This window comes from Leptodactylus fuscus, chromosome 4, assembly GCF_031893055.1.
Source record: "Leptodactylus fuscus isolate aLepFus1 chromosome 4, aLepFus1.hap2, whole genome shotgun sequence".
Lineage (NCBI taxonomy): Eukaryota > Metazoa > Chordata > Amphibia > Anura > Leptodactylidae > Leptodactylus > Leptodactylus fuscus.
In genome coordinates, this window is record NC_134268.1 from 121903075 (window position 1) to 121975163 (window position 72089).

At 42.8% G+C, this 72089-nt stretch overlaps 1 protein-coding gene across 1 annotated transcript; it reads left to right on the top strand.

Annotated features, from left to right (window-relative positions):
- Positions 1-2307: 2307 nt before the first annotated feature.
- On the top strand, positions 2308-30910 carry SLC39A6 (solute carrier family 39 member 6). Its single transcript, XM_075271012.1, has 9 exons — positions 2308-2884; positions 4759-4936; positions 6747-6916; positions 8413-8598; positions 14616-14715; positions 17891-18271; positions 22120-22200; positions 27739-27929; positions 29984-30910. Exons 1-9 carry the CDS (start codon positions 2348-2350, stop codon positions 30134-30136), a joined length of 1977 nt encoding a protein of 658 aa, XP_075127113.1. The 5' UTR covers positions 2308-2347; the 3' UTR covers positions 30137-30910.
- Positions 30911-72089: the final 41179 nt, after the last annotated feature.

Sequence of the window (72089 nt, forward strand, 5' to 3'; positions counted from 1 at the left end):
GATTGCTCCCAGCTTGGAGCACTGTATCAGGCAGCCAAGCCACTCAAGGGGGCGGCGCCTATTGATGAAATTGAAACTATGCTAGAGGGCTGCACCACTGCAAATTTAGCTCCACCCACCATTTTGACTCCACTCATTCCCAATCATCTTTCTGTGTGCCCCCACAAAGTATAATCCTCCTACAGTCACCCGTACATTATATGCCCCAACATTATAATGTTCCCTTCCGACTGCCCCACAGTATTAACTCCCTCTCCTCGTGCCCCAGTTTAGACTGGTGGAAACTAGAGGGGACATGAAGCTGGGACAGCTGGAGGGGGATATTAAACAGTGGGGGTAGTTGGAGGGCGGCAATAAATTGACAGCTGGAGCGGGACATGAAACTGGGGGCAACTAGAGGGGGACATTAAAATCGGGAAGCTGGAAATGCAGACATTAAACTGTAGGGGTAGCTGGAGGGTGACATTAAACTGGGGGCAACTAGAGGCAGACAGGTCCCCCTCCAGCTTCCTCCACGGTTTAATGCCCCCTCCAGTTGTTCCCAGTTTAAAGTCCCCCCAGTTTAAGTACCCTCTTCATCTACCCCCAGTTTCATGTCCCCCCTTCATTTCTCCCTCAGTTTCATATCCCCCTTTATTTGCCCCATTTCATGTCCCCCCTTCATTTCTCCCTCAGTTTCATATCCCCCTTTATTTGCCCCATTTCATGTCCCCCCTCCATCTCTCCCCCAGTTTCATGTCCCCCCCTCCATCTGCCATCTCTGCCCCGGTATAACATTCTCCTTCCATCTCTGCCCCTAGGTTACTGAGACACACACACAGACAGACACATACAGCCAGCCAGACACACACAGACACATATAGACACACACATACAGACAGACACAGACAGATAGACACACACACACACAGACACATATAGACAGACACACATACAGAAAGACATATATAGACACACACATACAGAGAGACACATATAGACACACACACATACAGACAGACAAACAGACACATATAGACACAGACAGACAGACTCTCCACCCTGCATCTCACCTTACATCTCTCACATGTCTCCATCTTCTTGAACTGTCCTGCCGGCACTAAAACACGCCCCCTAGTCAAGCTGTGCGGGCCAGACTGAATCAGTCAGAGGGCCGGATATGGCCCGGGGGCCGGGCTTTGCCCAGGTCTGCCCTAAAGTATCAATACAATGGAAACCCCTCAAAAGTGACCTGATTTTAAAAACTACACCCATCAAGGAATGTATCAAGGGGTATTATCATTTTGAGCCTAAAAATGCTTCCCAAAAATTAATGTACAAAATGAAAATTGAAATTTTTAAAGAAATATGCCATTTTGGTGCCCAATACGTTCCCACCCACTTTGTGTTATCAGAGACCTACACTCCTAAAACGATTAAGTGGGCCATCCCTAGGGCCAAAAAATTATATATGAAGAAACTGCTGTTTGGGCACACAGCAGGGCTCAGAAGGAAAGGAGCACTATGCGTTTTAGCTTTTGGGGTACAGATTTTGAGGGACTTTCTGGGCACCATGTTCTTTTTGCAGGGCCCTGGAAGTGACAGTAAACTGGAATTCCCCAAGAAGTGACCTCATTTTGTAGGGGAAATTTTAGAACGGCAACTCTTTTTTTTTTTCGGTCCATTCACTTTCCGGGAGGGGAAAACCGCTCCAAAAAACATCTCGAGGTCCAAAAAACACTTCCTAATTAGGAAGCGTTTTTTTTTTTCCCGTACCAAATTACGCCACACGTAATTCACGTGTGAACTTAGCCTTATTTTTTGGGAAGGACCAGCAGGGACCTCAAAAGCATTGCAACAGGATCATGAGCATAGTTATAATGGGCGCAGTGACAGAAATCACCTCCAGGCCCCAGAATACTTCACTGCCACATAAACCACTGCTATGCTAGATGGTGCACTGCTGCTCAGGATCATCATGTTACACCTATGACTAGGACTGACATACGAATGATGAGGTAAGTGCTATTTCTGTTTTTAACCCATTCCCACTTATAAAAAGTTTTTACCTGCTGGTTAAAGTATATGTGTATAACTGTACATGCCTCAGGAGACAGAAAAATAGGTTAAAAAGAAACTTAGCGTTCAGGCCACTTAGAACAGGCAGTACAAGACACCTCAGGAGCCCGCCACACTCCCCTCATCGGCTGCGCCTCAAGCATTAGGAATTGTTCTGCAGTGAAGGCTGACATATGGGCCGCAGGGAGAGGAGGAGAGCACGCCTCTATCCGGTGACGAGCCATGATATGTGGGCGTGGCTCGGGCGTCCTGTCTAGTGCGGCGGAGAAGGAGCTGCACGAGGGAGAACATGGGACTGCTGTACGTGTTACTTGTGTCCGCCATTCTCTACACACCGAGCACCGGGAGCGAGGCCGCCGTCACCGTCACACTCCCGCCACAGACAAGCGAGCAGCTAAGCTCTAGCAGCGCAGCCTCCAGCGCGGTCCCTTCCGGGGTAGACCCGCTGCTCGCTGAACGAGCTCAGCGCCACAACTTGCTTCTCCTATTCCAGCGCTATGGAGAGAATAACCAAAGCCTGACCGTGGAGGGATTCAAGAAGCTGTTCCTCAGCCTCCGTGAGGAGAGACTGAAAAGTATCGCTGCTGAGCACCCGTCATCAGAGCACCACGACCACCACCAGCATCATCATCCTCATAATCATCATCATCACCACCACCACCATCATCCTCACCATCCGCATCACCAGCACACGTCTGTGTCCGCCCCTCCTGAGCCTGGCCGCACTATCTGTGAGGAGACCAGGAAGAGGCGACATGTCAGGTCTCTGGAGAAATCTGCGAGCGTCACTGGCATCACGGACATGTCAGCCGGGGCACAAGCGGAGGTGAGGAGGGTGACATTACTAGTACAGTTCCACTGACTACTCACGTGTACACACAGGTGCCACCACCATACTGCTCTGAAAGGGAATGGCTCTCAGCATGTCTGCTGGTGTATTGTCTTCTATCAGGGGGCTTCTCAGTCAGGGTCTACTCCAGCTTTGTGTGGGACCTTGGGAAATGGAGCCTTAGTGAGCCCCATTGTGAAACACCTGGCACTGAGAGATTACTGTTGCACATCTGCTGGCCTTGTGTGTAGTGCTGGAGTTATAATGGGGATGATGGCAGGCAGTTTTCTGCTGCCTAAGTTGTAAGGAGCTAACCTACTGCAACTCCTGTCAGTATTTGGGAACTAATGTTGTAAGCCTTTAGTTTCATCTGTTCCGGTGTGGTGTGTGCCCATACAGTTTGGGCTGGATCTTATACATTGTGCAATGCAAATAAATCTAAAATACTGACAGCAGAAAGCTACGGTAGCACTAATGTTCCAGCCTTGCACAGTATAATGCCTACCTCAGTGCCCCTTTGTTTCCTCTCCCACACACAAAAGATAATGTTGGTGGGGCCCTGGCCAGTAAGCAGCGAGTATGGATTTAATCATTGCCTACTGCTCTTAGATCCCTGTCTGCTGCAAGTTCCAGCAAACATAACCCTGTAGGTGCCAGAACATGCAAAGGGTGGGTGATTTGAAGAGCTCAGACTAGTGAGTAATGAATGGCTTGCTCCTTGATGGAAGCACTTATTAGGGGCATTTATTGGACTCTAATGCTTGTCTGGAGTCTCCTGATGCTCGCCCTGACTTTATGCAGATTAGAGCTGAAAAGGGGTTTTGGGGAATTTTTGCTGCTGGTTTTCACTCTGCTGTACATAACCTCCTCTAAATACCACCAGGCTCTGCCCCCCCCCCCCATTGCTTGAGTGAAATCTGCCACTTTGTCACACTTTGCAGTTAAAAGAGAGATTATTTAGATCGAAGCCCTGGCAGGAGAAAAAAAAAAAAAACTCTCCTAAAGCCCTTTTAAGCTAATTTGCATAAGAATAAAATTCTGATTTTCATGAAAATGGACATACAGTGCAGAATAAGAAAGACATCTTAGGAACGTGTAGAAGCAGCCCCACAGGGTACAGTCATTAGTTTGATACAAATGTTATTGCAGAAAGGCTCCCTCTTAATACAAGTACGGACATCTTAATTTCTATAGGCCTAGACGCTCAGCTGACTTTTTTTCTTTTTTTTTTTTTTTTTTTTTTTTTTGCTGCAATGTATCCATGCCAATATAGAAGGAACACAAATAATGAAGCACATCCTGTTTTTGGCTGCATTTGTGGCACAGACAAATTTAGGGGATCATACAAGTTTTTTGCGGATCTGTAATTGCAGATGACTTTTTGTTTTGTGGATCAGTATTTGCAGGCAGTAAAACTCATTAGTCATGTGAAGGAGGCCTTAGGACTATGACTTTTTACCCCTGTTACAGTCCATAAGGGATAGACAGTGAAGCCTTTTCATTTGCTGTTTGAGATTTTCTGTTCAGGTGTCTAGGAAAGAATCAATATCTGCTATTCTGGATGTCTTCTAGCTTGCCAAAAAAATGGTGAGCTAATGGGAGCCCATCTAGTCGTCTCCCAGGCCAATAATTGAATGTGTTATACAGGGGCAGATAAAGCTTGCCAGTGTATGGCAGACCCTCAAGAGCACCATTTATTGTGTTGCCTTCCCTGCTGCTGCTTCAGGGCCTCCCTCCATAGATATAACTTTTTAGGGGTGATGATTCTTATTTGGGGTAAGACTAAGGAGTATGATAAACCACTTACTAAAAGAGGACAACAGACTAATGCTTATCTAATATCTCCTGTCTAATTTCTCCTCCGATTCCAGTGTTTAAATGCCTCCAGACTGCTGACAGTGCACGGTATGGACATGCACATGCTACTTGGAGTAAATGAGTTTGGCTTCATATGCCCAGCAATTATCAATCTGATTGACAGGAAGTCCTGCCCAATTATTGACAATGAAAATATGATGGCAGAAAGTAGCCAATATTCCAAGCAAGTAGGTAAGAATACTGTTTTCAAACCTTTTCAGACTTATGGCACCCCTAGAAAAAATTTTTTCCTTGAGGTACTCCTACTAAATAATTTCACGTCTGAAAAAAAGTGTTATCCATTCATTAGATGTAGATTTGTGGCTCATCGGTGGTGGTGGGGGATAAATAAATCATCGTACACTCCAGTCCCAGGTGCTCTGATGCGTTCCGGTCTTGCCAGTCTGTTTATGTCTTCCGGCAGAAGTTCCCACTGCGACTGCTGAGGCCAGCCAGCGGCTTCAGTGAAGGATATGGGAAGTCGCAGCTGGCGAGGAATTCCACTGCAAGAAGACAGCCAAGCAGGACTGGACCGCTCTGGAGGGACACCAGGGACTTGTGTGTTTGTATGTTCTGGTAGCCTTGACAGGTCTCCATTTTATGTTCCTTGTTTAGCATAAGGTTACAGTTTAATACTACTTTTCTTTTTTTTGTATACACATACCATATATACTTGAGTATAAGTCGATCCGAATATAAGCTGACCCCTCCTCCCCCCTAATTTTACCACAAAAAACGGGGAAAACTTATCGACTCGAGTATAAGCCGAGGGGGGAAAATGCATGACATTCTGTTTGTGCTCATGTTAATCCTAGCCGGCTTCAGGCCTATATGGTAATATCCCACATGTCACGTGGTCTGGGATATTACCATATAGGCCCAAAGCCTGTGGTAGTAGTAATAGCCTACTGCTACCATAACGCTTTGGGCCTGTATGATAATAAATTCCAAAATAAAGTCTGACGTAAATAGCGCACCCTTTCTCCTGTGATCAAGGTGCACGATCCGTTGCCTTTGGGACTCCTAAGGCCAAAGTAATCGAAATTTCCACAAAAAAGATGAGAATGGATCCGCAACTCTTAGCGGTCATGCGGCACTGACAGCGGTTTTTATACGTTGTCTTTTCTTATGTGTATGTTTTTTCGAACTTTTTTCTATGGATTGTGTATTTTTGTTGTTTTAATGGATACGATTATAATGAAGTTTTAAATACTGGACAAGAGTTGCGGATCCATTCTCATCTTTTCTGTATGATAATGCCCCAGACGTCTGAAAAGACCTCCCGAGTATAATAATAGCGGCAGTGGGATCGCGGCTGGGGCTTGGGCCTACTCACTGGCGGCCTATAGTATAAGGTCACGCAGGGGACGGCAGTGAGCAGGCCCGGGGACAAACAAACATTAAGTTCTCATGCTTACCGACCTTGCGCTGCTGCTCCCGCTGCCGCCACTGCTCATCTTCTCCCGCGGCTGCTCCTGCGTCTCAGCGTAGGGGGCGTGATGACGCCGCCTGTGCTGAGAAGCAGTAAGACGTCATCGACATACGCCGGGTGTGGGCCTGAGCTAACTTGGCCATGTCACCTGGCGTGTGTTGTAGCCGGGGGAGGGGGCCGGGACTGGAGCGGAGGCCCGCTGCAGCGAGTCAATACGGTCGAGTCAATTACCGTATTGACTCGAGTGGTAATTTCACTGGTCTGCAGTAAAAGACATCCGTGGGAGGCCGTTGGAACAGCGCTGCCTCACCACTCACCTATTGCTGCTCCAGCAGCCTCCCACAGATGTCTTTCACTGTGGACCAGTCATGTGACATTTTCAATTACTGTATTGACGCGAGTTTAAGCCGAGGCGCACTTTTTCAGCACAAAAACTGTGCTGAAAAACTCTGCTTATACTCGAGTATATACGGTAAGTATTTTCCACATACAGATGCTTCATAAATCTGCTTTAAGTTCTTAAATTTCTACAGTAATGTTAAGTCAATAACACTTTTTATTTATGTACAGCATGGATTGGTGGCTTTATAGCGATCACTATTATTAGTGTACTGTCCTTACTGGGAATAATCTTGGTTCCTCTTATGAACAAAGTCTTCTTCAAGTTTCTAATAAGTTTTCTGGTGGCGCTGGCTGTTGGTACTTTAAGCGGAGATGCATTTTTACACCTTCTTCCACATGTAAGTGATTCTTTAGTTGATATTTATAAAGTCTTGTATAAAATTGACAAAGTGCTTTTGAAGAGAACTTTTCATGTCCTCTTCAATGTGTGGCACGTATAGCTAGAAAGCTGACAGTGCACTGAATTCAGCACACTGTCTGCTTTGCTGTTATGTGCCCTGGTGCTGGAGAAATTTGTGCCATAAATTTCGGCACCGGTGTCTCCCCACTGTCAGAAAGGCAGGCCTTACAGTTTTTTTTAATGATGAGATTCTCATCTTAAATTGAATTTTAAAGCATCAAGAGTATGTTCAGGCAGTCCAGAGATATCGGCATTAGTAGTAGACGTATTGGCTATGTCCTCCACTACAGAAGTGCCACCCTGGAAGGACGTAGAGCTGACGTACTCGGCAGGGAAAGGGTTAAGCTGTATGTATACCTACACAATAGTTAGTTAGCACTTAGCTAACTATACTCTGCTCACATCCAACACCAACCCACAGACAAAGTTGTGGGCAGATGCTAGTTGGGGAAAAAAGGTGTTAAATTTTTATGTCCTAATGCTAATAAAATCTGTTAAACGACTGTGGGGGACAAAATGCTCACTATACCACTTGATAAACTCCTTGAGGGATGTAGATTTCAAATAGTTTCATTGTATTAGTATTCTAGAGGCTTTGCAACTGAGACATGACATCTGAAAAGCAGGTTTTGCTAGAATGTTTTTTTTTTAGGTGATAGATATATAAATAATTTTTTTATGTTATTTTAAAAGATGATGCCAATACAAAGCAGAGATATGGTAGTGAATATTTATTAATGTATTTGGATGGTATGACTGTCTGAGAAGCAGAGCATTTCACACTGACTTTTTTTTTTCAAAATTTCCTATTTTCATTTATAAAGAAGTACAAAATATTGATCAGTGTTTACCACTAACATGAAGTACAATTAAATTACTTTTTAAGGGGGAACTGTCACCAAATGAAAGGGTGAATCGCCACAGTACCTTTTTAGTTCTCTATTCTACCTCTGTAGACAATGTCATTGCGGTTTTATGCAAGTGATGCATTGGTATGCTAGTATTAAATACTCTGACAACTGGGAGGGTGTAGTTCTTAATTGTCGCATAAAGCTGGCCTCCTACAAACCACTATTATACGCCACACAATAAAACTTCCTCCTCATACAATTTCTGGGCTTTTCTGACTTGTAATAGGCTGGATTTACATGTCACAAACTTGTGGGATCTGTACCTAAGTTCCATAATCTGCAGCAATTTTTGCAGCAAAATGCGCCAAGTGTGGATTCTGTATAGGTTTTAGGAGTGGATTCAGTCTGTAATTTTTACTGTGTGGTTGCACTTGGTCTTAGATCAAGTTTTGGCTGCAATTTAAGTATTATCACTGAGTGTAAACACGAGAGTGCACGAAAAAGAAACTTCTGACATAGCAACTTTTATGTTTTGATATTTTGATATTTTTTTTTAATTTTTTTTTTTTGTTCTTCCCTCCAGTCTCACTCAAAACATTACCATAGCCATGGTGGCGCTGTCAATAAAACTCATGAGGATCAGAATGATGAAAGTACTCACTTGGATGCAACAATGAAGGGTCTGACAGCCCTGGGAGGTCTCTATTTTATGTTCCTTGTGGAGCATTTGATCACATTGATAAAGCAGTATAAAGACAAAAAACAGAAGGTACAAATATAAATTTTAGAAGTTTACTGCATGTTACCGTAATTAAAAAATTAAGCATTTTGTAGGTAAACTCTCACATCAGATTTGTTATATGGCAGTGCAGAAACTTCTACAACTGAATAGATCTTGCAGTTATTTTGCATCTTGTTCAAACTAAACCTTTCACATGTATGGAAATTGTCTTTCCATTATAGAAACTTGCAGGAAAGCTGCTGTGACTATGGCTGTCTTTATTTGTAAAATGTATTCTTCTAGCCTTCAATATTTATTACAATTTAGATAAGGAAGTGTTTGTTCTCCTACCGTGTTAGCCAGTGGGTAGGAAATTAAAAAAAAAAAAAAAAAACAAAAACTTGATAGTCTTTAGTAGTTGATACCTTTTTAATGGCTAACTAATAATGATGACAGATTACAACATTTCGGAACGTCTAGGTTCCTTTCTCAAGTAAATTTAAAGGAGCAGATTTATATACAAAAAACGATAGAATTCCAGGAGGAAGGGGGGTTGAGGGTTGTTAGTAATTGGTAGAAGCAATGTAAACACTTACAGGTCCTTATCAGTTCACAGGTTTCTGTAAAGTGACATAAAACCATGTGACAAATTTAACCCCCTCTCCAGTGTTTGAAGCAGGGACATAAATTTACACTCATAAATGCGTCGTTCTCTCTTTGATTTGAAATTCCCTCCCGAAACTACAGCTACAGACAGCCACCAAACCTCAGGAATATGGTTGTCAGCAGCTCACTGTCACCTCCAACTAACACAGGAACATTTCCATGCGGACAAAAAAGGTGTAAAACCTGCCCTCACATACTGACGACTAACAGGATAGAGATACCAAACTCTAACAGGGAATACAAAATCCCAGGTATGTTCACCTGCAGCACACCCAATGTAGTGTATTTGATAATGTGCACCAAATGTTCCACTGAAAATCTGTATGTTGGAGAGACCGGACAGCAACTTAGAATGCGTATGAATTCACATCGCCATACAATTAGAGAACGAAGACTTGACCTTCCTGTATCAAAACATTTCTGCAATGAGGATCATAATATGACCGATCACATGAATGACACATTTATGAGTGTAAATTTATGACCCTGCTTCAAACACTGGAGAGGGGGTTAAATTTGTCACATGGGTTTGTCACTTTACAGAAACCTGTGAACTGATAAGGACTTGTAAGTGTTTATATTGCTTCTACCAATTACTAACAACCCTCAACCCCCCCTTCCTCCTGGAATTCTATCCTTTTTTTTGTATATAAATCTGCTCCTTCAGAAATGGCTTTAAATTTACTTGAGAAAGGAACCTAGACGTTCCGAAATGTTGTAATCTGTCATCATTATTAGTTAGCCATTAAAAAGGTATCAACTACTGAAGACTATCAAGTTTTTTTTGTTTTTTTTTATATTACAATTTGGAGTAATGTGTTCCATCCTGTCTCCTTGAGTTTAGTGTGTTTGAGGAAAGTGACCAGTTTGATTGAAAGCCTCTTTAGGCCTGGGTATTAAAGGGGTATTCCCACCTCACATACTCAGCAGTCTTCACTCTTGTAAAATCTTTTCTTCCTGGTTTCTTGCATCATTTGGTGGGCGGGGTTTCACAGGCAACCTGCCGTTTAGCTCCGCCCCCAAATTTGCGTGTAGCTCCACCCACCCACATTGGACTATGAAGTACAGGCAGCAGCAACTCCATTCTGTGTTACATACAGAGACTGCCTGTCTCTTCCATAATGAACACAATTGAATTAGCTAGCCTGATAACTGGGAGAACAGAAGAAATGAAAGCAGCTCCTCTATCTGAGAGCAGGAAGCTAGGTCACGTGGTGCAGACACAGGAATAGCTAGAAACACAGGCTGGCTCCCTGCACTTAGCCCCTCCTCCCTCCCCCCTGAGAGCAGCAGACACATCATTTGACTCAGGAGCAGCTAGGTCAGGGCTGTGGCCACAAAGAATTGAATAAAGTAAGATAGTGGACAAACAAAGCAGTTTTGCTGAAGTAGTGTATTTAGGAAAAGTCTTACATCCACATTTACAAGCAGTATAGATAGGATCCTTGTGATGGGACAACCCCTTTAATCATAATTCTTATTACAGCGGAGAGTATAGAGCAGTCTTTCTCAAAGTGGGCGATAACGCCCCCTTGTGGGTGCTGGAGGCCTATAGGGGGCAGTAAAGGGCACAGAGAAGATTGAGGGGCGTTGAAGCGGTTTAGGGGGGCGATGGCTAATTTAAAGGGGTAGTATCATAACAATGATTCTATCTATATTGCTTGTTAATGTGGGTTTAAGACTTTTCCTAAATACACTGCTTCAGCAAAACTACTTTGTTTGTCCACTATCTTACTTTATTCACTTCACTAGCTTTTACCCGCGACTTCGTCTGCGGTGATTTGAGAATTGGGCGGACACAGACGTGTGAAACTGTAAAAGTGCTTTAAAAAGTTTGGTGGGCTAGCACATGTGATGTGTTATATTGTGTATGTAGTGATACAGACAATGTGATGTGTTGTATTGTGTATGTAGTGATGTGTTGTATTGTGTATGTAGTGATACAGACCATGTGATGTGTTGTATTGTGTATGTAGTGATACAGACAATGTGATGTGTTGTATTGTGTATGTAGTGATGTGTTGTATTGTGTATGTAGTGATACAGACCATGTGATGTGTTGTATTGTGTATGTAGTGATACAGACAATGTGATGTGTTGTATTGTGTATGTAGTGATACAGACAATGTGATGTGTTGTATTGTGTATGTAGTGATACAGACAATGTGATGTGTTATATAGTGGAAAGCTATATGTAAATGTGGGTGGAGTGAGTGCTACTCCTGAGGTGACAGCAAGGAGTGTGCAGGCAGGTTGAGGCAGGAAATGCCAGGCAGTGTGTGTGACTCTATAGCTGGGGCTAGGAGTCCTGCTTTTGTGAGTCTCCTGCTAGGAAGCCATGTTGTTTAGTGGCACCAAAAGTAGCCTGTGACTCAATCCTAAGGGAAAACTGTTTGTGGAAAATTGCACGCAAATCCGTCCAGGCATTTTAGCGTGATTGAGGAACAAACATCCAAACTCACAAACACACAAACTTTCACACTTATAATATTAGTAGGATTATGGACATTAGCACCTGGCCCCCTGCTCATTGCTGAGGGAGCCACATGACGTAGCTCCCTGCTGTGTGGGGGGAGAGAGGGGGGGGGGCTGAGTGTACAGAGCCAGCCTGTGTCTGCACCACACATACACATCATATAAACATCACCTAGCTCCCTGCTGTGAGATAGAGGGGGGGGGGGGGGTGTGGTGTGGAATAAGTGCTGCTTTCTTATATAAAGCAGTCTAAATCCTACTGGGCTAAAGGACCTGGTCTCTCTGTTCACTAGGATAAAGCTTTATTATATAGAGCAGGCTGCTAGTGGGCAGAGGAGCCAGGTCCTTTAGGAAACTCCGTACAAGGTAAATCTAAGTCTACAGGACCTTTTGATGACATCACAGGCCCTTCAGTCATCCCATAGGATCATGCTATGTGGTGGGCGGAGCTACACACTAATTTGGGGGCGGGGCTAATGGACGCGAGCAAACTGGAAGAAAGAAGATTTTTAGGCAGCTTAGAAGGCAGATCAAGCTTCATGAGGCTACCCCTTTAAAATAGTTTTTTTGCTTTTAACACAAACTTTACCGCTACTTTACGCTTAACGCGCGTTTCCTAGGGGACTAGACAGTAACTATTTCCTGTCCAAAAGTTGTCAAACTGTACCATAGATGGCGGTAAGCTCCAATGCGAAGCGAGAAGTTTAGTCCATTCTCGAAAGTACTAGGCCCGCCCGCTGCCTCATATAAAAGCGCATGTGCCATCATGTCACAGCCAGTCATGTCATTCGACGATATTACGAAAACAAGTGAATTTAACGACTAGGTAAAGTGCTGTACGTGCGGTGGTATCGAGAAATCGGTTGCAGATTACCGAACGCGGTGACTTACGGCTGTTTTTGAGTAAATTCGAGCCTGATATTAACAAACTTGTTAAAAATCATCAAATTCATCCTTCACATTAGATTAGTTTTAAAATTAAAATTGAAATGTTTGTTTTAATAACATTAAATAAGTTTTCCTAGTATTACAAAATGGTGTTTTACATTACCCTCATCAGAAAGTCTTATTTTCACATGACACACATAATTTAATTATTAACATAATGACTGCGATTGTGATTCTTAAGATGTAGTAAAGTAAAAAAATTTGGGGGGCGCTAGAAAATAATTCTCGAAGTGGGCAGTAGACAAAATAAGTTTGAGAACCTCTGGTATAGAGTGTCTACATTTTAGAGGGATAATGTTTAGTTTAGTTTTTTGTGGTGGGCTGCCAGTAGAGGGAATAATTGCAGGGTGATATGAAGACTTGGAGGAGAGTTAAAGGATGAATTGTTCAAATGTAAAATCTAGAGCCAGGCCACAATGATTTTCAACATTTTTAGTAGTATCATGAAAAAAAGATATTTGTGTTAAAGACAGAGAGGGAGAGTCAATGTTTATCTTCAATAAGCAAGACGAGTAGCAGCAAGGACACATATTGAACTTGGCTGATGGTTGTGACGGATGTTTTCCTATATATGGAATAAGAAATCAATAGTTAAGATCACTAAAGGTGGTCACTAAAAATTAGTTTAGAAGGGGGATTAACAGAAAGTATGAGTGTGGGAGACAATGTCAAAAAGTAATGGATCTGTCCCTGATATATCCATTGCAGTCTCAGGCCTTACTATAACTCCTAGGCAGCAGGCCTGCTGCCTCGGGGTCATGTTTGATGCAGACCTTTCCTTCACCCCTCATATTGAATCACTCGCACGTTCATGTCACCTCCACCTCAAAAACATCTCCAGGATATGCCCTTTCCTTACCAGAGATACACTAAAGACACTTATTGTCTCTGATTCATTCTCGCCTTGACTACTGTAACTCCTTACTAATCGGTCTTCCCCTCACTAAACTCTCCCCTCTACAATCTATTCTGAATGCAGCGGCCAGGCTCATCTATCAGTCTAGACGCTACAGCGATGCCTCTGGTCTGTGCCAGTCACTACATTGGCTGCCTATTCATTATAGAATAAAATATAAAGTTATCACACTCATCCACAAAGCTCTCCATAATGCCGCACCTCCATACATTTCCTCCCTCATCTCTGTCTGCCAACCAACCCGTGCTCTCCGCTCACTCAATGACCTAACACTTACATCCTCTATTATCAGAACCTCCCACGCTCGTATACAAGACTTCTCCCGAGCTGCACCACTTCTCTGGAATGCTCTACCCCGGACAATCAGATTAACTCCCAATTTCTACAGTTTCAAACGCAAACTAAAGACACATCTTTTCAGACAGGCCTATCACAATGTCTAACGTAAACCCTTAACCCTCCTCTGTCTCCGCTCCCACACTTCCCCACATGATATGATGTCATCTAAGGATAACTTTATCTGTCCAAGCTCCATCCACATGTTACAGGACACGACTGTCGACTGATCATAAAGTTTTATGTTTGTGTAATGACAGTAACCTCTATTACAAAAGTGTCTGACCTCTGCATAAGCAATGCCGGCCCTGCTACCTCTTGTGTCACCCCCTCTACCTTATAGATTGTAAGCTCTTGCGAGCAGGGCCCTCAGTCCCATTGTGTGAAATGATTTTCTTTGTAATGTATCTTTCTGTCTGGATTTCAACCCTACAAATTGTACAGCGCTGTGGAATATGTTGGCGCTATATAAATAAAATTTATTATTATTATTATTATTATTATTATTATTATTATTATTGGGAATTTCAAGAGAGTTGGACCTTGGACAACTAATGACAGAAGGTTTCCAAGAAATTTACAGATAGTTACAACCAGGGCCTTGTTTTCATTTTGATTACACTTCCTCGGTATGAATCAATCTGTGTGTTGTCTTTGAATAGAACACTGAGAAATTTAACTCATGGAATACCTTTTTACCTCCCCCCCCCCCCCATTCTTGAAGATTCAGAAAAAGCTTGATACTGAAGAGGAATTAGAAATTAAGAAACAATTGTCGAACCATTCGCACATCGAGGAAAAAGAGGCTTCTGAAACTGGTTCCCGTAAGTGTCACGACATTATTTTTTATATGTTGGTAACACAGTAACTGCAGTTACAATTGAATTTTCACACGATGTGTAATAACTTGCTATATAAAGCTGTAGAAAATGAGTATTCTGGTTAGGTGGGACTGTACAAGACACATTGAACTTTAAGGGATTCTACCATTAAACTACCTTTTTTTTTTTTTCTAATGAACACGTCAGAATAGCCTTAAGAAAGGCTAGTCGTCTCCTACCTTTAGACGTGGTCTCCGCCGCGCCGTTCCGTAGAAATACCGGTTTTAACCGTTATGCAAATGAGTTCGCAGCAATGAGGGCGGGTCCCAGTGATGAGCGCATCCCCATTGCTGCCCGAGAGCTCTTTCCTGCGCCGCCTCCTTCTGCAGCAACTCCGCCTCTTCTGGCTTCTCTTGCTCTTGTAGTTCTATACAGGAGCATAGAAAGGCCACCCCAAAATGGCCGCCGGCCAAAAAATGCCTGGGAAAACCCCCTAAGGGCTTGTGCACACTGAGTTAACGCGAGCGTATTTTAGCATAATACACGTGTATAGAATACACGTGTAAAAATAACACTCCCATTGACTTCAGTGAAATCTTTTACACGTGTGTTAAAAAAAAAAAAAAAAAATTTTTTTTTTTTTTTTTGCTTCAGTTTCTTTGAGCCTAAGCCAGGAGTGGATTGAGCGAAAGGTAGAAATATAAAAGCTTCCTATAGATTTTGTAGCCATTCCTGGCTTTTGGCTCAAAAAATGGCTGCAAAATCTGCATCAAAAAAAGCTTCCTTATCCCTCTTTTTTCAACTCACTCTGCACTTTTTTTTTTTTTTTTTTTTTTTTTTTGGTGGAGGAGTCTTCCCTCTCTTTGCAGTTTGTGAGGTTTCCCTTGTATAATATGGGCACCTTCAGTTCCAGAAGTACTGGGGCCTTGCTCTCCATGGTCCCCAAATATCAGTCTTGATAAATGCCTCCTGAAATTGAAGGAATGTTCCTATCCTGCCTGCACATTGTGATGGCATGTAAGTGTTATATACTGCCATCTGTATGATGTGCACGGTCAGCTTTTTGTACTATACTCTTGGTTTTTCTCATGGCACTACACAGCTTCAGGATGTGGTTAGATAGCTCATCACCTCCCATGTACTTATTTTCCAGGATGCAGACTGAATTGGGGGTAGTGGTACGGGTATATAATGCTGCGATTACAATGAATTGTGGTCAGTACTTGACCAACAGCATGTTCTCATTGCAGATTACATTACACTCTTCCCCTTCTGAGACTGTGCACAGTCTGTGCCCTCCTTGATTTTTGCGCACTGTCCCAGAAGCTGCATTTCCTCTGGAACTTGGGGACCTAAAGAGTGGGTGGCTGGTGTAGAAGTTAGCCATGTAACGATGATAACCCCGAACCAGAAGGATCATTTCAAAACATGTCCAGCTCATGGCCATTTTATAGTTTTGAGTATTATACAGGACGTCTGTACTCCAATGCTACCAAATTATTTTTTTTTCTTTGTTTCTTAGCTATGCCCATATGCAGAACAGGATCCCAGAATATTTTCATCTCTATAGTATTTACTGTGGTCCACCACTGGGGCCTAGCATATGAAGAGGTGGCATATTGTTCTATAAATTGTTGGGCATCCAAATTTGTTTGGACCACTGTAAAATCTATTCACTCATCAGAGAGGAAAACTTTGACATTCAATTTCTCTGTAGCTTTAAGTCACCATTTTCTGAATTTACCACAAAATCAGGAAGCTGATGCTCATAAATTTCAGGGGGTTGGGTCCACATTGGTTCAGCAATTGTTCTAGGGTGCGATAGAAGGGGGAGGAGCAAAAATAGATGAATGAGGAATTTTCCTCCTCTTCCTCACTGGTTGTACCTGTTTGAGTCCAGTAGGTCAAACTCCTCTTTTGCGGAATACCACCTTTTAGGATGATTGGTGCTTTGGGACATTTTGTATTTGTTTTGTTTTTACACGTATATAAACTTTACTGAATCTTGAAAGTGTGGGGTGTGTGCTTGTGCTTCCACACATGTGTATTTGTAAAGTGTCAAAGGAAAAAGGACCTAAAATTTATCTATACATATAGATGGGCTAGCAACTAATTCTAACTATTAGATGGAAAGGAAAAAAAATATACCTGCACCAAAAAAATGATCACTATGTGATCACTAACGTATATGTCACCGACCAACACACAGTGGAGGCCACAGGCAGGCACAAATCACACCGGTAACACACTATACGTTGCACGGTGACTTCTCTGCTCACAATCCTAGTGGCAGACCCCGTACAGAGGAATTTTCTCGTCCTCTGGGCACATGCGGTGCAATACACCGCTAGAAAGCCAACAGTGCGCTGAATTCAGCTGACGCTAGGTTCACACTAGCGTTCAGGTCTCCGTTCTCAGCTTTCCGTCTTCTGCATGCACCGGGTCCAGCGGTGAGCGGTTTATGTTTTTAAAACCGGACACAGAGTACTGCATGTCCGACTCTGTGTCCGATTTTAAAAATCCGGTTTCGCGGCGGAGAGCATAAAGCGCTCACTGCCGCTCAAATGAATGGGTATGAAAGAGTCCTGCAGGTTTCCGTCTCCTGCCTCTGTTTTGTGCAGGAAACGGAAACCTGCAGAACGGAGACCGGGCGCAGATGTGAACGAGCCCTGAATCGGCTTTCCCATTCTGTGCCCCAGCTGAAGAGATATCAGTGCCAGTACTGTAGCTCTTCAGTGTCAGAAGAGAGTTTCTGATAGTCTCAGAAACACCCCTCCTCACAGTAGTGTCTATTGCACTGTAATGTGAAAGGGGGCGTTCCTTACTGCCCAGCTATGATGCTGAGCAGTGAGGAACCCCCCCACCCCTAATAGCAACCACAGATGTACTGGACGAGCATTAAGGGGCTAATATCTTGGAAAATGTAAATCATCATAAAGGAGGGGAACCGTCTTGTTTTTCACATTGTGCCCCCCATAAGGTCATAATAGACCTTGTGGGGAGGGAATTATTTGAACTTTTATTTTTGATTTCTCCTGTAACTGGGACTGATACATACAGCACTAGTTACAGTAGGAATACAGCCTCCTCACAGAGCTTAATGTCTTTAAAGGTGGACTGCCCGGACATATATTAATTAATTTTATTTTTTTTTTGTTTATCCATGAATCTACGGTAGATCATGAAAGCTTTGCAGAGGGTGAAGCACAAGATGGCAATCACTTTCAGCCTGAACAACCTGATGCACCGGAAGAGGAAGAAGAAGTAATGATTGCTCATTCTCATGATGAAGCAAGTTACCAGGAATATGTGCCTAGAGGATGTGAAAACAAATGTCATTCCCATTTTCATGACACTCTAGGCCAGTCTGATGACCTGATTCATCACCACCATGACTACCATCACATCCTACATCACCACCATCACCAAAATCATCATCCACACAGCCATTCACAACGGTATTCTCGGGAAGAGCTAAAAGATGCTGGGATTGCTACTTTGGCTTGGATGGTAATCATGGGTGATGGATTACACAACTTCAGTGATGGCTTGGCAATTGGTGAGTTAATTCTAAAAACTTGGTACACAGTTTTATTAAAAATGCCTTTAAAAACTTCAATTCCATTTTAAAAGCAACTGAGCACCTACCAAAAGATGTTGATCATGCATTTACTGCCTAAGGGGCCCCCAGGCTTTTTGTTTTTTTGGTGTGTGTGTCTGTGTATGTGTGTGGGAGGGGGGAGGGTTGTGTGTGTTTATTTATTTATTTTTTTTTTTGGGGTCTGTCCATAAGCCACCCCAAACAATCCTCCCCCATCCCTCCTGGTAGGTCACCATGGCTCCCATTAACTTTCAAAGTGTTGGTTCAGATGCCAAGGTCTTTGGTTACATCATCTATGTTACATCGTCTATGGTCTTGGAAGATGTGATTTTACCATTAATGCTGCAGTGTTTTGCAGAAACAGGAATAGACATGGATGACTGCATACTGCACATATTTTTAATATACTGCGATGACTATATAATTTTTTTTTTTATACGTCAGTGTACGGTGATGCATAGGGCGTCATATCATTTTGGGGAATTGCTTTTGCTTTAATCACTTTTTATTCAAATTTTTTTATCAGAGGCAACATAGTGAAAAAAACACAATTTGCCACTTTTGACGTTTTTTCCCCGCTATGTCGTTTACCATACAGGAAAAATATTTTTATAAGTTTGTAGAGCGGGCGCTTTCGGACACAGGGATACCTAACATCTATGTGTTTCACAATATTTAAGTACTTTTATATGTGTTTTAGGGAAAGGGGCTTGATTTTAATTTTAATTTGGCTGTTGACTGTCATGCCAACGTGACATTGACCCTGGAGCTTGCTCCAGGTGCTCGCGATCACCAGCAAAATGTCACTAGGTGAGTTTTGACCGAGGCACCAGAAGGGTTAATGCCCCCGATCGGTGCGGGCACTGACCGTGGGCATAAGCGCTGGTTGTCTACTGTGTAAAACAGACACCCGGTGGCTATGACGGCCAGGCGGCCACCATAGCTAAACACCCGACGTCTGCTGTACTAGTACGGCGGATGTCAGGAAGGGGTTAAAGACTGGGTTTTGTACCCTGGACCAGGAAATTTTACAGAAATTTGACGAAAAGATGGCACCTGACACACAAACAGAGCTGAAAGAATTTTTAAATGTGTTTTTAATGTTTTTTTCCAACATGTGGTCACCTACAAAACTGCGAGGCAGTAAAAAAGGCAAAGCAGTAAGAATAATAAGGATTTGTCTCAATAACTCCAATTTTCATCAGAGGTGAATTGGAAGAAATTGGTCAGGCAATGTTTTCTGCTTGACAGTACGTGCCATTAGAAGATGAGGGTGGAGGGGGCATGCTGCTACCATAAATGATACTGTGGTGTCTGGCTGTTCTGGTAATTTGTGGGGGCCTCTTGTGCTGTACTGTGGTATTTAGTTGACACTGGTTGAAGGTATTGTGTGTTCAGCACAGTAGCATTTCTTTCGCACCCTGTGGTAATATGCTGGTCCAGGCAGTTGGTGTCAGTCTTGTTGGGGTATTTTTCTATTTTATGGATCACCTTAGTTTATAGGACTTGAACATTTGTCTCTATCAAACCTTCTCATGCTATCCTTAATGTCTGTTGCATTCTTCCATCATAAAAGATGGCTTCATGTTATTTACATTAAAGGGGTATTCCCATCTACATAATTATTTTTAAATTTGTAGATAATTAAAAGTTAAACATTTTTGCAAATATAAATAATTAAAAAATCTGCAGAGTTTTAAAGATTTTCTCTAACTTAGTGGTGACAGTCTGTTATCTTGATCAGTTGCCATGGATACGACCACTAATGCAGAAATTTTCTAAGGTCAGAAAATCAGCCATGATTTCTTTATTGTGGCCGGGATATCTTCTCATACATGTAGTGTCCCTGCCTGATAACTCAGCTACAATAAGAAAATCATAGCTGGGTTCCTGACAAGTCCCAGACCATAGAAAGTTTCTGCGTTAGTGGTTGTATCCATGGCAAGCAATCAAGATAACAGACTGTCACCACTAAGAAAGTTAGAGAAAATCTTTAAAACTTTGCGGAATTATTAATTACCGTATTTTTCGGACTATAAGACGCACTGGACTATAGAGGAGGAAAATAGGGAAAAAAAATTTTGAAGCAAAAAATGGTAAAATATTTCATATATGGGAGTTGTAGTTTTGCAACAGCTGCAAGGCCACATTGACAGGTGACCCTGCAGCTGTACGGGGATGCATAGAGCGTTTTTTTTGCGGGGCCAGCTGTACTTTTTAGTTATTCCATTTTGGGGAATCTATTGCTTAGATCACCTTGTATTGAAAAAAACCCCGGTGGTTAAATATATATATATATATATATATATTTAACCACCGGGGTTTTATATATATTATATATTTTTATATATATATTTTTTTTTTTTTTTTTTTTTTTTTTTTTTTTTTTTTCTAGGGACAGGAGGTGATTTAGAACTTTTATATTTTTAAAGCTTTTTTTTTTTTTACTATTTTATTCCCCCCCCGGGGGCTTGAACCTGCGGTCACTTGATTGCAAGTCCCATAGACGGCAATACAACTGTATTGCCGTCTATGGGACATTCTGTCTATTAGTATTACGGCTGGTCATAGAGACCAGCCGCAATACTAATACAGCAGTGACAGGCCTGGGAGCCTCAATAGGCTCCCGGCTGTCACCCGAACAGGTCGGCTCCTGCGATATCGCCGCGCAGGAGCCGGCCTGCAACTTTACAGGTACGGGGCCGGTGGGGACCGGCCCCGGGGGAGAAGGGGCCACCGATACTGACCCGGCATCCGCTGTACTAGAGAGGCGGATGCCGGGGAGGGATAGACGCTGGCACAGGTGCCGGGCCTGAGACATCGCTGCGCTCCACTGTCCTGCATGAAGCCGCTGGCTTCATGCAGAGCAGAGGAGCGCAGCGATGTCTCAGGCCCCAGCGTCTATCCCTCCCCGGCATCCGCCTCTCTAGTACAGCGGATGCCAGGCGCCACATTCGGACTATAAGACGCACCCTTCTTTTCCCCCCAAATTTGGGGGAAAAAAAGTGCGTCTTATAGTCCGAAAAATACGGTACTTAAATTTGCAAAAATGTTTAACTTTTAATTAACTACAAGTATAGATATGATCATGTACATGGGAATACCCCTTTAATGTCAGTGGGAACACACATTAAAATCAGTCTGTGACCATTCTCTGCAACAGTTTAATGTCCATTGCTGTCGAACAACTGTCAATAAGAGTAGTGTGCACACCCCTTTACTGTTTGTTTGCTAGTAAGGGCCAAGCATCACAACCGGTTGTTAAAGCCAGAGTGCAAAAGTTTATGAAGCCCTGCACATATTTGATATTTGCACATAATTCTGTTTGCTTTCCAGTTCAGTATTTATGGGCATTTACAACTTCCCCAAAGAATATTCAATTTCTACCTCATTACAGATCACTGTATGGTGCCAAATATACCTGTTATAAACTTGAAATCTAGCTTTGTCTTATGTAAATACAGTTGGTGCACTGTGGGAGGATGAATTCTCACTGCACCGAGGAGCAAAGGCAGGAGACGGTTGAGGTCTGAGTGGCAAGCTGCCTTTTTTGCATAATACTTCAAAGATGTTGTTCCCTAAATCTACAATAGTGACCTGTATAATACAGGTATTCTTATAAGTGTAATATGATAGTAACAATTGAATATATTAGAGGGAGGTGGTAGACTCCCTTTTATATTCTCTTCTAGTTAATATGTATATTAACATTTAGCTAAGCCTCACATTTTCTATAAGCATGCAAACAACTGTATTTTTGTACGTGCCTGTACTACATGTTTGTAAACGTTGCCATTAAATCACAGGAGCAGCATTTACTGAAGGGCTTTCCAGCGGCTTAAGCACTTCTGTTGCAGTTTTCTGTCATGAATTACCGCATGAGTTAGGTAAGTTTAAATCATTTTATACAATTTGTATATTTTCCAAACTAATGTAAATTCATACATAGATTGATTCAGGTGACTCTACCCTAACATTTTTTTCCTTGGGACTTGGTGCCTCTGTTGCTGAGAGCACATTTACATAATAAGAGTGGTACAGCTTGGTTCTCTGGAGCAACAAGGTCTTGGCTCCAAAGAGGAAAGTGGCAGTGTGCTTGCTGCTCCAAATTAGCATATTCTTGATGTTGTGATATCTCTGCAATGGAAACACCAATTTACTGGGAAGACCATCATTTTGTCATTGTTTAGAAACCATCTGCAATTTAAACTTAAATTGTACAAACTTGCTTTTAGTGTCTTAAGAGATTCTGCAAATAAATATCTCAATCCTGACTCTTTTCAACCAGTGATCTCTGTAAATAGTTAGTGTAGACCTACATCCAAGATGAGAATCTCCTTTCATATAACACACAAGCAAGTTTCTACAATTTTTAATGCCTGAGAGATATCCATTTGATGTGACCCGCCCCAAACATTTTTTATTCATATAGCCCCCTACTCCATACATAGTGAGAAAATGTGAAGTGATGCACAGCTCTCAAAGAAGCAAAGGAAAGTGTTTAAAAAAAAATGCAGGCTTTCACGCGGACAAAATTAATGTTAATAAAGCATATAATGTATTAATGACATAAGTACTGCTAGAAAATTTGGGAAATACTTTGGTTGCTATGGGGAACTTAATCCGTTTTATTTTAATCTGAGCTGTTTTTCGTTCTGGGCAACTAAGACTAGTGAGTGTGTGTGGCACTCTTACAATCTACAAAATGTGTGATGGTCTACAGACCTTCTTTTCTCATTAATTTTGGCTGCCATAAAGCATACTCTGCTGCACTGTTAAAGGGGTAGTCTAGTTTCAGCAAATAAATGTATGTGTAATGAACAGTTATACAAATTTCCAATATCCTTTCTGTATCAGTTCCTCATACCGCGTTTCTCCGAAAATAAGAGTGTCTTATAGAATATCTTTAGGACCAAAATTTAATGTCTTACTGTTAGGGGATATCTTATTTTATTTTTGTGTGCTGCTGCTACCACTGCGCTACGCTGAGGTGTTCTTGCTGCGCAAAGACTGTATGAAGAAAAACTTTGTAGCCGGCTGAATGCTGTGTGCGGTGCTCCGTGTGCACAGGAAAGCCGGCTGCTGCCGCTGCTGTGATACCGTACCTTTTATCCACTGTTCCTACTGCTGTGGGATGAGCTGGGAGAGTAGAGATCCCGCCGTATATGATGCTTAGTGTATGTACAATGGTCATCTCCCATCTCATCCTACAACAGCAGGAACAGTGGATACAACATATCACAGTGGCGTCAGCAGCCGGCATACCTTTGTACACGGAACATCGCGCACAGTGTTCAACTGGCTGCAGTGTTTTTCTTCATACAATCTTTGCGCAGAAAGATTATTATTATTATTGGGGGATATCTTACTTTTGGGGGTGCCTTCTATTAGGCAATTCAACAAAACCTCTGCTATGTCTTACTTTCGGGGACGACTTATTTTCGGGGAAACAGGGTAGTTTCCAGATCTTTGTTGACTGTTTTCTTTATTTCCAGTGGATGTTAACCCCTTAGTGACCTTTGACGTACTATTACCTCATGGGCGCTAGGTACTTAGCGCACCATGAGGTAATAGTACGTCATGGTAATTCCGCCCGCTCACTAGCTGAATCAGAAGCGGGTGATAGTTGTTAGACAGCTATCACCCTTCTCCTTAACCTCCGATCGATGCTTTTATTGATCGGAGGTTTTAACCCTTTGATTGCGGTGGTCAAATCTATATCTTATTTTTATTTTATTTTTTTTTCCTGCAATGTGTGGATAGGATTAGCTAGAATCCAATCCATTTGGCAGGTACTGTAACACGCAGTGTTATTTGTGTATTTAACGTGGAGCCCAGCCGCAATGGCTTCATAGAGCACACAAGTACTAATGTTAATGTGTTTTTATGCAAAAAGGTTCAGAGCTTGCTAAAACAGACAAAATGAAAGTCACCTACAACAAGCAAGTTGTTTGTAAGATAAAAAGGAGGGGGGGAACACCTCAAACCCACCTCAGAATCTGGTCCAAAAAATGCCTCCCACGGTTAGCCATTACTGTTGCAGCATTCTGCTGTGGATTAAGCCCAAATGAATGGGCCTAGTTGGGAGGGAGTGTCGTGCCGTGGACGACCACGGCTGATTCAGCTGTGGAATCCGTAGAAAAAGGAAGTGAACGGCTCCCATTAAAGTCAATGGGAGGCATTTTTTGGACTGGATTCTGAGGCGGATTCCACGTCAAATCCGGTCCTGAAAACCCCGTGTGAACCAAGCCTTACATGTCACAGTTCCCAAGGAACTTGGAGAATAGAAGATGGACACCAGTCAGCTCAGTTGAATCCACAAGTGTGATCAATCTTATCATAATTCAGTTTTATAATCTTAGGCCTTGCCTCAGGTTTCAGAGATTCACTTCTGGTTCATTGTTCTAATCCTCTGTCTGTCACTGAAAGGTGAATTAATAAGGAGGGAAGTCTCATGAATATTATTTCTGCAGTTTAATTCACACCCCTGTATGAGATGGGGGTTGAAATGTTTTTGTCCATTTACTCAACCTGGGAAAGCCGTGTCAGCCAGACCCAGAGAGAAAATCACACTCCCCTTCCCTTCTTTGTCATGGACAGGTCTGTGTCTATTTGAATTGTATAACCCTCTTTCTTGTCTTTCACAGGGGGTCACAGCAACATTGATATACTGTAGATCACTGATCACTAGAAGACAAACACTAGGGAAAACAAAAGCTGTTGGCTCCGCTTCCAGGCTATACCCTGCCACAGCCACTGTGCATGAATCAGGTTGTGTCCTACAGACACTGGGTTTTAAAACTGACTTGGGTCTTTGTATCGCACATCATTTTTCAGACGTTTTGTTAGTTCTTCCTGAGGGTCCTTGTAAGGGCCTTCTTGCTTTCACCTCCCGATTTGATTTTTGGTCTGCAATTAAGGAGGCCTAAGGGTAGAGATGTTGGAGCTGGAGCTCCCTGGACTGTTTGCATCAGGCATCTGCTTCCCAGGACTGTAAGGCTCACACTTGGGCCTCCACTGGATCCATTATGCAAGCGGATGTGCGCTAAGTGGTTTGCATGGCTGTGTTAATCACACCCTCTTGGACTGCTTTAGGACATCCCTTGGTGCTGTGTTCCCCTGTGAAATAGGTGAGAAAATTGGATTTTTGTACTTGCGTAAAATCCTTTTCTCATTTTATTCACTGGGGGACACAGATCCTACCCTTGTGGGGGTGAGTTTTTTTTTTTTTTTTTTTTTTTTTTTTTTTTTGTTTTGTTTTGTTTTGTTTCTGCCCGAGCTGTGTTAGTTCCTTTTCGAGCTATGGACATGTTGGTGGTGGTTGGTTCAATGTTACTTTTGTTCTTTTGTGTATCTCTCCTACTGCTGCAGTACAAACTGTTTCATGTACAGTGCTGTGGCAGGGTATAGCCTGGAGGCGGAGCCAACAGCTTTTCCTTTCCCTAGTGTCTGTCCTAGTGGCTAGGTTTATACCCATGGTACTGTGTTCCCCATTGAATACAATGAGAAGGATATTCCAGTGAGTACAAAAATCCGGTTTTATTGATGCTGTATGGACTTTCTCTGGGGAAACCTCTTGGTCCTTGAAGGGATAATCTGTTGGTCTAAGCTACCAGAGGATCTTAATATTTTCTTTTAAATAGGTTATTGACACACATACAAACAACAATACATATACAACATATACATTACTTTTATCAAGTGGTAACATTTATGACCCTCATAACCGCTCCTATGTCAAACTAGAGTTATGCCCAATGTAACCCCTTCCCGCCGATGGCATTTTTTGATTTTCGTTTTTGACTCCCCTCCTTCTAAACCCCATAACTTTTTTATTTCTGCGCTCCCAGAGCCATATGAGGTCTTAATTTTTGCGGGACAAATTTTTCTTCATGATGCTACCATTAATTATTCTATATAATGTACTGGGAAGCAGAAAAAAAATTCTGAATGGGGTGGATTTGAAGAAAAAATGCATTTCTGCGACTTTCTGACGGGCTTTGGTTTTACGGCGTTCACTGTGCAGCCAAAATGACATGTTCCCTGTATTCTGTGTTTCGGTACGGTTCCAGGGATACCAAATTTATATGGTTTTATTTACATTTTGACCCCTAAAAAAAATTCCAAAATTGTTAAAAAAAAAAAAAAAATTTTTCTCTAAAAGTCGCCATATTCCGACGGCCATAACTTTTTTTTATACGTGAGTGTACGGGGATGCATAGGGCGTCTTTTTTTGCGGGGCCGGGTGTACTTTTTAGTTCTACCATTTTCGGGAAATGTTATTGCTTTGATCACTTTTTATTAAAATTTTTATCGGAATCAAAACAGTGAAAAAACGGCGGTTTGGCACTTTCGACTATTTTTCCCGCTACGGCGTTTACCGAACAGGAAAAATATTTTTATAGATTTGTAGAGCGGGCGATTTCGGACACGGGGATACCTAACATGTATGTGTTTTGAATTTTTAATACTTTTTATATTTTTTTTATATTTTTTTTTTACATTTATTAGACCCCCTAGGGGTGTTGAACATATACCTAACATGTATATGTTTCACAGTTTTTAACTACTTTTATATGTGTTCTAGGGAAAGGGGGGTGATTTGAACTTTTAATACTTTTTATCTTTTTTTTATATTTTATTTTTTTTTAACTTTTTTTTTTTTTTTGCATTTATTAGACCCCCTAGGGGTGTTGAACCCCAGGGGGTCTGATCACTAATGCAATGCATTACAATGCTAATGCCTGCAAAAGAGAGGATTTGCAGACAAGCCTGGGAGCCTTGTACAGGCTCCCGGCTGTCATGGCAACGGGACGTCGGCCCTGGAGCATACTCCAGGAGCCGGCGATCCCGGGCAAAATGGCGGCGCCCATGCGCCGTCGGGAAAATGGCGCCTCCGGCGCCTTTGACCGCGGCGCCGGAGGGGTTAATGCCTCCGATCAGTCCGGGGACCGATCGGAGGCATTAGAGCCGGTTGTCTACTGCTTAAAGCAGTAGATACCCGGCGGCTATGGCGGCCACCAGGCTCCCAGGCGGTCGCCATAGTTACAGACCCAACGGCGCATGTCGGGAAGGTTATGCCCAATGTAATCATTAAGCAGAGCATTATTTTAGAACTTGGGCATCTCAGAATCTGGATGGGAGCTATAATAAAATTGTGAAATAATGATTAACCTTGAAGAATTAAGGGGAAAAATATATTGTACATACTTTTTTATATTAACTAATGCAAACTTGTCAAATAAGATTCTAGTCCTAGGGGAAACTCTTGTTAACCTCTGTGATGTAATCGTATCTGAACTTCAGTATGTTTGGTGTTGGAAAAAATGTTAGCAGAAGCTTACAAAATTAAATTCCTATGAATTGTAATTTTTTTTTTTTTTAAAGATTTAAATAGTTACTGTTCTCTTTTTCCCCTCTTCTAGGTGATTTTGCAATCCTATTGAAGGCTGGTATGACTGTAAAGCAGGCAGTGTTATATAATGCCCTCTCTGCCATGTTGGCATACCTGGGTATGATCACTGGTATTCTTATAGGCCACTATGCTGAAAACGTTTCAATGTGGATCTTTGCTCTTACAGCCGGTTTATTCATGTATGTTGCTTTTGTTGACATGGTAAGTACCTATGATAATGAGGTTTTTGACAGTTTCTAAAGTGTCTCACGCACTCTTCTGGCCTGGCAGCTGTAGTAATAGTGCCAAGATTACTTCTAGCTGCATTCACAATCCTATTCTGAGGATTTGATTTAAGCCAATATTAATGATATGACTATTTGGTCTATCTTATGCCTGCTAGGTCAAAAGGTCAAATTAAAATCTTCAGAAGCGTTTAACATATAGATTGTTAAATTTCATAGTTGAATAAGTTGGCCATCCAGTTTAGTTTATCTTCTATTTTCACTCGCTGTATAATGAGCTCTTATCATGAGCCAAATAATGCAGATCTCAGCAGAATATGCTGATTTATGTAAGTTGTGCCATTTGGCTACTAGGAGTGATGAAAGAATATGCAGTGCCTTGCAAAAGTATTCATACCCCTTGAACTTTCACATTTTGTCACCTTAAAATACCAATAAAATATATTTACATTTGTGGTTGTAAGTGATAGGCCAACGTAAATTAACAGATAATTGTGGAATGAAAATTATACATTTATCAAAATTTTAATCAAATTAATATCTGAAAAGTGTAACTTGCAAAAGTATTCTGCCCTCTGTACTCTGATGCCCCTAAATAAAATACAGTACAATCAATTACTTTCAGAGGTCACTTAGAGTCCAGCTGTGTCATTTAGTCTCAGTATAAATACACTTGTTCTGTGAAGGCCTCAGGGCTCGCTCACATCTGCGCCCGTTCTCCGTTCTGCAGGTTTCTGTTTCCTGCACAAAACAGAGTCAGGAGACGGAAACCTGCAGGACTTTTTCAAACCCATTCAAATTAATGGGTTTGAAAGATGTCGGGCTGTGAGTGTTTTATGCTCTCCGCCGCGAAACCGTTTTTTTAAAAATTGGACACAGAGTCAGACATACAGTACACTGTGTCCGGTTTTAAAAAACCTGTTTCGCGGCGGAGAGCATAAAACGCTCACGGCCGAACCAGTTATGACAGCTTTCAGTCTTCTACCGGCAGAAGACAGAAAGCTGAGAACGGAGACCCAAAGGCTAGTGTGAACCTAGTGTCAGCGGTTTGTTAGAGAACACCAGTGAACAAACAGCATCATGAAGACCCAGAAACTAACCAGACAAGTCAGAGAGGAGGTTAAGAAGCTTAACCCCTTCCCGCCATGGGCATTTTTTTGTTTTTTGGTTTTTTTTACTCCCTGCCCCTCCTCCCCAAACCCCATAACTTTTTTTTTAATTTCTCTACTCTGAGCCATATGTGGTCTTAATGTTTGCAGAACAAACTTTTCTTCATGATGCTACCATTAATTATTCTACACTACACTTATTTTTCTGTTATTCATGGATAGGATTGGCTACGTGGTGCTCCGGCCTAAAAGTTGGAAAGTATTTGATAAATCTGCTTCTTTTTTGTTTCTGCCTACTTATCCTCAGAGAAGGGCTTAAAGGGGTATTCCCATCTACATAATTATTTTTAAATTTGTAGATAATTAAAAGTTAAACATTTTTGCAAATATAAGTAATTAAAAATTCTGCAGAGTTTTAAAGATTTTCTCTAACTTTCTTAGTGGTGTCAGTCTGTTATCTTGATCGGTTGCCGTGGATACAACCACCAATACAGAAACTTTCTAAGGTCAGAAAATCAGCCATGATGTCTTTATTGTGGTCAGGATATCTTCTGTAGTGTCCCCGCCTGATATCCCAGCTACAATAAGAAAATCATAGCTGGGTTCCTGACAAGTCCCAGACCATAGAAAGTTTCTGCATTAGTGGTCGTAACCATTGGCAACCAATCAAGACACTGTCACCACTAAGAAAGTTAGAGAAAATCTTTAAAACTCTGCAGAATTTTTAATTACTTATATTTGCAAAAATGTTTAACTTTTAATTATCTACAAATATAGATATGATTATGTTCATGGGAATACCTCTAAGTATTTACAGCAGTCAAACAATATATCTTAGTTACAACAACCGAATGACAAGAATATTGAGAGAAGCTATTTTCATTTTTGCTCACAAATTATTTTTTTCCCCCCCCCTTCTTAGGTACCTGAAATGTTGCACAATGATGCAAGTGATCATGGCTGCAGTCGCTGGGGGTACTTTCTGTTACAGAATGCTGGAATTCTTTTGGGTTTTTTCATTATGTTGGCTATTTCTATACTTGAACATAAAATTGCCTTCACGATTAACCTATAATACTAGGTTACTTAGACCTTATTTGTCCTCATACTGTCAACTAACTTATATATTTGTTTTTTGGGTTTTTTTTTAATTTTTATTTTATGCAACCAGCATGTATATATTTTATAACTGCAAAAACAGCACTTCAGTGGTACAGTATAACTGAGAGGAGTTGCTTTGAAGCAAAGGACATGTGTGCCAAACCAAATTGTTTTTTTTGTTTTTGTTTTTTCTATGTTATGTATATAGTGTGCCTTGAATTTTCTTTTTTTAAAACAAGTTTTCATAAATTAATAGTACAAGTGAATGTAAGCAACTGTCTATTGCTTATTGGTGCGTTACCAACATAGAAGTCTATGGAGAGGGGACTTGACTGCTGAAAAAGCATACTGCAACTTCTAAGTGCTGCTTCATTAAGTAACTAAGATACAGTAGCACACTTGAATCAGCTATACCTAGTGAAAAAATGTTCCATCACCGTACAGAGGAGACATTAAATCAAGTTAAGGAAACATTGGGGAAATTAATCATTAACTATTTTTTTTTTTTAGCATAATATAGTTGCAGATTGGTGAATTGTGACTTCACACCATTTGTGACTTAAATAAGTGAAGTGGCGTTTTTGTGTTTAGTAGGTGCATCGCCAGGATCATTTTCATTATCCTTTTGTACCACTAAAGGGGCATAAAAGTCACATCATCCTTTTGGCCTTACACGTAGGTGAAAATCTATGCTAGCTCCTAACACTTTAAAAATTGTAGCCACTATTCTTTTAATAAGATTATAGAGAGGGTACGCTTGCTTAAAGGTTACCAGCAAAGTTTCTTTTATTTAGCTGTACTATTCATTCATTCATTCATTCATTCATTCATTCATTCATTCATTTATGAAAAGTTGTTTTATTGGAGGTATGCATTAATGAGATTTCTTCTCCAGAAAGCCTGTACAAAGTCTCTGGTAGAGATGTATATTTAAAATGTTATTGTTGTGTGTTCCTTTCAAAAGACACATGTTAATGCCAAATCAGCTTAAATGGATAGATGTGAGTGTGGAAAAAAAAATGGCAAAAATATAAACCATGATCAATGAGAAGAAAAATGTACAATTCTGTATGCTGTGTATATTGTCCTGCTTATTTCAATTCCAAAATTAAAGTAGAGATAACCAATGCTACGTGCCCAGTTAATAAACAAAAATTGGAGATAGGTAGGTAACTATCAGGGACGTATTTAGAATTTCACTTTTATTGATATGTATTAAAAGCTATACTTAGTACAAGACAACATAACAAAAATGTGGTATAAAATACCCCAAAATTCACAAAGGTAATGATTATGTGCAACCACCTAGCCTGTGGGGGAGTGGGACACACCGCCCTCCACAATCGTTTATTTACCCCACTAGTGTTACACTTCTTATCTTTGTTGTGGATAATGGGTTAAAGAGCAGGGCTGGAAAAATGTGTGCTATAGCCGCCTTTGTTATCTATAGAGTACTGGCTGGCAAATAACTCCACTGCTATAGATTTTTCCTTCCCATAAGCTGGAGCTACAGTTAATAATTCATTTTGTTAAAACACTGAAGCTCTCTGCTGTGCAATAAAATGCCTACAAAAGAGGACTTGTTAGCAGGCTGGTATACAGAGTAACCGGATAGTAACACCTATCTAAGGCTAAAGTAGTTATCCGGGTAGAGCTGCTCTGCTGCTGATAAATCACATGCAGCTCAGACAGCTCAATTCCCCTTGCCTGCTTTAGGGCTAAAACAATAGCCGAGATTGTCTTAATCTTTGCCTGACGCGGCGTTTCAACATACTAACATACTCTCCCTGTCAGCATGAATCATCAGAGGCTTTTGTTGTGCACAGGAGATTAACTGACCACTATCTAAATCACATTAGCGTCTTATGATATGACTCCCGTTTCCCCCATGGCATTGATGTTTAGCCCTAAAGCAGGCAAGGGGAATTGAGCTGTCTGAGCTGCATGTGATTTATCAGCAGCAGAGCAGCTTTATCAGCAGCAGAGCAGCTCTACCCGGATAACTACTTTAGCCTTAGATAGGTGTTACTATCCAGTTACTCTGTATACCAGCCTGCTAACAAGTCCTCTTTTGTAGGCATTTTATTGCACAGCAGAGAGCTTCAGTGTTTTAACAAAATGAATTATTAACTGTAGCTCCAGCTTATGGGAAGGAAAAATCTATAGCAGTGGAGTTATTTGCCAGCCAGTACTCTATAGATAACAAAGGCGGCTATAGCACACGTTTTTCCAGCCCTGCTCTTTAACCCATTATCCACAACAAAGATAAGAAGTGTAACACTAGTGGGGTAAATAAACGATTGTGGAGGGCGGTGTGTCCCACTCCCCCACAGGCTAGGTGGTTGCACATAATCATTATCTTTGTGAATTTTGGGGTATTTTATACCACATTTTTGTTATGTTGTCTTGTACTAAGTATAGCTTTTAATACATATCAATAAAAGTGAAATTTTAAATACGTCCCTGATAGTTACCTACCTATCTCTAATTTTTGTTATTTCAATTCCACTCTTAAGTTTCCCTTTTGTCTCTAACAATTATGAGCACTTCTGCTATTTATTTACACAAGTCTATGCTTAAGGTTAATATTAAAGCTGTTCAGATTATGCGGTAGCAAGTTATAACATACAATACATTTGAGTTTTCTGTATTCAGATAGTGTGGTATGGTTTGTGTTCTGGTTCTTCCAGACTGTCTGCCTTTCTGAATTTACAGTAACATCAAATTGGTTCAGCATATATTTTTGAGATGTGGAGATGACCACTTGAATGAAAGAAAAACTTCTCCAAAAACAAAAAAATGTATGCTCCTTGCATGGTTTCTCTCACTAGCTTTTCATGCAGTACAGGCTCTAATGAAACGGAAACCTGGGTCTTTGGTGGGTCACTTCAAACAGTTATTTTGGGCATTATAAAACATAGAACAGTAAGAAATGGGGAGCAGCTGCATCTATACTGTGTTCCAAACTATACAATTATATTTTTCTGATTTTCCTAAATAATGCATTATAATGTTAAAATCTTCAAATTTTATTGGATTTTCCTCCAAATTGTAACTTTTAGATTTTTTTAATTTGTGCAGAAAAAAAATCTATTATTATTATTATGCATGAATTTCATGCTAACATATAGAAGGACCCCTTCTCTATCACCTTTACAATACTTGCATCCATCGAACTTGAGTTTTTGGATAGTTTTTGCTTGACACTGAGCGGTGAGGAATGCCCCCCCCCCCCCCCCCGACAGGGGGAGGGGTGGGGGGCGTTCCTCACCGCTTAGTGTCATAGCTGGGCGGTAAGGACCGCCCCCTCTAACACTACAGCACTATGGACTCTGTCAGGAGGGGTGTTCCTCACAGACTGTCATTTCTGGAAATAATGATAAAGACTTCTCATATGACAAAACTTACTGTTTTAATTCTTAAAACACATTTCACAATGGCTGGGATATTTTAAAAGTTTAATTAAATCCACTTTGATAAAACTGATGCACTAGCCTTGAGACTGGGTTTAAATCTGTTTGGAGACTGTCATCCAGCCGGGCCCCCCCCTCCCCCTCAATCCCGCAACAAAGTTCTACAGTGGACACCAGATGAGCATCAAGGCTGTTTTATTGTTGTCTCCCGTTCTTGTGGCCCAATTCATAGCATGGTTTTCACTGTCCCACTGACTATGATGGGTATATCAATTTTTGATCAGACCGGACCCCCCACAGATCAGCTTTGTTCACTTTACTATCACTCCTGACATTGTTTATATTTTGGGTGCTGCAGTGGTCACTTGCCGTCTTTTTCATATTGACAACACAACAGTTCTCATAGCCGCCACTATGAAAGACTCTGTTAGTGAGTACAGCAGCTTCCAGAATGTGAACTATGCTAGATGGGCAGACTGGTAAAAACAGCTGATGTGTGCAGGTCCTGATAGTTGGACCCACGGTTGATTTGAAAATTATCCTGTCCTGATAATAGATCATCTGTTTTGCTTAATAACCCCTTTAAACTACATCTCCACCTAAACCTCAAATAATATGATTTAAATAAAAGTAAACTCTTCATCTTGTTTCTACCCAAGATAAGATTAATTGTGGGTATCTGTTGTTCCTGCGTCTGTTACTTTTGGCACTTTTATGAACCCACTGATGAGCACTTCTCAAATAAGGTTACAGAGGTTCAATATACAATGTTTTCTATTCATAAATTGTTGATAGTTACATTATTTCAAGGTTATTATTGTTACATATGAGAATGTATTGTTCAAGATATATTTTTATGCAGTCATTTGAGTCCTAATAGGTGTGTAAATTTTGTATAAATATTCCTGAATATACACCATAAAGTCTGAATACTGTAAAACTGGTTTACCTTTTGTATAAAACTTGTTCAGCCAATATTCTATTAACTGTAATTGGTTACTTATTTTTAAACTGAAAGGATTGTCCAGAATGATTAAAAGAAAGGCTTATTTCCTGTAGAAACAGTACTCCTCATATCCATGAGCGATGTCTGAATTGTAGTTCTGCCTCATTCACTGGAATAGGGATGGACACCAGACAGCTTTTGGCTGGACATGGTGCTAATTTTAGAGTATTAAAGGGGCTCTATCAGCAAAATTATGCTGTAGGAGCCCCACATATGCGTGAATAGCATTTAAAAAGGCTATTCAGGCACTGCTAATCTTATTTAAACCCCATCCAGTTTTAAAATAAAACTATAAAAACATAGGGAAATCATACCTGAACGTGCACCCTGGGCGGTGATGCATGATCCGACGTCCTCTTCTGGCACGCCTACCTCTTTCGGCGATGCCCTCCGGTCCTGGCCCTTTCCCGGCTTCATCCTCTTCCGGCGGTTCAAATCCGATTGGTTGAAATCCGGCGCGTGCGCAGTAGCGCTCCCTCCAGAGCGACTGCGCACACTCCAGTGGCACTTCCACTGAGAGAAATGGCGCCGGAGTGTGCACAGTAGCTCCAGAGCGAGCGATACTGCGCACGCGACGGATTTCAACCAATCAGATTTGAACCGCCGGAAGAGGATTAAGATGAAGCTGGGGAAGAACCAGGGCCGGAGGGTGTTGCCAAAAGAAGAAGAAAGAAGAGGTAGGTGTGCCAGAAGATGACGTTCCATCGTGTATCACCGTCCAGGGTGCACGTTCAGGTATGATTTACCTATATGTTTTTATAGTTTTATTTTAAAACGGGACGGGGATTTAAAATAAGATTAGCGGTGCCTGAATAGCCTTTTTAAAGGCTATTCACGCATATGTGGGGCTCCTACAGCAAAATTTTGCTGATAGAGCCCCTTTAAACTGGACCTATTTTTCAAAACCTGAAATTCTTAGCAAAGTACAAGTACTATTACAATCTTGATTGTATCCTAATGTCTTGCTGCTTATGTTATAATTGGGAGATTGACTTAACTGAAACTTAAGTTTTCACTGTTTACATTAGCTGCCACTCCTCGTATGAGGGCATGTATGTCTGTTTTACGTGTAACATGCTGTTTTCATAATAAAACATTGTATTTGTAGATCAAGTAAAACATTTCAACATCAATAAGTGTCAAATTGTCCTTTTCTGAAATGAAGTTATGATCAAACCTAGCCAAAAGTGTTAAATGGTCACTAGATTCTTCAAACATACCTTGGACCTCTGTTCATGGGTCAATGTTTCCATCTCTTACTTTGCTCCTGGTGTACACCACTTGTTCCATATAAAGTAGGGGGATGGGAAATGACACATACCCCGGGGGGCCCATGTCAAATGTTCGCCTTGGGGCCCTGCCATTCCTAGTAACGCCACTGGTGGTTTGTTTGGACACACAGCTGGGCTTTTTGGCTTCTGAAGTAAAGATTCTATAGCTGTACAATCAGAGGCGTAGCTAGCGGGGGTATTTCATCTCTACACAGGTATTTCATCTGTATCCGCGTTTCCAGGACACCGATACAGTTGATATACATAGTGGAAAGGTAGAGAAGGAAGCTGTTTTTCCTGCTCTGTTATTCTGGAGGCTGCAGGCATGTAGGAACTTGCGGCCTCCAGGAATCCTTGAAACCACTAAAGACAGCAGAAGTCTGACCCAGAGCGCGATGACGTCATTACACTGCGCCACCTGAGCGAGGGTGTTGACAAAGTCTGGAGCGGGTAACGAAGAAGTGAAAGTGGCAAGTATTAACTTTGGGGGAACACAGGGTCATTATTAATTTACAAGGGATTTTCATCCTATTAATATTTATAAATGTGAAAGTTTGTGGGTTTGTGAGTTTTGGATGTTCGGATGTTTGTTCCTCAATCACGCAAAACCCGCTCCACCGATTTGGCTGAAATTTTCCACAAACATAGTTAATACACCCGATTGCGCAATAGGCTACTTTTCGTCACAATAGCGCACATACGTTTGTGCCAGGACCCCCACAAAACCCAAACTCACACCACCATCTCTGCAATCTCACACACTTTGGACCATAGCAAGCCCCAAAATTCCTATTACCCTCTACAGCTTAGCCCCTAACCCCACACAATCACATATACAGATACTTTACCACTTTGCCCCTCACCTTAACGATACTCCAGGAGGCTCTCTTTAACGCTCCGGAGCAGCCATGTTTGCCGACCCCCATCGCTCTGATAATCCGCGACACCGCCCACCCATGTCAATACCCCTAGGGGGTCTAATAAATGCAAAAACAAAAGTTTAAAAAAAGTAAAAAAAAATATTTAAAAAAACATATATAAAAGTAGTTAAATACCGTGAAACACATACATGTTAGGTATCCCCACGTCCGAAATCGCCCGCTCAACAAAGCTATACAAATATTTTTCCTGTTCGGTAAACGCCGTAGCGGGAAAAATGGTCAAAAGTGCCAAACCGCCATTTTTTCACTGTTTTGATTCTGATAAAAATTTGAATAAAAAGTGATCAAAGCAATAACATTTCCCGAAAATGGTAGAACTACAAAGTACACCCGGCCCCGCAAAAAAAGACGCCCTATGCATCCCCGTACACGCACGTATAAAAAAGTTACAGCTGTCGGACTGTGGCGACTTTTCAAAAAAAAAATTTTTTTAACAGTTTTGGATTTTTTTTAAGGGGTCAAAATGTAAATGAAACCATATAAATTTGGTATCCCCAGAATTGTAACGAAACACAGAATATAGGGGACATGTCATTTTGGTTGCACAGTGAACGCCGTTAAACCATAGCCCGTAAGAAAATCGCAGAAATGCATTTTTTCTTCAAATCCACCCCATTCTGAATTTTTTCCCTGCTTCCCAGTACATTATATATAATAAATAATGGTGGCATCATGAAGAAAAATTTGTGCCAGGAAAAATTAAGACCTCATATGGCTCTGGGAGTGGAGAAATAAAAAAGTTATGGGGTTTGGAAGGAGGGGAGTCAAATCAAAAAATGCCATCGGCGGGAAAGGGTTAACTTAAAATACCTCTGTCCCAAAGTCACTATGTAAAGTTTCTCACAACACCGTATATATAGCAGCGCAAATACAAGTTAACTTCAACACAAAAGTCTCACGTATTCTCTGAATTACAGCAAAAACCAGATACAAACTTACATTTCATATCCCATCCCTTATACACACTACGAAAACCTTACCTGCGCCTGTATATACCCACTTCTACAATCACCGCAGACGAAGTCGCGGGTACTAGCTAGTACTATATATTTTAGAATTGGGGGTAGTAGCAGGATGGGGACTTTATGTAAGTGAGGATAATGTGGGTTGGGTGTCTGGAAAAGTGAGGCACCAAAAATGCCTGTACTGCAAACTATACAGAGACAAGTCATAGCTGGAAGAAGTGGTCATGGTGGTCCAAAGGGAAGAGATGAGAAATGTGTACGATTAGTCTGAGATGTCACGTGTAAGTTACTGAATGTAACTGCACTGTATACACCTAAATGGGCTGTAGAGCCCTGTGTACAGCCGATATCTATTATCTGTCAGTCTATGCTCACTGATAGTAATAATATCTGTATAACTGCATTGGGGATATGCACTTGGATATGTTTTCTCCCCCCCCCCCCCATATGCCGAACAGCTAGATACACTTCTGTTTAGAAGGAATGGTTTTTGGACGCCATATTGCATTTTCCTTTTTCACCATGACTTGGGCATTCGTTTTTGGACAATAAATTGAAAATGTTCAGTACCCCTCTATATACGGTCCTTTAGGGGTATGGTTTCTAAAACTGGATAAATTGTCAGGGTATTTGATTTTACTAATCTTTCAGGAGCTCTGCAAAAGGGTCATGGCATCCAAAAACCAAACTGTCTAAATCTGTGCTCTGAAAACACACTAGTGCTGCTTCCCCTCTGCACCTTGCTCTGTGCCCAAATAGCAGTTTATACCCACATATTACATTGTTACTTAGTTTACCCTAGGATCAACAATATGATTGTGTGTGTATATGTGTAATACGCACACATGGGCATAACCTGCTGTTTGGTCACTAAACAGGATGCGAACAGGCAACCTGTGAGATCGATAAATGAGTTACAGTGGATATAAGGTGGAACAAAGCCAACCAGAAAATTTATACTTATGGGACATTCCCACCATACATGGATTAAAGAATCAACTTGACCACATCACTGCCAGCACAATGGGGAATATTCAGAGATAAACATAGCCAACTGTCAGGGGGTTCTGTACCATTGAAGCAGTAATTTGTGAGCTAACTCTCAAAGGTAGAACTTTTAGAAAATTTAAATAGCAATTAGAGGCCTAGATGCCAATCTGCCAGTGGTAATTGTGTTTGCAGGTCTGTCCAGTGTTGAACTTGAAGGCCCACCCAAAAGCTTCCTGTTAATACACCACAGCGACTTCACTGAAAGCTTACATATGGGCTGACTAGCCGGTGTTAATGTGCATGTTCCCTGTATAGTCATACATAGTACTGTACAAAGAATGACACGGACATAGAAGACTATACGTGTGTGCAAGATTACAGTGAGGGAGGGGTGATGTCAGCAGGAGTTTTGAGCCCCCCTCCCCAACAGTATAATGATCCACATGGAATAAGTAATGCCCTACAGTGCCCTCCACAGTAAAAAAAAAAAAAAAAAAAAGGTTCCCCTGAGTCCTCCATATCGGGCCCCACATGGTATAGAACGCTTCACACAGTAGAATAAGCTCCCCAGAGCCCCAACACAGTATAATACCCCTTCTAATATGTACCCTAGTAGTCTGACACAATATAACATGGCCCACCAGTGTAATGCTCCAGTGTCCCCCACACACAATAATATAATACACAGTGCAGAAGAAAACCTTTCACAGTATAATATTCTCTCCACACTATCCCCCCAGTATATTGCATAACAGTGGCCCCACACAGTATATTATGTTCCACAGAGGTCCCACACAATAAAATATGCTCAGAGGCCCTCTCAGTATAACATGCACCCCACAGCTATCCTGCACAGTGGCCCCATACAGTATGATATGCTCCCCATAATGGCCCCACACAATATATTATGCTGTCTAGAGCCCCCCCCCCCCCCCGTATAATGCTATATGGTGGCCCCACACAATATAATTTGGTACCCTGAGGCCCCCCAGTATGATATGCTCTCCATAGTGGCACCACACAGTGTAATATGTTCCCCCCAGTATAATGCTCCACATTGGCACTCACAATCTAATATGCTCCCTACAGTATAATATTCTCCACAGTGGCCCCACACAGTATAATATACTCTCCATAGGGCTCTCCTAGTATAATGTTCTACGCTACCCAGAGGGCTTGTGCTGCAACCCAGTAGAGGAGACCAGAGAGTGTTAGTGAAGATAACACTGCCCATACCTCCCAACTTTTGAAGAACCGAAAGAGGGACAAAATGTGCGGCGTGCGTAGCACGCTGTGGCAATTTTAGCCCCACCCACTTTTATGTTGACTCCGCCCATTCTCATTAATTTTTCATGTGTCCGCACACAGTATAATCCTCCTATAGTCACCCGTAAATTATATGTTCACCTTCTATCTCTCCCCAGTTTCATATACACCCTTCATCTGTCCCCAGATTCATGTCCCCTCCATCTCTGCCCCCAGATTCATGTCCCCTCCATCTCTGCCCCCAGATTCATGTCCCCTCCATCTCTGCCCCCAGATTCATGTCCTCTCCATCTCTGCCCCCAGTGTCATGCCGTCCTCTCCTTCATCTGCCCCCAGTTTCATGTTCCACCTCAGTGTACACATTACTTACCTTCTCCTCGTTCCCCCGCCGCTCTCAGTGCGCCTCTCTCTCTCATTCGCACACAGTTGTAGACGCGATGTGACGTCATCACATCGTGTCTACACAGCCAGTAGGCGGCGTGCAGCGGCGAAGCGAGGAGCTGAACTGTGACATCTCCTTGCTTTAGCCGCTTATGTGTTCAACTCAGATCTGCTTCCTCTGGACGCAGATCTGAGTTGAAATCGGGACATACCTCCCTCCAACCAGGACCGCGGGACACGTCACTGGAATCGTGAATGTCCCGCGGAAATCAGGACGGTTGGGAGGTATGGAAATATCTGTTGCAGTTCAGGCCCACTGCCTTGTTCACAGGAGGCTGGCCCAGGGATGATGCAAACTCTATCTTAAAAGTCCTCCATTATTCCTCTTCTCGTGCTACTCCTCTTTAGTGAGATGGGGATTCTAGAAGGGCAAGGAGTTGCTGACAGGGTTCTGGTTACCTGGAAGCTAGGACTGACTGCGTACCTCCTGTCAGTTCCTTCTGGCACGGCTGGCAAATGTCTCTCTATTCCCTGTTCTAGGGCTGTCTCTGGGTGAGCCTGGGCTTGAAGTAATCCAACAGGGGCTGTAAGGGCAGATCATTGGCCCAGAGTCTGGCTGCAGTGCAGTATACCTCTGCCCACTTACACCTCCAGCACCTAACTGCCAAAACCCTGGACCAGGGATCACCAAGGAGACAGGTCTCCTACAACACCTCCCAGCGGCCTGTATTTGGCCAGGGCCAGACCAAGGCACTGGTTTGAACCGCACAAGGAGAACTAGAAGGGAAAGCTGCCACAACAATTCACATTTAACATAGAACATTTAGGGTGGGACATACAACATAGCCCTGAAGTACAATAGACCTTATGCTGGAGCCCTTCTGGGATGCTGCACTTGATACAATGGGAAGCTAAAAGATTCACCCATCTCCCAAGCCTCTCTCAGACACAGCAGTCCTGGGACTGTGGTGAAAAGATGTTACTAGTCTCCAAACAAGGAGCTTTGCCTCCTGACCGTATCCCTCCTCAGGATCCGCCCCGCAGGAAGCAGACCTGAAGAAGAACCTCAGACAGACCAGACCAAAACACAAGGAGGTGTGCCAATCCAGAGGATGATAATAGGAGAGAAGTCAAGGTAAGAATCCCAGCCAAAGATTAGCAAAAATAGGGTGACAGATGTTGCAGCCAGATCTTCACATCTGGTACAAGGTGTGTCACTTTTATGTGTGCGGCTTAGAGAGGTCTCACTGTTACATGTTTGACTGTATAGGCACACGTGGTACATATGTCCTCTCAGCATATTTGATAATGACGCACTAATTTTCGTATCATGCATTTATATACCTAATAAGCTTTGATGGCAGTAATATGTATATTACACCTCACATCTGTGGATACACATAATAACTTCCTTTAGTTTTGTGCATAATGATAAAGAACCTGCCCAGTGGCAAGTACAGATTAGAAGATTCAGCAGGAAGGCAGTGTCAGTCCTTAAGGGGTTAATGCTTAGCAACACTGTGGGTAGTAAGCATCTGCAGTAACTATGGTGATTATGCTGATGTCATAAGCACATGCCTATGACATAAAGAACCCATTAGAGAAAATTCCAGAACAGAAGGCCATACAACCTGATGCAGCAGCAGACTTGATGTGTGTGGAGACCTGGAGCTTCATCACTCCACAATCTGTGAGGGACAAAGGGGACATCGGCCTAGCCAGCCAGATCAGCCATATCCACCTAGCCAGCCAGATCAGCTATATCCGCCTAGCCAGCCAGATCAGCCATACCCGCCTAGCCAGCCAGATCAGCCATATCCGCCTAGCCAGTCAGATCAGCCATACCCGCCTAGCCAGCCAGATCAGCTATATCCGCCTAGCCAGCCAGATCAGCCATATCCGCCTAGCCAGCCAGATCAGCTATATCCGCCTAGCCAGCCAGATCAGCCATACCCGCCTAGCCAGCCAGATCAGCCATATCCGCCTAGCCAGTCAGATCAGCTATATCCGCCTAGCCAGCCAGATCAGCTATATCCGCCTAGCCAGCCAGATCAGCTATATCCGCCTAGCCAGCCAGATCAGCCATATCCGCCTAGCCAGTCAGATCAGCCATATTCGCCTAGCCAGCCAGATCAGCCCAGATTAACCCTAGCCATCAATGGGGTGACAGATGTTGCAGCCAGATCTTCCTCACATCCGGTACAAGCTGCTTCACCTTTATGTGTGAGGCTTAGAGAGGTCTCACTGTTACATGTTGGCATTATCCTTCTAAGCCCAAGGGAAGGGCAACCCTCCAGCCATGGTTCCCTAGAGGTTTCCTCCACAGGGGGTTTTCCTCTGCTGAGTGCTGGAGGGTGACTCTTTGTGAGTCGGGGGTGCGCCATTTTCAGTGTCTTTTTATAGCAATTGGCCTTATTATAAATTTGAGACACTGATTGAAATAATTATAATGCGATTTTCAATAAAGATTTTTTTCTGTTTAGCACCCGATTAAAATGTTTGTGCGTTCTTTTTTACAATATGTAGTTGGTGTGATTTTACTTGGGAGTCAGGATGGATGAAAAATGTCACAGTACAGAAGCCAGATATACAGTGGGTGTCTTTCTAACCCTGAGCTGGAAAACAAGTAACAATGTGGCACATCTACGGTGGGTGCAAGATTTTAAAGGTGTATATATATAAATATTAGAAGTCGCCCATAACTCACCCCATTCTCAAAAAGGCAACCCTCAAATAATTCAAAACAACATTTGGGAAGTTTGTTAACTCTTTATGCATCTCACAGGAATTAATGGAAATTGAAGGTGATCTTTAGATATTTCACTTTTTTGTTTATTATTATTAATAGTAGTAATATTTTCATTTAGCCCTAAAACACACTCACAAGGGGTTAAAGGAGAAAATGCATCACAAAATTTGTTATGCAATTTCTCCAGAGTACGGTAATACCCCATATGTGGTCAGAAACTTCTGTATAGGTACACGGCAGGGCTAGCAACAGAAAGAGCACTGTTTGGCTTTTGGTAGGTAGAATTGTTTTCAGGTGCCATGACGTATTTGCAGAGCCCCTAAGGTGCCATTGCAGTGGAAAGTACAAGAAGTGACCTTATTTTGGAAATTGCACCTCTCAAATAAATTATCAAGGGGCATAGTGGGCATTGACTCCAGACATGCTTTCCAAAATAAAATGCAAAACGAAAATTGAAATTTTCCCAGATATCTGCTATTTCAGTGTTCAATATATCATGCCCAGCTTGAAGCACTACAAAAAAGTCAGCTGTCCAGTTAATAATTCTCTGTTTCATTTTGGAAGCACCCTACCTGCAGTATTAATCTTTTGCGTGCAAATATGACTGGGGTCAGAAGTGGAAGAGCGCCATGCACGTTGGAGGCCTAATTTTAGCTATTTACACTGCATTGATAGGTAATTGCAGATGCTCTGAGGTAAAGTTAAAGAAATTTGCTGCCCAAAATATGAACCTATTCTAGAAAGTACACCCCTCAACGAATTTATCATGGGGTATGCTGACCATTGTGAGTTGCGGCTACATCTATCTGTAGATATGGGTGTAAACAGTGGCGTAAGTTCCAAGGTAGCAGCAGTAGAGGCTGCCACAGGGCACACATTAGGGGGCCCGGTTGGCAACCGGTTTTTATTTATTTATTTTTAACAGGCCGTTTCCTGCTGGAGTAACTCCCGCAGGTAATGGGCCCTATTTGCTTACCGATTCCTGCTCCTGCTCACAGCCACCGGCGCTTCCCCTTCTGCCGAGGCTGTGATCAGGAGAGGGGATTGGCAAGAAAGGCCCGCACACCCCACAAACACTGTCATCATTATACTCGGGGAGTCTTTTCCCTCTTCCCCCCTCCCCCCCGAGTATAATGATCAGAGGGCTAGGAGAGGTGAGGGAGCATAAAAAACACTGTTACTTAGCGTTCCTGGGCTCCGGAAGGCTTCATGCCTATTTGCTGACATCCCAGATGTCATGTGGGTGGGTCTGCGTAATAATGCATTGCAATGCAGGCCCAGCCCAAGTGACATCTCTTCCATCATTGAAAATAGCTGACAGCAGTGGGGAGTGCTTGTTCATGGGTGGTCCTCAATGGGGCTAATACTATGTGTAGGAGCCAGTATGGGGCAAAATACTGTGTTGCGTGTCACTATGGGGCATAATATGTTGTGCGGAAGCCACTATGGGCATTATAGTGTGTTTAGGGGCACTAAAGTGCATAATAGTTTATGCAAGAATGTGAATGTTTGTGCAGAGAGTAGGGTGGGGGTGGGTTGTTGGCTTGGTCAGGAGGCTGGGGGGCCCCCATGTCAAATGTTCGCCTTGGGGCCTTGTCATTCCCACTTACGACACTGGGTGTAAACCTTTGTTTGGACACACAGCTGAGCTCAAAAGGGAAGCAGTACTGCGCTTATTGGCTTTTGAAGTAAAGATTCTATTGCTATAGAAGCAGAGATGTAGCTAGCAGTGGTATTTCATCTGTACACAGGTATTTCATCTGTATCAGCGTCTCCAGTAGACCAATACAGTTGAAATAGTAGAAAGGTGGAGAAGGAAGCTGTTTTTCCTGCTCTGTTATCCTGGAGGCTGCAGGCATGTAGGAACTTTCGGCCTCCAGGTATCCTTGTAACCACTAAAGTTGTCAGAGTCCTGACCCAGGGCGTGATTACATCATTACACTGAGCCTCCTGATCCCACCTAAATTGGCTGTAGAGCCCTGTGTACAGCTGATATCTATCAGTATATTCTTACTGTATAGTAATAATATTGGTATAACTGCTTTGGGGGCCCACTTGAATATGTCCCCCCCCCCCCCCACATATGACACTGTTACTTAGGTTACCCTGGGATCAACAATATGATTATACAGTGTATATATATATATATATATATATATATATATATATATATATATATAGGCCTAACCTGCTGTTTTCACACAACAGGATGCGAACCATAAAGCTAAAGGGGCAACCTGTGAGATCATTGGTATAAAAAAAAATGACATAAATTGCAAGTTTTATCAAAGTGGGAAATAATCAGTAGTCCTACCACCCAAATAAAGTAATAAGTATTATATAACATATTTCTGCTTTATATTGTCATAATCTTTTAACCCTTTCACTGCCAAGGGTCTCTGGAAATTTTGCACCTCCAGTAGCCAGAGCAATTTTCACAGTTTTGAGATGGATAAATCAAAGCTAAATTTCAACATTAAAAAATCATCCAACCCCCCCCCATACCTATATATTTTCTTAAAGTAGACACCTGCAGCATTGTCTCAATGCCACTTGGTACTTTATACGAACAGGCACTTTCTTGCAATTTTGATTTAAAGTGAATATTTTATGAAAAAATGCAAATAAATGTATATTAGTTGTTTAAAGTGGAAACCAAACAATAAATTACATGCACAAAACCTCCTAAAAATAAGAGTTCAACATGTGCAGAGTTCATACATATCACTATGGCCTGAACCCGCATGCACGTGTCTTCAGAAAATCGCTAGAACTGGAAGGAACAAAAATCTGCTTTGAAGCTAGAAATGTTAAAAAAGTATCATCCTATAAAATGTAGGGATTTTACCAGTGGCGTAACTACCGCCATAGCAGCGGAGGCAGCTGCCACAGGGTCCGGGACATTGGGGGCCCAGTGACAGCCGCTACCGCTGCTATCATTATACTCAGGGGTCTTTTCGGACCCCGAGTATAATGATTGGCGGACCAACATCATTGAACATGAACAGCAGCACAGAAGGCAGCGGAGAAGACCGCATAGGAGCCGGGGGACAGGTAAGTAACAGTAGTTTTTTATGTTTTTCTCCCCCTGAGTCTCCGATTATTATACTCTGGGGTCTGAAAAGACTCCAGAGTATAATAATTGTTTATGGGTGTCCACAGTGGGACATAATACTGTGTGCAGGGGCAACTATGGGGGATAATACTGTGTGCAGGGGCCACTAAGGGACATAATACTGTGTGCAGGGGCCACTATGGGGGATAATACTGTTTGCAGGGGCCACTAAGGGACATAATACTGTGTACAGGGGCCACTATGGGGGATAATACTGTGTGTAGGGGCAACTAAGGGACATAATACTGTGTGCAGGGGCCACTATGGGGGATAATACTGTGTTAAGGGGCCACTATGGGGCATAATAGAACGCGCAGAAATGCATAGGAGGGGGTTGGTCGAGGTCTTTGGCGTCAGTGTCGGTCGGGGGCCCCATATCAAAAGTTCGCCACGGGTCCCCGCCATTCCTACTTACGCCACTGGATTACACACTGTGAAAAGTAAGTGAACCCCTAAACCCTATATATTTTTTGAAAGTAGACAACCTGAAGATTACATATGTCTCAGTGGGTCATCAATAGCCACATCCACCTTCATGCAACTTTCTGACAAACACAAAACATTTTAGAAAAAATGCACTAAAACACATATTTGCAACTAAAACTCATGTTCAATCTCACATTCATATACAAAATACATTTAAAATAATAGCTTATGGTGTATACAATGTGTATATATATATACTACTAGAGGGAGGATCCGGCTTCGCACGGGTATATTACAATTTATGTTTGTGTACTGGCCCCATAAGAATTGTCCAATTTTGCACTGGTGTATTTTGTATGTGGTTTGTGTGTATGTCCATAAGCGTCATGTGATTATGTGTATCTCATTTTGGATGTCAGTGAAAAACCTGTGATCAGTTGTTATGGATACCTGAAGTAAAGCTGTATCTAATCCTTCCCCGTGTAGTACTGTGTTTAGATGCAAGTGTCTAATCCTTGTTGGTGTGGTACTTTGTGCAGATGCACATATCTAATCCTCCCCATGTGATATTGTGTGAAGAGGCGCGTATCTAATCCTCCAGTAAGTGAAACTGTGTGCAGACGCGCATATCTAATGACTCTGGCGTGTGGTACTGTGTGCTGATGCGCATATCTAATCCTCCCCCATGTGGAACTGTGTGCTGAGACGCGTATCTAATTCTCTGACATGTGGTACTGTATGCAGAGGCCTGTATCTAATCCTCCCCTGTGTGGTACTGTGTTCAGATGCACGTATCTAATCCTTCCCTGTGTGGTATTGTGTGAAGAGGCGCGTATCTAATCCTACGGCGTGTGGAACTGTGTGTAGACGCGCGTGTCCAATCCCCTGGCATGTGGTACTGTGTGTAGACGCGCGTATCTAATCCTCCCCCGTGTGATACTGTGTGCAGACGCGCGTATCTAATCCTCCCCCGTGTGATACTGTGTGCTGAGACGCGTATCTAATTCTCTGGCTTGTGGTACTGTGTGCAGAGGCATGTATCTAATCCTCCAAAGTGTGATACTGTGTGCACACACGTATCTAATCCTCCCCTGTGTGGTACTGTGTGAAGAGGCGCGTATCTAATCCTACTGCATGTGGTACTGTGTGCAGACGCGTGTATCTAATTCTATGGCGTGTACAACTGTGTGCAGACGCGCGTATCTAATCCTCTGGAGTGTGGAACTGTGTGTAGACGTGTGTATCTAATCCTACGGCATGTGGTACTCTGTGCAGACGTGTGTATCTAATCCTATGGCGTGTACAACTGTGTGCAGATGCGCGTATCTAATCCTCTGGAGTGTGGAACTGTGTGTAGACGCGCGTATCTAATTCTACGGCATGTGGTACTGTGTGCAGACGCGCGTATCTAATCCTCCCCCATGTCGTACTGTGTGTAGACGCGCGTATCTAATCCTATGGCATGTGGTACTGTGTGCAGACGCGTGTATCTAACCCTATGATGTGTACAACTGTGTGAAGACACGTGTATCTAATCCTCCCCCATGTGGTACTGTGTGCTGAGACGCGTATCTAATTCTCTGGCTTGTGGTACTGTGTGCAGAGGCATGTATCTAATCCTCCAAAGTGTGGTACTGTGTGCACACACACATATCTAATCCTCCCCTGTGTGGTATTGTGTGAAGAGGCGCGTATCTAATCCTTCGGCATGTGGAACTGTGTGTAGACGCGCGTATCTAATCCTACTGCATGTGGTACTGTGTGAAGACGCGTGTATCTAATCCTATGGCGTGTACAACTGTGTGAAGACACGTGTATCTAATCCTCCCCTGTGTGGTATTGTGTGAAGAGGTGCGTATCTAATCCTACAGTGTGTGGAACTGTGTGTAGACGCATGTATCCAATCCCCCAGCATGTGGTACTGTGTGCAGACGTGCGTATATAATCCTATGGCATGTGGTACTGTGTGTAGACGCGCGTATCTAATCCTCCCCCATGTGGTACTGTGTGCTGAGACGTGTATCTAATTCTCTGGCTTGTGGAACTGTGTGCAGAGGCATGTATCTAATCCTCCAAAGTGTGGTACTGTGTGCACACACACGTATCTAATTTTCCCCTGTGTGGTATTGTGTGAAGAGGCGCGTATCTAATCCTTCGGCGTGTGGAACTGTGTGTAGACGCACGTATCTAATCCTACTGCATGTGGTACTGTGTGAAGACGCGTGTATCTAATCCTATGGTGTGTACAACTGTGTGCAGACGCGCGTATCTAATCCTCTGGAGTGTGGAACTGTGTGTAGACGCGTGTATCTAATCCTAAGGCATGTGGTACTCTGTGCAGATGCGTGTATCTAATCCTATGGCGTGTACAACTGTGTGCAGACGCGCGTATCTAATCCTCTGGAGTGTGGAACTGTGTGCAGATGCGTGTATCTAATCCTATGGCGTGTACAAATGTGTGCAGACGTATGTATCTTATCCTCTGGAGTGTGGAACTGTGTGTAGACGCCTGTATCTAATCCTTCGGTATGTGGAACCGTGTGCAGACGTACGTATCAAATCCTTCAGTGTGTGGAACTGTGTGCAGAAGCACGTATTTAATTCTCTGGTTTGTGGGACTGTGTGCAGACCCGTGTATCTAATCCTCTGGTGTGTGATACTGTGTCCTGATCTGTGTATCTAATCCTCTGATGCGTGTATCTCAGTTTGGATATCAGTGTTGTATTGTGCATGTGGAGTGACCGTGTGTATTGCAGTTGGAATATGAGTGAAAGTCTTGCAGGTTTGTATTGGCTAAGGGGGGGGGCACTGTGTTTGAAATGCTGTATCTCAGCAACGGTACGTCCGAGCGAGTTGGAGTCTCGTCTTAAACCTTCCCGGATATCTGAAGTATCTCTGTACCAAATTTGGTGAAGATCGGTCCAGTCGTTTGGTTCGCATTAGAGCACAGACAGACAGAGAGACGGACAGACAGACAGACAGACAGACAGAAATTCATTTTTATAATATAGATATGTACCGCAAACATCAACTGCAACAAGAGCTCGGACTACCAAAAACATGAATACAGAAGACAAGCAGGATTTTGCTGTTATTCACTTATATGTTAAAAAGCTATACTGCACCTAGCAAACTCTGACTGTGATACCAAAATCTAACTTTTTGGAGATTGCACAGCATACTGTATATAACGTATACCGTATATAAAAACACAACTTAATGTTTCATATATGCAACCACCTTCATGCAATGTTGCAGCAAACAGAGATTGGTAGCAAAAATTGCACAAAAATTCAAATTTGACACTAAAGTGTGACACAAGCAATCCCTTTCTGCAATCAAAATGTACTTTCTAAAAAACTGCAAGATGTGAGGAGTTCATACATACCACGCATGTATTTATTTACAGGTGCGGGTGTTAAAGAAACTCCAAAATCGCAGAAATCCACCAACCCATTTTGTGCATGCAAATTAAATAGGACTTTACATAAAAATATTATTTTCCATCCCCCTATAAAATTTTAGCAGTCTATATGTTCATCTCTAGTGATAATCGTTATTACTATTATTTTAGCATGTAACGGATATCACTAGAGGCGCATTTTACTCTAGAAAGCTCAGTTATAGACAGGACAGGGCAGTGGCGTAACTAGGAATGGCAGGACCCCATGGCGAACTTTTGACATGGCCCCCCCCGACTGACGCCAAAGACCCCGACCAACTCCCTCCCCCTGCATTCCTGCGCGCACTATTATGCCCCATAGTTGCCCCTGCACACAGCATTATACCCCATAGTGGCCCCTTCACCCAGTATTATGCCCCATAATGGCCCCATCACCCAGTATTATGCTCCATTGTGGACACCCAGGTTGTACACAGGGACGGAGAAAATGCTTCTCTGTTTCTGTGTCTGTGTGCACGCTGCAGGCTGCTCCTCCTCCCCCCTTCCTGTTTCACTAATGATTCCCGAGACAAAAGGGGGCATATCTCAGGACTCGTTTGGGCTATGAAGATAATTTTAAATTAATTTTAAAGATGCGAATCTCATCTTTAAAATGATAGCAAGATCTTTATAATAGCCCTTACAGATGTTTAGCGAATTGCTGTTAAAAATAGAGATGAGCGAACACTAAAATGTTCGAGGTTCGAAATTCGATTCGAACAGCCGCTCACTGTTCGAGTGTTCGAATGGGTTTCGAACCCCATTATAGTCTATGGGGAACATAAACTCGTTAAGGGGGAAACCCAAATTCGTGTCTGGAGGGTCACCAAGTCCACTATGACACCCCAGGAAATGATACCAACACCCTGGAATGACACTGGGACAGCAGGGGAAGCATGTCTGGGGGCATAAAAGTCACTTTATTTCATGGAAATCCCTGTCAGTTTGCGATTTTCGCAAGCTAACTTTTCCCCATAGAAATGCATTGGCCAGTGCTGATTGGCCAGAGTACGGAACTCGACCAATCAGCGCTGGCTCTGCTGGAGGAGGCGGAGTCTAAGATCGCTCCACACCAGTCTCCATTCAGGTCCGACCTTAGACTCCGCCTCCTCCAGCAGAGCCAGCGCTGATTGGCCGAAGGCTGGCCAATGCATTCCTATGCGAATGCAGAGACTTAGCAGTGCTGAGTCAGTTTTGCTCAACTACACATCTGATGCACACTCGGCACTGCTACATCAGATGTAGCAATCTGATGTAGCAGAGCCGAGGGTGCACTAGAACCCCTGTGCAAACTCAGTTCACGCTAATAGAATGCATTGGCCAGCGCTGATTGGCCAATGCATTCTATTAGCCCGATGAAGTAGAGCTGGCCAGAGTACGGAATTCGGCCAATCAGCGCTGGCTCTGCTGGAGGAGGCGGAGTCTAAGGTCGGACCTGAATGGAGACTGGTGTGGAGCGATCTTAGACTCCGCCTCCTCCAGCAGAGCCAGCGCTGATTGGTCGAGTTCCGTACTCTGGCCAATCAGCGCTGGCCAATGCATCCCTATGGGAAAAAATTTATCTCACAAAAATCACAATTACACACCCGATAGAGCCCCAAAAAGTTATTTTTAATAACATTCCCCCCTAAATAAAGGTTATCCCTAGCTATCCCTGCCTGTACAGCTATCCCTGTCTCATAGTCACAAAGTTCACATTCTCATATGACCCGGATTTGAAATCCACTATTCGTCTAAAATGGAGGTCACCTGATTTCGGCAGCCAATGACTTTTTCCAATTTTTTTCAATGCCCCCGGTGTCGTAGTTCCTGTCCCACCTCCCCTGCGCTGTTATTGGTGCAAAAAAGGCGCCAGGGAAGGTGGGAGGGGAATCGAATTTTGGCGCACTTTACCACGCGGTGTTCGATTCGATTCGAACATGGCGAACGCCCTGATATCCGATCGAACATGTGTTCGATAGAACACTGTTCGCTCATCTCTAGTTAAAAACACTGTCGGGAATTGAGATCTTCACTGAAATCTCAATCTCCAATAGCGTTTTCAACAGTGAAATGCTTTGGCACAGTAAGGGTTAACATGAAGAATTCTCATCTTTAAGTTGAATCCAAAATTATCTTCATAATCCAAAAAAGTCTAGGGATATGGGCATTAGAAGTAAGGACGTAGCAGCTCTGTCCTCGGCTAGGCAAGTGACACCCTGGGAGGACGTAGAGCTACGTCCTTGGCAAGAAAAGGGTTTATAGTCCTAATATTTTGGACATTAGCAAACTTACAAGTTTTATCCACTTAATTCAAAATGATATACCTCTATGTCAAGAGTTAGTTCCTAATGGCAGAATGATGTGCAGATACGTGATTTTAATGTCACCCGCTCAGCTTCTGAGCAAGTGACTTCAAAAGTGAGTGTCAGCTGTAAGCAACAGCTAACAGCCTCAGCCAGAGCTGGACTCCAATTACGCTTGTCAACATCTTACCCCTCGTTCACATCTGCATTTGTATTCCGTTCGGGGGAATCCGCATGGGGACCCCCCGAACAGAATACCTAACACATTTGCAAGCAGTGTGCAGTGAAAGCACACGGATCCCCATAGACTATAATGGGGTCTGTGTGCTTACCACCAGATATCCGCAGGGAACATGTGGATAGATAGTTCACGATCTACTTTCCTGTCCACATGATTTGTGCGGGCAGCGTGTGGCAGGCGGGTTTTGACCCGAGAGTGACACGGCTCTCGGTGCCAAAATCCACCCCCCCCACCTTGTGAGCTAGTCCTTATAGATAACAGTCCCCATTACCAGTTAATGCCCCCCTCATAAATAATAGTTCCTTCTTATCTATAATTTATACTGTTGTAAATGGAGCTCCCCTAATCAGAGCCATCAGGCAGAAAGTCTGGTGCTCCAGATCAGGGGCCCCTTTGGGAGCGGGTACCATGGACAATTTTAGTATTTTGCCATAACTTTTGCCTTCAAAGAAAAGAACACGGTCCTCCTACAGTCAAACCTGGCGGAGGTTCCCTGATGTTTTGGGGTTGCTTTGCTGCCTCTGGCACTGGACTGCTTGACCGTGAGCATGGCATTATGAAGTCTGAAGACTACCAACAAATTTTGCAGCATAATGTAGGGCCCAGTGTGAGAAAGCTGGGTCTCCCTCAGAGGTCATGGGTCTTCCAGCAGGACAATGACCCAAAACACACTTCAAAAAGCACTAGAAAATGGTTTGAGAGAAAACACTGGAGACTTCTGAAGTGGCCAGCAATGAGTCCAGACCTGAATCCCATAGAACACATGTGGAGAGATCTGAAAATGGCAGTTTGGAGAAGGCGCCCTTCAAATCTCAGGGACCTGGAGCAGTTTGCCAAAGAAGAATGGTCTAAAATTCCAGCAGAGCATTGTAAGAAACTCATTGATGGTTACCGGAAGCGGTTGTTCACAGTTATTTTGTCTAAAGGTTGTGCTACCAAGTATTAGGCTGAGGGTGCCAATACTTTTGTCCGGCCCATTTTTGGAGTTTTGTGTAAAATGATCAATGATTTAACTTTTTTTTTTCATTCTCTTTTGTGTTTTTTTCATTGCAAGCAAAATAAATGAAGATATTAATACCAAAGAGTTTGTGCTTGCAATCATTTTCTGGAGGGGGTGTACATCTCACCCAGACTACTAAGGTGGGTGAGATGAGAAAACTCCAGAAAGAAGGTTTCTGAGCAGAAAGCTATTGTCCGGTTACTGGGCTGGATTTTTTTAGGAATGGCAGGGAGATTGGCAGTGAGACCTGTTATTCCACCCCTCTTCAGTCCACACTTTGGGGGGCAGAGCTTGGCTGGAGATCCAACAGAGAGGTCATATTTTTGGAGCTGTGTCCTGAATGATTCTACTGTCTTTTTGATTTCTGTTATTCTAGGTGAGGTAACCTATTCTATGTTTAGTTACAGCCTAGCCGGGCAGGTATTTATTTTTGTATTGTTTTCTTTTGTTGCTGCACTACCTTTTTGAGTGAAAATAAAATTCTACCTTTGTTTTGGACTAAAAGAAATGGGGCTTCTGTATCTATGCCACCCCACCTAGCAACCCCAGCCCCTGACAATATCTCTCTATATTATAAAAATGAATTCTTGTCTGTGTGTCTGTCTGTCCGTCCGTCTCTCTGTTCTCTAATGCAAACCAAACGACTTGACCGATCTTCACCAAGTTTGGTACAGAGATACTTCAGGTATCTGGAAAGGTTTAAGATGAGACTCCAACTCACTTGGACATACCATTGCTGAGATACAGCATTCCAAACACAATACCCCCCTCCCTTAGCCAATACAAACCTGCAAGCCTTTCACTCATATTCCAACTGCAATACAAACGGTCACTCCACATGCACAATACAACACTGATATCCAAACTGAGATACACGCATCAGAGGATTAGATACACAGATCAGCACACAGTATCACACGCCAGAGGATTAGATACACGCGTTTGCACACAGTCCCACACACTAGAGGATTAAATACGCGCTTCTGCACACAGTTCCACACACTGAAGGATTAAATACGTGCGTCTGCACATGGTTCCACGTGCCGAAGGATTAGATACAGGCGTCTACACACAGTTCCACACTCCAGAGGATAAGATACGCGCGTCTGCACACATTTGTACACGCCATAGGATTAGATACACGCATCAGCACAGAGTTCCACACACCAGAGCATAAGATATGCACCTCTGCACACAGTACCACATGCCGTATGATTAGATACGCGCATCTGCACACAGTACCACATGCCGTAGGATTAGATACGTGCGTCTACACACAGTGCCACATGCCAGAGGATTAGATACGTGCATCTACACACAGTTCCACACGCCGTAGGATTAGATACGTGCATCTGCACAAAGTACCACATGCCATAGGATTAGATACGCGCGTCTACACACAGTTTCACATGCCGTAGGATTAGATATGCGCCTCTTCACACAATACCACACAGGGGAGGATTAGATACGTGTGTCTGCACACAGTACCACAAGCCAGAGAATTAGATGCACGTCTCAGCACACAGTACCACAAGCCAGAGGATTAGATACGCGCGTCTGCACACAGTACCACATGCCGTAAGATTAGATATGCACGTCTACACACAGTTCCAATCGCCGTAGGATTAGATACGCACCTCTTCACACAATAATACTACACAGGGGAGGATTAGATACGTGTGTCTGCACACAGTACCACACGAAGATTAGATATGCACGTCTACACACAGTTCCAATCGCCATAGGATTAGATACGCACCTCTTCACACAATAATACCACACAGGGGAGGATTAGATACGTGTGTCTGCACACAGTACCACACGACCGATGGTTAGATACGTACGGCTGCACACAGTTCAACACACTGGAGGATTAGATACGCATGTCTTCACATAGTACCACAGCCAGAGGATTAGATACGCGCATCTACACACAGTACCACACGGAAGAGGATTAGATACGCACATCTGCACACAGTACTACACGCCAGAGGATTGGATATGCACATCTGCACACAGTTCCATATGCCAGAGGATTAGAAACGCACTTCTGCACACAGTACCACATGCCATAGTATTGGATACATGCGTCTGCACACAATACCACATGCCAGAGGATTGGATACGCGCATCTGCACACAGTTCCACACACCAGAGGATTAGATAAGCACGTCTGCACACAGTACCACATGCTGTAAGATTAGATACGCACGTCTGCTTACAGTTCCACATGCCAGAGGATTAGATACGCGCGTATTCACACAGTTGTACACGCCATAGGATTAGATACACGCATCTGCATACAGTTCCAAATGCCATAGAATTAGATACGCGCCTCTTCACACAATACCACACAGGGGAGGATTAGATATGTGCGTCTGAACACAGTACCACACTTTGGAGGATTAGATACATGCCTCTGCACACAATACCACATGCCAGAGAATTAGATATGCGTCTCAGCACACAGTACCACACGGGGAGGATTAGATACGCGCATCTGCACACAGTACCACACGCCAGAGGATTAGATACACGCATCTGCACACAGTACCACATGCCGTAAGATTAGATACGCACGTCTGCACACAGTACCACATGCCATAAGATTAGATATGCACATCTGCACACAGTTTCACTTACCGTAGGATTAGATACGCACCTCTTCACATAATTCCACATGGGGGAGGATTAGATATACGCATCTGCACACAGTACCATACGCCGGAGGATTAGATATGTGCATCTTCACGCAGTATCACACCAACAAGGATTAGATACTTGCGTCTAAACACAGTACTACACGGGGAAGGATTAGATACAGCTTTACTTTAGGTATCCCTAACAACTGATCACAGGTTTTTCACTGACATCCAAAATGAGATACACATAATCACATGACGCTTATGGACATACACACAAACAACATACAAAATACACCAGTGCAAAATTGGACAATTCTTATGGGGCCACTATACAAACATAAAATGTAATATACCCGTGCGAACCCGGGTCCTCCCTCTAGTATATCTCTATATTATAAAAATGAATTTCAGTCTGTCTGTTCTCTATTGCACACGGTTCTACATGCCGAAGGATTAGATACACGTGTCTGCACACAGTGCCGCATGCCAAAGGATTGGATACGCACATCTGCACACAGTTCCACACACCAGAGCATAAGATAAGCACGTCTGCACACAGTACCAAATACCGTAGGATTAGATACGCGCGTCTACACACAGTTCCACACTCCAGAGGATTAAATACATGCGTCTGCACACAGTTGTACATGCCATAGGATTAGATATGCACATCTACACAGTTCCACACACCGTAGGTTTAGATACCCGCCTCTTCACACAATACCACACAGGGGAGGATTAGATACGTGTGTCTGCACACAGTACCACAAGCCAGAGAATTAGATATGCGTCTCAGCACACAGTACCACACGGGGGATGATTAGATACGTGCGTATGCAGACAGTACCACACGCCAGAGGATTATGTACGCGCATCTGCACACAGTACCACACGCTGTAGGATTAGATACGTGCCTCTTAACACGATACCACACAGGGGAGGATTAGATAGGTGCGTCTGCACACAGTACCACATGACCGAGGGTTAGATATGTGCGTCTGCACACAGTTCCACACGCTGAAGGTTTAGATATGTGTTTCTGCACAAAGTACCACACAGGGGAGGATTAGATACGCACATCTGCACACAGTTCAACATGCTGGAGGATTAGATACGCATGTCTTCACATAGTACCACTGCCAGAGGATTAGAAACGCACGTCTGCACACAGTACCACATGCCGTAGTATTAGATACGCGCATCTGCACACAGTTTCACACGCCGGAGGATTAGATACGCGCGTCTGCACACAGTACCATATGCCGGGGGATTGGATGTGTCTGCACAGAGTACCACATGCCAAAGGATTGGATACACGCATCTGTACACAGTTCCACACACCAAAGCATAAGATAAGCATGTCTGCACTCAGTACCACATGCTGTAGGATTAGATACGTGTGTCTATACACAGTTCCACACTGCAGAGGATTAAATACGAGCATCTGCACACAGTTGTACATGCCATAGGATTAGATACGCATGTCTGCACACAGTACTACATGCCGTATGATTAGATACGTGTGTCTACACACAGTTCCACATGCCGTAGGATTAGATACGCGCCTCTTCACACAATACCATACAGGGGAGGATTAGATGCATGCCTCTGCACACAGTACCACAAGCCAGATAATTAGATACGCATCTCAGCAAACAGTACCACACGGGGGAGGATTAGATATGTGCATCTGCACTCAGTACCACATGACCGAGGGTTAGATACACGCATTTGCACACAGTACCACACGCCAGAGGATTGGATATGCACATCTGCACACAGTTCCACATGCCAGAGGATTAGAAACGCATGTCTGCAGACGGTACCACATGCCATAGTATTAGATATGCGCGCTGCACACAGTACCATACATTGGGGGATTGGATACATGCGTCTGCACACAGTATCACATGCCAGAGGATTGGATACGCGCATCTTCACACAGATCCACACACCAGAGGATTAGATAAGCACATCTGCATACAGTATCACATGCCGTAGGATTAGATATGCGCATCTGCTTACAGTTTCACACGCCAGAGCATTAGATATGTGCGTCTGCACACAGTTGTACACGCCATAGGATTAGATACACGCGTCTGCACACAGTACCACATGCCGTAGGGTTAGATACACGTGTCTACACAGTTCCACACGCCGTAGGATTAGATACGCGCCTCTTCACACAATACCACACAGGGAAGGATTAGATACATGTCTCTGCACACAGTACCACACACCAGAGAATTAGATACGCATCTCAGCACACAGTACCACACGGGGGAGGATTAGATACACATATCTGCACTCAGTACCACACGCCAGAGGATTAGATACACGCATCTGCACATAGTTCTACACGTCAGAAGATTAGATACATGCGTCTTCACAGAATACCACACACCGGAGGATTAGATACACGACACTGCACACAATACCACACAGGGGAGGATTAGATAGGTACCTCTGCACACAGTACCACATGCCAGAGGATTAGATATGCGCCTCTCCACACAATACCACATGCCAGAGGATTAGATACGCGCCACTGCACACAATACCACATAGTTGAGGATTAGATACCTGCGTTTGCACACAGTACCACATGGGGCAGGATTAGATACATGCCTCTGCAAACAATACCACACACAAGAGTATTACATACGCATCTCAGCACACAGTACCACACGCCAGAGGATTAGATATGTGCATCTGCACACAGTACCACACCAACAAGGATTAGATACTTGCGTCTAAACAGTACTACACGGGGAAGGATTAGATACAGCTTTACTCCAGGTATCCATAACTACTGATCACAGATTTTTCACTGATATCCAAAATGAGATACACATAATCACATGATGCTTATGGACATACACACAAACATACAAAATACACCAGTGCAAAATTGGACAATTCTTATGGGGCCACTACACAAACATAAAATGTAATATACCTGTGCGAAGCCGGGTCCTCCTGCTAGTAATTATATAAATTAGGGATCGTTTCCACATTGTAAGAAAACAGCATCATTGCACGAAAATAGTATAACAGTAAATCATCTATCCATATAGCAATACCCTCCATATAATCACCTAAAACTACAGTATGTATACATAGTAAAACAATAATATGTGTATAGCAAACTTCCAAGGTTCAACAAAGATCAGTGGCACTAAAGGGAATGAACTAAATCATAAAGTACAAACCAAAGCTTCACATAGTAATTATTACTGTATAAACGTACCCATGCAGTGGCGTAACTAGCAATGGCGGAGCCCCAAGGCAAACGTGACATGACCTCCTCCCCAAAGACCCCGACCAAACGCCTCCCTCCCACCGCTTTCCTGGACACACACTATTACACCCCATAGTAGCCCCTGCACACAGTATTATTCCCCCATAGTGACCCCTGCACATAGTATTATGCCCTATAGTGGCCCCGGCACACAGTATTATGCCCCATAGTGGCCCCTGCACAAAGTTTTATGTAGTCTCCATAATACTGTAATAAGTTTGCTGACTGGAGAAGAAGGGGTTAAAGCACTGAATGTGACATTGTAACCCCTTCTTCCCCAGGCAGCAGAAAGAGCAGCAGGCAGCTGCCAGCACAGTACTGTGTGCTGACAGCCTACCGTGCACACATGGGTTAAACTGACCAGTCTGCACTCACTCTTCAGAAGACTTCAGCACTGCACTGCTCACTGCATAAGTTGAACCACCCGGCACTAGCTTCTTCCTGCACAATGTCTCCACCCCTTCCCCATTGTCAGGATGCACACTGAGGCTCTCCCCTGTCCGGAACCCGACACCTAAGGTGGCCTTGGGCCTCAAAAAGTAAAATTTATTTTTTACTAGCCTCTTCCCGCGACTTCGTCTGTGGGTTGTTGGCGTCGATGATCCACCTATATTTAGCAAATTGCTGCCATCAATGGTTTGCTTGCTCCGGCATTTCAGCAGCTGTTAAGTTGTCCTGCTGCTGAACTTGTTCCTCACACTGTACCTGTGATTGTTCTGGCATCTCAGCAGCTGGGACACCATATTAATTTTAAATTTAGTTTTTATTGAGAAATTTTTCTTTCAAATACAGGAAAGGAAAAAGAATGCAGGGAAAATAATAACACGCTCCTACAACAGATCATAAATATAGCATGGAAGGAGTGACATCATACATATTAAACAGATATACAATACCAGTGTACAGTTGAGGAATAAGAACAACTGCACACCACATGAGTAAGTACGACTCTTTCCGTCAACAAATCAAGGTCGCTTCAACTGGATCTGGGAGCCGGGCAAAAAGAAAGGGAAGGAAGGGGGAGGGAGGATGTGAGAAAACACAACAATATAATAGAAATAACACTATCTATGTCCAAATCTGCTTCACAGCATATAAAATTTAAATCTCGGTCAAAAGACTAAGGAGGTGCCCAGCGGTACAGTCACCACTAACTCAATTAAGAAAAGCTGCTATCAGGGAGCTCCAGAGGAAGGCGGCAAAATCCGGGGTTGGGAGTCCCTTTCGTTCCTTACATAAGAAGACCAAAGGGTCCATTTGGTCTGAAATTTAGAAAAAGTGTTCCCTTTACTGGCCAGCATACGCTCCAGTATAAAAGCTAGGTTGACATGATGGAACAACTCGTTTACAGTCAAATATAATGCTGATTTCCATTGTCGGCAATCATGGACCTAGTCGCTAGGATTATTTGGCCCAAGACAACCTACGTACCCGTTGGAAAAGAGCCGGCATCCAAGAAATACAGTGCTAACCCTGGGGAGGGAGGAATAGGGAGACCAACAATGGAAGACATGAAGTGAAACACTGCTACCAAAAATGCCTGAATTGGGGGACACTCCCACCACATATGAATAAATGAGCCTACACGACCGCAGCCCCATCAGCATAGCCTTGAAGTAGAGGAATTCATATGAGCCAATTGAACAGGAGTCCTATACCAGCGCAGCATAATTTTTTGTGCCGTCTCCCAATGGGAAGCACCCCTGGACACCTTCTTAACAAATCCAAAGGCCTCATGCCACTCCATCAGGGGAATGGTTCTGGCTAGGTCAGCTTCCCAACGCAATAGGAAAAGGGGTTTGACCTGCATAGATGGAGTCGAGAGAAAACTATAGAATGCAGAGGTGCTGTCTCTATAACTGAAAGGCTAGTCTTGGAAAAACAAGTCTCGAGGCTCCAAGAGTTTGTAGAAGGTGCCGAATTTGGAGGTACTTAAAAAAACATTGCTAGGGAGATCAAACTCAGTACGCAAGATAGCGAAAGATTTGAGGCAGGCATTATCATATAATTGTGAAATCCTATAGAGACCTCTATCAATCCAACCACGGACTTTCAGCTGGGGAAGGAATGTGGTCATGTAAAGCAGAAGCATTTTTATCAAGGGGACCAGCTACTCAATGGCAGTGTGTGACAGGAGATATCTCCAAGCCCAAGTAGAGGCTTTAATGCTCAACAGAGGGGCCTGGATACAGGAAGGACCGGAGTCCCTGGAGGGAAGAAGACTCATGAGCTTCCAACAACGTTTTCTCTATCTCTGCCCATCTCCAATCAGACGACTCAGCCCAGCTAACTTTGACCTGTTCCAGGATCGTTGCTGCATAATATATTTTAAGATCCAGGACTCCCACTCCCCCAAAAGACCAGGGCCTGTGCATGACATGGAGGCGGATTCTGGACCTTTTACCCTCCCAAATAAAGTGAGATAAAATACACTGGAGTTTCGTTAAATAGAATTCAGGAAGAGGGATTGCCACCGTTCGAAACATGTACAATATCAGGGGCAACATCATAATTTTGACAATGGCTATTTGGCTTGCTCAAGTCAGCATGGGTTGGGAGAATGATGCCAGAAGGGAAGATACCGTACTCAAAAGTGAGACATAATTCATAGAGTACAAATGAGAGCTCAGGACAGTCAGAGCAATACCCAAATATGTAACACTGTCACCTTTCCATTGATAGGGAAAGTCGCGGCGGAGGTCCTCCCATAGGGAGGGGGGGGCACTACAATAGGCAGGATCTGGGATTTAGTGGGGGTTCACCTTGTAATAAGATATTCTCCCAAAAAGTTCCAGGGTGTCGGTAGCAGTGTGCAGAGAGAGACCAGGAGAGGACAACGCTAAAATGACGTCATCCGCGTAAAAACCAATTTTGTGTTGTCTTGCGGACACAGAGACACCCTCAATGCGATTATCAGATCTAATATACTCAGCCAGCGGTTCCATCACTAAAGCGAATATGATAGGAGATAGGGGGCAGCCCTGGCGTGTGCCATTAGAGATGAGGAAAGGGTCGGACAGGAACCCCGAGGAGAGCACGCGAGCCGAGGGACAGGAATATAAGGCCAGAATAGTGGCTTTGAAGACAGGATCCATACCAAACCTGTCCAAAAGGCTGTCAAGATAGCTCCAGTGGACCCTGTCAAAGGCTAACAGTAATGATGGTGCTCTATTCCGCTCAGCCTTTTGGACAAGGTTGATAAACCTGCGAGTTCCATCCGAGGCCTGCCTACCCAAAACAAACCCCACCTGATCAGGTTTAACTAATGAAGGATTCGCAACAGTCGCTCGGCTACAATTTTGGCATATAATTTAACATCTACATTTAAAAGTGAGATGGGCCTAAAATTGGCTGGTATTGTGGGGGGCTTGCCAGTTTTAGGAAGGGTAACAATAGTAGCAGTGAGCATCTCCTCAGGGAACCTCTGGTCCTTCGCAGCTTTCCAGAACGCCGCCAAAAGATGCGGGGAGAAAATCTCCATGAATTTCCTATAGTATGCACCGGAGAAGCCATCCAGTACGGGGGATTTAAGTGGCCAGGAAGGCGCTCGCCTTGTCTGCTGTCTCTAATATCATGTCCTTGCTCTATCTGAAACTAAATCTCTCCAAGATTGAACTACTACTGTTTCCACCATCTAACAGATCTGTCCCTGATCTATCCATTGTAGTCTCAGGCCTTACTATAACTCCTAGGCAGCATGCCCGCTGCCTCGGGGTAATGTTTGACGCAGACCTTTCCTTCACCGCTCATATTGAATCACTCACACGTTCATGTCACCTGCACCTCAAAAACATCTCCAGAATACGCCCTTTCCTTACCAGAGATACACTAAAGACACTTATTGTCTCTCTGATTCATTCTCGCCTTGATTACTGTAACTCCTTACTAATCGGTCTTCCCCTCACTAAACTCTCCCCTCTACAATCTATTCTGAATGCAGCGGCCAGGCTCATCTATCAGTCTAGACGCTACAGCGATGCCTCTGGTCTGTGCCAATCACTACACTGGCTGCCTATTCATTATAGAATAAAATATAAAGTTATCACCCTCATTCACAAGGCTCTCCATAATGCTGCACCTCTCTACATTTCTTCCCTCATCTCTGTCTACCGCCCAACCCGTGTTCTCCGTTCACTCAATGACCTAACACTTACATCCTCTATTATCAGAACCTCCCACGCTCGTATACAAGACTTCTCCCGAGCTGCACCATTTCCCTGGAATGCTCTACCCCGGACAATCAGATTAACTCCCAATTTCTACAGTTTCAAACGCAAACTAAAGACGCTTTTTTTTCAGACAGGACTATCACAATTCCTAACGTAAACCCTTCCGTACTATAATTAGAATCCCCAAAATTTAACCCTCCTCTGTCCCCGCTCCCACATTTCCCCACATGATATGATGTCATCTCAGGTTAACTTTATAGGTCCAAGCACCATCCACATGTTAAAGGACACCACTAGTGATGGCTCATAAAGTTTTAAGTTTGTGTAATGACAGTAACCTCTATTACAAAAGTGTCTGACCTCTGTATACGCAATGCTGCCCCTGCTACCTCTTGTGTCACCCCCTCTACCTCATAGATTGTAAGCTCTTGCGAGAAATGACTTTCTTTGTAATGCATCTTTCTGTCTGTATTTGAACCCTACAAATTGAACAGCACTGTGGAATTTGTTGGCGCTATATAAATAGAATTTATTATTATTATTATTATTATTATTATTATGCCTGGCACTGGAACCTTTTGAAGGCCAAATCCTGCTGATACGCCAGCAAACCCTGCAGCTTTATTTGAAGATTCCTAATTTCGGCAGATAGTACAGGGTTAGGGTTAAGTTTGTTGGCCACAGACAAAGAGGTCAGGGATCGAAGAACCGCATCAACTTCCCTAGAGCATTCTTTCTTGACACATGTGCATGCCTGAATGAGAATCCCCCGCATGTACGCCTTATGGACATTCCAAGGGATGTGCGGGTCAGTGGTGGTGGGGGCATTAAGAGAAAAGTACTCTGACAACACCTTTCTGAGACATTCACTATGGGAGGGGGGTCCAAAATGTATTCGTTTAGGCGTCACTGAGAAGGCAACACAGTAGCAAATTTCTCATGAAGTGTCAAAGAGATCGGAGCATGGTCTGACCATGTAATTAATCCTATAGAGGATGACTCTGACTGAATCAATCCAACCTTGTCAGTCAAGAAAAAGTCTATCCTCGAGTAGGAGGAAGAAGCATGGGAGAATAAACTAAAATCACTCTCGCTGCCATGTTGGAATCGCCACACATCATATAGCCCCTGGTCTACCAAGGAGGGAGTCAAAATCGGGGAATGCCTGAGCGGATTAGAGGGGTCCATGGAGTTGTCAACCAAACAATTAAAGTCACCCCCAATTATCAACAATCCGGTAGCAAAGGTCTGCACTTTAGTAAGTATAGACTTCCAGTAGGAAGCTTGACCACGGTTGGGGAGGTATACTGTGACCAGAGTATATCGGACATTGTTAATTAAACAGTTAAGGCCCAGATACCAGCCCTTAGGATCAGACAGGACCAATTCCAAGGAAAAAGCTACCGAATCTCTGATTGCAATCAGTACCCCTTTGCGCTTGGCTTTACAAGAGGCTTGAAATATGTGGGGGAAAGAGGGATTTGTGAATTTGGGTTTCTTATCTAAGTGGAAATGGGTTTCTTGCAGAAAAAGACTGTCACAACGGAGACGGTGGGCTTCCCTCCAAACTGAGCTCCTCTTAAAGGACCTATTCAGGCCCCTGACATTTAGGGATGAGACCTGGAGTGCCATTGTGAATGATTGGAAAGAGGCAGGCAACTAAACCCACTCTGGGTGCCTTACAGAGCATAGATGAGTGAAGCATAAACCTGAAAATTAAACAAATGTTAAACCAAATGACATACATGAATAATGAAAAATACGTGAGGACATTTCCACTATTATTATTAATATTATTACTATTAAATTATGAACAATAAAAAGAAAAAATTTCTCAGAGATGTACAAGATTATATCACGGGGTATATGTGTAAAAAACCATCGCATACCTCCTCCCCGCTTCCCAAATCTATTCTTAAACACAATCGCAGTAGAGGTGTACGACCCAAGAGAAATGTTTCCTTTAGTTCTTTTGGAGACTCGGACTCATCATCAATTTTCTCTGACAAATGATTTGACAACTCACCTGAATCTGCGGAAACCAGTGTGGAATCATTTAGGAATAGGAGAAGATATCATAGTTCCAGAAGAACATCAAAAAACGGAGAATATCTACAAGAAGAGGACGCGGGAAGAACAACAAAAAGACCACGATATGTTACTCGGTCAAGGCAATAGAAGGAATGCCAGAAAACCCTGAAACAAGTGTGGTGAATCTGTCATCTACAGATTTGACCCCAGCTCAACTCAAATTACTTGAGATGGGCTTGAACTATGTACCAGCTAAACACTTCGATGTTTTTCAAACCATAACATTTTTTTGAAGATAACACTAGCCCCTATAATAAAGAAAAGTCTGAGGTATTAGAAAATGTTATAACTGAGAGAACAGCTTTACCCTTGAATGCCAATTTTAACCCTTTCCCGCCGATGACATTTTTTGATTTTCGTTTTTGACTCCCCTCCTTCTAAACCCCATAACTTTTTTATTTCTCCGCTCCCAGAGCCATATGAGGTCTTAATTTTTGCGGGATAAATTTTTCTTCATGATGCCACCATTAATTATTCTGTATAATGTACTGGGAAGCAGGAAAAAAATTCAGAATGGGGTGGATTTGAAGAAAAAATGCATTTCTGCGACATTCTTACGAGCTTCGGTTTTATGGCGTTCATTGTGCAGCCAAAATGACATGTCCCCTGCATTCTGTGTTTCTGTGTCTCTGATTCCGGGGATACCAAATTTATATGGTTTTATTTACATTTTGACCCCTTAAAAAAAATCCAAAACTGTGTTAAAAATGTTTTTTTTCGAAAAGTCGCCATATTCCGACAGCCATAACTTTTTTTATATGTCAGTGTACGGGGATGCATACGGCGTCTTTTTTTGCAGGCCCGGGTGTACTTTTTAGTTCTACCATTTTTGGGAAATGCTATTGCTTTGATCACTTTTTATTCAAATTTTTATCAGAATCAAAACAGTGAAAAAACGGCGGTTTGGCACTTTTGACTATTTTTCCCGCTACGGCGTTTACCGAACAGGAAAAATATTTTTATAGATTTGTAGAGCGGGTGATTTCGGACACGGGGATACCTAACATGTATGTGTTTTGAATTTTTAATTTTTTTTACATTTATTAGATCCCTTAGGGGTGTTGAACCCCAGGGGTCTGATCACTAATGCAATGCATTACAATGCTAATGCATTGCAATGCATTGCAAAAAATCATCCTTTCTTTTGCAGGCTGCATAGACCAGCCTGCAAAAGAAAGAGCTTGCAGACCGGCCGGGGAGCCTTGTAAAGGCTCCCGGCTGTCATGCCAACGTGACGTCGGCCCTGGAGCATGCTCCAGGAGCTGGCGATCACCGGCAAAATGGCGCCTCCGGCGTCTTTGACCGTGGCGCCGGAGGGGTTAATGCCTCCGATCGGTCCGGGGACCGATCGGAGGCATCAGAGCCGGTTGTCTACTGCTTAATGCAGTAGACACCAGGCGGCTATGGCGACCTCCCGGCTCCCGGGCGGTCACCATAGTTACACACCCGACATGCGCCATACTATTACGGTGGATGTCGGGAAGGGGTTAAAGAACATATAGCTGCTCAATGTCTTATAGATTTAGACTACGATAATAGGGTAGTGGAGAAAACTGTAGAAACAGTATCTGTAGACAAAAATAACCCAGAATTTTATCCTATAAAAGCCAGAAGCACCTGCTTTAACCTATTCCAACAGAAAGTCGAGGAGGAATTGGTAGAGTTGGAGGGAAAGGTGAAACAGAAAAGAAAGAAAAAACTGAATCTTACTTGGAAAGAAAAACAAGCTTTACTGGAGTTTAAAAAATCTAAAAACCTAATTATCAAGAGGGCAGATAAGGGAGGTAAAACAGTGGTCCTGGATTATGATGATTATGTAAAAAGCTGTGAAAATATACTGGATGATACAGATACATATTTAAAACTTACACAGGATCCTACATCTAAATTTAGTTCGGAACTAAAAACACTAATAGAAGAGGGAATCGCCCTAGGAATTTTTAGCAAAGTTGAAGGGGAGTATTTGTGTAATCCCACACCCACTGCTCCAACACTGCATGGCCTTCCAAAACTACATAAAAAATCTAAACCGATACCCCTATGCCCAATCATATCTGGACGGAACTCCTTAAATGAGAGAATGGGCATTTGGTTGGATAAAATACTCCAACTGCTAGTGCTAAGAACGACCGGCTTCATAAAGGATAGTAGGGAGATACTACGTTGCTTTGATAATTTTCATTGGATGAATGATATGTCCTGGCTAAGTTGTGATGTCTGCGCTTTGTATCCCAGTATCCCCCATGGGGATGCCCTGGAAGCTTTAGCATTTCACCTTTATAAATATAGTTTACACACCGCCCTTATGTGTGAATATATTTTGTCAGTTACTTCTTTTTTATTAAGTCATAATTTTTTTGTTTTCCTTGATATTTTTTATTTACAGATTTGCGGGGCTCCTATGGGAGCCCCATTCTCCCCTTCTTTAGCCAATTTCTTTCTATCTTTTTGGGAGGAGCGTTCAATCCTTTCCGTAGTTTTATTTTCTGGTATGGGCGCTACATCAACGACATACTCATTGTGTGGCTTGTAGATGTAGCGCCCATACCAGATTGTATTTTATTTTTGAACAATAATGATATTGGACTCAAATTCACTTTTCAACACGTTTTTTTTACTATCAACTTTTTGGACGTCATTTTAAAAGGTTCTATTGAAACGGGGCGTGTTGTAACCTCTTTGTTCAGGAAATCAACTTCTGGCAACAGTGTATTAAAAGCCACTAGTTGCCATCCTCATAGTATTATTCGGGGCTTCCCTATGGGGGAGTTGGTTTGTATCAGACAGGTATGTAATGTAGATCTTAATTATCGGGAGGAAAGCAAAGACATCGCTGAACGCCTCAGGAAAAGAGGTTACCCTAATTGGACCATAAATAGGGCACTAACTAAGATTGAACTGAGGGACAGGAAAAGTCTCTTTGTTGACTCAAAGGCTAAAATTAATAACAAAAATGACTTTTCTGTCACGTTTACTACACCTTACAGTCCGGAGTTCAATGACATTAAGAAGATCATTCAGAAATACTTACCCATTTTAGAATTAGATGACACCATTAAAAAAATATTACAACCAGGTTTACAGTTCATACCAAGAAGAGGCATTACACTGGGTAATGAACTTTCACCCAGTTGCTTGCAACCCTTGCCTCCCATAACTAACATCCAAAAAAGCAATTTCGGCTTTTCCAAATGTGGAAAACTAAAATGCAAAACATGTCAATATTCTGAGGATATTAAAGAATTACATAGTTTTGCTACGGATTGGAAAATCCAATATAGATCATCTTTAGATTGTAATTCAGAATACATAATATATTGTATCAAATGTATGACATGTAAGTTAGACTACATAGGAAGTACGACTTGTCCTCTTAAGGTTAGGATTCTCAAACATATTAGGGACAGCAAAAAAGAAACCTTGGATGGAGCCTCAGGCGTTTCTAGGCATTTTGCCACTATTCACAACGACTCAGTTAAAATGTTGCGTTTTTGGGGTGTTGAAACAGTACAGAAAACTAAGAGGGAAGGTAATAGAAAGAAATCTTTGCTAAAAAAAAGAAGCATTATGGATTATGAGATTTGGATGTAGACAGCCACAAGGCATGAGCATTATATCTGACCTTACGCTAATTTATTAACCCCTTCCCGACATGCACCGTAATAGTACGGCGCATGTCGGGTCTGTAACTATGGCGACCGCCCGGGAGCCGGGCAGCCACCATAGCCGCCGGGTGTCTACTGCTTTAAGCAGTAGACAACCGGCTCTAATGCCTCCGATCGGTCCCCGGACCGATCGGAGGCATTAACCCCTCCGGCGGCGCGGTCAAGGGCGCTGGAGGCGCCATTTTCCCGGCGGCGCATGGGCGCCGCCATTTTGCCCGGGATCGCCGGCTCCTGGAGCATGCTCCAGGGCCGACGTCATGTTGCCATGACAGCCGGGAGCCTGTACAAGGCTCCCAGGCTTGTCTGCAAATTCTCTCTTTTGCAGGCTGGTCTATGCAGCCTGCAAAAGAGAGGATGATTTTTTGCAATGCATTAGCACTGTAATGCATTGCATTAGTGATCAGACCCCCTGGGGTTCAACACCCCTAGGGGGTCCAATAAATGCAAAAAAAAATTTTTGAAAAAAAGTTAAAAAAAATATAAAAAAATATAAAAAAATATAAAAAGTATTAAAAGTTCAAATCACCCCCCTTTCCCTAGAACACATATAAAAGTAGTTAAAAACTGTGAAACACATACATGTTAGGTATCCTTGCGTCCGAAATCGCCCACTCTACAAATCTATAAAAATATTTTTCCTGTTCGGTAAACGCCGTAGCGGGAAAAATAGTCAAAAGTGCCAAACCGCCGTTTTTTCACTGTTTTGATTCTGATAAAAATTTGAATAAAAAGTGATCAAAGCAATAACATTTCCCAAAAATGGTAAAACTAAAAAGTACACCCGGCCCCGCAAAAAAAGACGCCTTATGCATCCCCGTACACTTACGTATAAAAAAGTTATGGCGACTTTTAGAAAAAAAATTTTTTAACACAGTTTTGGATTTTTTTTAAGGACTCAAAATGTAAATAAAACCATATAAATTTGGTATCTCTGGAACCGTACCGAAACATAGAATATAGGGGACATGTCATTTTGGCTACACAGTGAACGCCGTAAAACCGAAGCCCGTAAGAAAGTCGCAGAAATGCATTTTTTTGTTCAAATCCACCCCATTCTGAATTTTTTCCTGCTTCCCAGTACATTATATAGAATAATTAATGGTGGCATCATGAAGAAAAATTTGTCCCGCAAAAATTAAGACCTCATATGGCTCTGGGAGCAGAGAAATAAAAAAGTTATAGGGTTTAGAAGGAGGGGAGTCAAAAACGAAAAACGAAAATCAAAAAATGCCATAGGCGGGAAGGGGTTAATATTAATTTTAACCTAAAATCTATATGCGGCTATGAAAGTTATCTATAGTATATGGAATTTGTAATATTCAAAAGCAGCTTCCTGACATATTGCTACCTGTTGTTAGTTTTTTACATCATGTCAGAACAGTGATATATTACTTTTTTCATTTTTTGAAAATTAGTTAGTCTCTGTATTCTCCCTTTTCTCCACACCTTTGGGTAATTGTAATGCCCTTTGTAATACATACTCTGTTTGTTGATTGGTAGATATCAAGAGACTTCAGAGTTAGACATGTTCCCCTCCATTGATAAAATCCTTGCTTGGTGACATTAAGCTATGAGAAGGCGTAACCACGAACCTGTGCCTTCATTGGCCAGCTCATGTCACGTGACATTCATGGAAACATGGATGGGTAGAAATAGGTCACGAGGTTTGGATCCAAATCGTATTCTTCTTCTCCATTCATTTATTCTTTGTACTACATGGTTATATAAATGTAATAATATAGATAGAAAAAAGGGGGAAAAGGAATTATACTCAGCCCTCCTGCAGTAGTCCGTCTTAGATTTTTCTTTTTATCTCCATTTGGCTTTTAAATTCTTGCGAAACCTTGCCCGGATGAGGAGCTCCCTCGGCATGGAGTGAAATAACCAAAATAGAATACAAAGGATCATCCAGCAACGAGATAAGAAAGTCCAATATAAGTCTTCTTTATTTCTTGTTATCGCAATGTAAATAAAACAGCACGCAATGCACAGGAAAAGCCTGCGTCAGACAGACGCGTTTCAGATAACAATCCTTCCTCAGGATAAGTGTAAATTTGTCTTTATCATCTATACTTAGAGACACTAGTCTATTTGCTGCGAGTTAATTACCTCGGGCTTGTAGACCACGATCAATTTTGGAATATGCAATAGATCGAACTATGGTCATGTTCGGCCAATCAGTTGGTAAGATTATCTATGCAACAATTCTTACCCTTATTCTTATTTTCATTTTTCCCTCGGTCAAAATATGTTTCAAGGCTGAACAGCGTAAAAGGGTCATTTGTATTATATACAAGTTCATTCTTTAAATCTGAATCAATTTAGATATAACAAAGTCTCAGTACACACACCAGACCAGCTATGAGTAAGGGACCTTAGAGTCCAGAAACACGTCAGCTACTGCGGTTTTAATCACGTCTTTTTCTTCTTCTCTATTCACAATGTTTTTTTCAAATTTTGTTTTGTTTGCTCTCTGTGGCATTTTTAAACATCTGATGAATTAAAAGTTAAATTTTAAGCATGCCTAAGTGCTGCGGATCCTTCTATCTTCATTGAAAATCTGTT

What these genes read in the sequence shown, in the direction of transcription:
- SLC39A6 (XM_075271012.1), top strand. Translation starts at nt 2,348, where the DNA reads ATGGGACTGCTGTACGTGTTACTTGTGTCCGCCATTCTCTACACACCG. An exon ending in CAGCCGGGGCACAAGCGGAG is followed by an intron (nt 2,885 to 4,758) that starts GTGAGGAGGGTG and finishes CTCCGATTCCAG; the next exon opens with TGTTTAAATGCCTCCAGACT. An exon ending in CAGTGATGGCTTGGCAATTG is followed by an intron (nt 18,272 to 22,119) that starts GTGAGTTAATTC and finishes ATTAAATCACAG; the next exon opens with GAGCAGCATTTACTGAAGGG.